Consider the following 72,089-nt stretch of genomic DNA (forward strand, 5'->3'; position numbering starts at 1 on the left):
TTTCACCAGTTAGTTGTGGGATCTTGTTCCGTAAGGTTTGTGTTATTGTAAACTAGGACTTCACGTTCCGTTTGTTTGTTGTTTTGTCGTGAGTTAAGTACTTAATAAAATGTACGCATATCACGCTGCGCCTTGGTCCGCTTCATTTTACAACGATCGTGACAGCCTTGATCCATGTCCTGCCTGGTATTCATGGCTTGTATTGTCACGCTACTTGCAGCAAAACTGTTGAGTCTTTATTATTTTGCAGATCTTCAAGCAGTGGAGATGAGGATAATGGTGAAACTGGAGATGATCCGTACAGAGTTCAGTACTGCTCTGAACCAAGTTATGGAGGCCATAGAGGATAATGGTGGAACTGGAAATGATCCGTACAGAGTTCAGGACTGCTCTGAACCAAGTTATGGAGGCCATAGAGGATAATGGTGGAACTGGAGATGATCCGTACAGAGTTCAGGACTGCTCTGAACCAAGTTATGGAGGCCATAGAGGATAATGGTGGAACTGGAGATGATCCGTACAGAGTTCAGGACTGCTCTGAACCAAGTTATGGAGGCCATAGAGGATAATGGCCTTTTTACTTCACTTTAATCCAGTCGGTCAATATAGCTAAATGATTGTGCTAGTAAAAAAGGAATGTAGTAGGGAGTCGACGTTAAACCGGCATTTTGATAATTTGTTTAAGGAAAATAATGACCAGTTTGTGTTATTTTGACTTCCAGGAGCGGGTCGAGGAAGAGACTGTGGATGAGGATGGAGCAGCAGCACCTGAATAAACATAACATTGTTATTCACTTTTAGCTTTAAGCAGTTTTACAGTTCTTGATTGGAGTGCAGTGTTCATGTTTTTACTGACTTGTTATTTTGTGAGCTTATTGCTGTAATTTTGTTTATGAATATATTGTGATACAGTTTAAGTAAAAAAATTAACTTATTTTCTGGCATTTTGCATATTTCGTCAGTGGACACCTACCGACAGGATACTGTGTATATGTTCAGGGTAGATTAAATGACGTGTCTTAAGGGTCCTCCCGAGTGGCACAGTGGTCTAAGACACTGCATCGCAGCTGCGTTGCTACAGATGCTGGTTCGATACCTGTCTGTGTCGCAGCCAGCCACGACTGGGAGACCCATGAGGTGATGCACAATTGGCCCAGTGTCGTCTGGGTTAGGGGAGGGTTTGGCCAGCCGGAATGTCCTTGTCCCCATCACACTGTTACGTGCCTTATTGGTACTATAGGTACCCACTGACGAAAGTTACGTTCCCAGTGGTTACCAGAAACTGCATTTTATGGGGCTCTCAACGTACTTTCTGACGTTTAGCAACGTTATGAGGTTGACTTAAAAATACACATATTTAACGGTTTAAAATCCCCCACATTTCTACGTCCTGAAAAGACTTGGGACATAAGTTTTGTCAGCGGACACCACAGCTACGTAGAAGGAACGTTTCACAATAACGTTATCATGACTTATGTAGGGACTAAAATAACTTTGGTCACGTCCTGGAACGTAATTTTGTTAGCTGGGAAAGCTCACTCTAGAAACGTATTCCAGTTTCTGCCTTCCAGCTGGAATGGAAACCTTTGCCAGTGGGTGTGCCTGTGGAAACGACCTGCTCCTCCCCTCTGAAGGATAGGTTACTGTATCCTACTGACAACGTTACAAGCATGATTCAGAAATTAGGGAGATATGTTTAATTTGAGAAGAATGGATGAACTTTTTCAATGCTAGTTAAGGATACTATAGTCAGCATGTTTCACATTGGATTTATTAACGACAAAAAGGTAAGACTGGTTTTTTATTCTAGTGCTGCACTGCACTGCACAAACAAGGTTGTTAGCTAGCTAACATCTGCTCTGGTCCAACGTTAAACCAACTCTGAAGTTCAAAGACATTCAAAGTTCCTCCATAGAAGCCGCTCCTCCGTAGGTATAATTCTGTGGGCCTAATTCAGATAATGCATGTCATAACACGATGCCCAGCTCTTCAATGCAAGCTTCCTCTATCCTCTAACGAGCTCTCCGCTGAATTTGATTAGAGCTTTGATCAGCATGAAAATACAAACCTGATGCTACCTGAGCCTGATCAGACATATATTAAATACATTTTATAATACATTTTACAAATCCAAATCCCAGATGAAGAATAAGACACTATTTAAAAGCATAGTACATGTAATGTTAGCCAAGTACAATGTAATTACTAGTTGTTACACGGGATTTAGCTAGTTAAAATGGAGTGTATCTTTAGGAGTACTTGTAATTAATGTGTACAGTACATTACCCATCCTGACAACCTGGCCCTCAATTTAAAGCTTGTGGAAGTGACATCCAAGTGACATCCAAGTGGGAGAATAAATACACTAGCACACCACAGAGTATCTGTATAAGAAAATCATTCAGAGCACACTGTGCTGCCAATCACAGTGTAAGGTGCGACATTTTGCGGGTGTGGAGAGCTCGTTAGAGGATAGAGGAAGCTTGCCTTGAAGAGCTGGGCATCGTGTTATGACCTGCATTATCTGAATTAGGCCCACAGAATTATACCTACAGAGGAGCGGCTTCTATGGAGGAACTTTGAATGTCTTTGAACTTCAGAGTTGGTTTAACGTTGGAACAGAGCAGATAATAGCTAGCTAACAACCTTGTTTGTGCAGTGCAGCACTATAATTAAAAACAGGTCGTACCTTTTTGTCGTTAATAAATCCAATGTGAAACGTGGTGACTATACTCGGCCTTGTCTCAGGATTGTAAGTTGGTGGTTGGGGATATCCCTCTAGTGGTGCGGGGGCTGTGCTTTGGCGGAGTGGGTGGGGTTATATCCTTCCTGTTTGGCCCTGTCCGGGGGTTTCTTCGGATGGGGCCACAGTGTCTCCGGACCGCTCCTGTCTCAGCCTCCAGTATTTATGCTGCAGTAGTTTATGTGTCGGGGGGCTGGGGTTAGTTGGTTATACCTGGAGTACTTCTCCTGTCTTATCCAGTGTCCTGTGTGAATTTAAGTATGCTCTCTCTAATTTTCTCGTTCTCTCTTTCTCTCTGAGAACCTGAGCCCTAGGACCATACGTCAGGACTACCGGGCATGATGACACCTTGCTGTCCCCAGTCCGCCTGGCCTTGCTGCTATTCCAGTTTCAACTGTTCTGCCTGCGGCTACGAAACCCCTACCTGTCCCAGACCTGCTGTTTTCAACTCCTAATGATCGGCTATGAAAAGCCAACTGAGAGACCTGAGCCCTAGGACCATACGTCGGGACTACCGGCCGTGGTGACTCCTTGCTGTCCCCAGTCCGCCTGGCCTTGCTGCTATTCCAGTTTAAACTGTTCTGCCTGCGGTTATGGAACCCCTACCTGTCCCAGACCTGCTGTTTTAAACTCTTAATGATCGGCTATGAAAAGCCAACTGAGATTTATTCCTGATTATTATTTGACCATGCTTGTCACTTATGAACATTTTTGAACATCTTGGCATGGTTCTGTTATAATCTCCACCCGGCACAGCCAGAAGAGGACTGGCCACCCCTCATAGCCTGGTTCCTCTCTAGGTTTCTTCCTAGGTTTTGCCTTTCTAGGGAGTTTTTCCTAGCCACCGTGCTTCTACACCTGCATTACTAGCTGTTTGGGGTTTTAGGCTGGGTTTCTGTACAGCACTTCGAGATATTAGCTGATGTAAGAAGGGCTATATAAAATAAAATTGATTGATTGATTGACTATAGTATCCTTAACTTGCATTGAAAAAGTTCATCCATTCTTCTCAAATTAAACATATCTCCCTAATTTCTGAATCATGCTTGTAACGTTGTCAGTAGGATACAGTAACCTATCCTTCAGAGGGGAGGAGCAGGTAGTTTCCACACGCACACCCACTGGCAAAGGTTTCCATTCCAGCTGGCAGGCAGAAACTGGAATACGTTTCTAGAGTGAGCTTTCCCAGCTAACAAAATTACCAAAGTTATTTTAGTCCCTAAATAAGTCATGATAACGTTATTGTGAAACGTTCCTTCTACGTAGCTGTGGTGTCCGCTGACATACAGTGAGGGAAAAAAGTATTTGATCCCCTGCTGATTTTGTACGTTTGCCCACTGACAAAGACATGATAAGTCTATAATTTTAATGGTAGGTTTATTTGAACAGTGAGAGACTGAATAACAACCAAAAAAATCCAGAAAAACGCATGTCAAAAATGTTATAAATTGATTTATATTTTAATGAGGGAAATAAGTATTTGACCCCTCTGCAAAACATGACTTAGTACTTGGTGGCAAAACCCTTGTTGGCAATCACAGAGGTCAGACGTTTCTTGTAGTTGGCCACCAGGTTTGCACACATCTCAGGAGGGATTTTGTCCCACTCCTCTTTGCAGATCTTCTACAAGTCATTAAGTTTTCGAGCCTGACGTTTGGCAACTCGAACTTTCAGCTCCCTCCACAGATTTTCTATGGGATTAAGGTCTGGAGACTGGCTAGGCCAATCCAGGACCTTAATGTGCTTCTTCTTGAGCCACTCCTTTGTTGCCTTGGCCGTGTGTTTTGGGTCATTGTCATGCTGGAATACCCATCCACGACCCATTTTCAATGCCCTGGCTGAGGGAAGGAGGTTCTCACCCAAGATTTTACGGTACATGGCCCCGTCCATCGTCCCTTTGATGCGGTGAAGTTGTCCTGTCCCCTTAGCAGAAAAACACCCCCAAAGCATAATGTTTCCACCTCCATGTTTTGACGGTGGGGATGGTGTTCTTGGGGTCATAGGCAGCATTCCTCCTCCTCCAAACACAGTGAGTTGAGTTGATGCCAAAGAGCTCGATTTTGGTCTCATCTGACGACAACACTTTCACCCAGTTCTCCTCCGCCACACAAACACAAGAGGGTAGGGGCCGGTTGGGCATTCCGCCTCGGAGGCGGATCCGGGCATGACCACCACCTTTTCTCCACCTCCCCGTTGCGCCCCTGGTCTGGTCCCGCTGACTGGAGCTGGACCCGACGACGGTGGACCAAACCTTACTGGCTCCGGAGTGGAGCAGCTGACCGGTGCCGGACTAGGCACCGGTGGAACAGGCACACGCTGTGCCTGACTGGACACACGCACCACTGGCTTTGCGCGGGGAGCAGGAACGGGCCGGACCGGGCTGACGACGCGCACCACAGGCTTGGTGCGGGGAGCAGGAACGGGCCGGACCGGGCTGACGACGCGCACCACAGGCTTGGTGCGGGGAGCAGGAACGGGCCGGACCGGGCTGGCGACGCGCACCACTGGCTTGGTGCGGGGAGCAGGAACAGGCCGGACTGGGCTGGCTACGCGCACCACTGCCTTGGTGCGGGGAGCAGGAACAGGCCGGACCGGGCTGGCGACGCGCACCACTGTCTTGGTGCGAGGGACAGGAACAGGCCGGACCGGGCTGGCGACGCGCACCACTGGCTTGGTGCGAGGGACAGGAACAGGCCGGACCGGGCTGGCGATGCGCACCACTGGCTTAGTGCGAGGGACAGGAACAGGCCGGACCGGGCTGGCGACGTGCACCACTGGCTTGGTGCGAGGGACAGAAACAGACCGGGCTGGGAACACGCACCACTGGCTTGGTGCGGGGAGCAGGAACAGGCCGGGCTGGACTGGGAACACGCACCACTGCCTTGGTGCGGGGAGAAGGAACAGGCCGGGCTGGACTGGGAACACGCATCACTGGCTTGGTGCGGGGAGCCGGAACGGGCCGGGCCGGACTGTGAACACGCACCACTGGCTTGGTGCGGGGAGAAAGAACAGGCCGGGCTGGACTGGGAACACGCACCACTGGCTTGGTGCGGGGAGCCGGAACGGGCCGGGCCGGACTGTGGAGGCGGACTGGAGGTCTGGAGCGGAGAGCTGACACAACCCGTCCTGGCTGAATGCCTATTTCCACACAATATGTGTGAGGCATCAGCACAGGACGTACAGGGCTGTGCACTCGTACTGGCGCTACAGCACGTGGCACTGGCGCAGGATATACGGGACCGAGGAGGCGTACTGGAGGCCACGAGCATTGAGCCGGCACACCCCGTCCTAACTGCATGCCCATCTTAGCACGACACGTGCGTGGTGCTAGCACCGGACGTACAGGACTGTGGCACAGTACGTGGCTCCGCATAACACGGAGCCTGCCCTGTCTCACGCTTCCTAGCCTGAGTATGGGGAGTTGGCTCTGCTCTAACTCTAGGCTCCGCCAACCACCCTTTTAGCCCCCCCAAACATTTTTCTTGGGGCTGTCTATCGGGCTTCCTCCACTGCTCCTCTCTGTAGCGTGCCTCCACAGTCTCCTCCCAAGGACGGCGATCCATTCCGGCCTGAATCTCTTCCCAAGTCGAGGATCCCTTCCCGTCCAGGATCTCCTCCCAAGTATAGGCTGTCTGTTCCTGGACACGCTGCTTGGTCCTCTTTAGGTGGGATCTTCTGTCACGCACGTTGACTGATGACTCGTGGAACCAAGGCGCAGCGTGATAAGCGTACATCTTTATTGATACACAACACACGAACAAAACAACAAAACGAAACGATACGTGAAGTCCTGAGGTTACATACACCAAACCTTTACGGATCAAGATCCCACAAACTAACTGGTGCCAACAGGCTGCCTAAGTATGGTCCCCAATCAGAGACAACGAGCTACAGCTGCCTCTGATTGGGAACCACCCTGGCCAACATAGATCTAAACGATCTAGAACAAAAAACATAGAAAACTAAACATAGAAAAATCCACACCCTGGCTCAACATTTAAGAGTCCCCAGAGCCAGGGTGTGACATCATGGGCTAAAACTTGTGTAAACAGGCAGAGGGCTGATAGTTTCTTCTTAAGATAAGTTAAGTGTTAATTGGGAAATCAATCCAAACACTAAATAGGCATATGGCATATATGACAACTGCATTTCGTTGACATTAAGATATTTTGATTCAATAATATTACAGGTTGCAATTTTCTCTCAAATCTGGATGCATTCAAGGGGCTCTTGATAAACAGCTAACTTATTTTTGTCAATTGCTTTCAAAATGATATAGATTTCCCATTTTATACAAACAGATACATTTTAAATGGCCATCCCTACCATTTCCCTTCGATAGTGGGAGTCTTTAAGTGTTTCACAGATATCCTTTAGTTCCTCATTTGTTTCTGCAGGGTTTTGCAGCATTTCAAGTTGCCCCAAGGACTCTGACTCCTTTGGCTGCCGGGCCTCTATGGCCTCCATAACTTGGTTCAGAGCAGTCCTGAACTCTGTACAGATCATCTCCAGTTCCACCATTATCCTCTATGGCCTCCATAACTTGGTTCAGAGCAGTCCTGAACTCTGTACGGATCATCTCAAGTTCCACCATTATCCTCTATGGCCTCCATAACTTGGTTCAGTGCAGTCCTGAACTCTGTACGGATCATCTCCAGTTCCACCATTATCCTCTATGGCCTCCGTAACTTGGTTCAGAGCAGTCCTGAACTCTGTACGGATCATCTCCAGTTCCACCATTATCCTCTATGGCCTCCGTAACTTGGTTCAGAGCAGTCCTGAACTCTGTATGGATCATCTCCAGTTCCACCATTATCCTCTATGGCCTCCATAACTTGGTTCAGAGCAGTCCTGAACTCTGTACGGATCATCTCCGTTTCACCATTATCCTTATCTCCACTGCTTAAATCTGCAAAATAATAAAGACTCAACAGTTTTGCTGCAAGTAGTGTGACAATACAAGCCATGAGTACCAGGCAGGACATGGATCAAGACCATGTGAAATACCTCGATCAAAATATCCACCCTTCATATATATTAGTAGTATTGATAACCATGTATCTGCTGACAGCCAAATCATTTGGAATTGATGTTGACAATACAAGAGAAGCAACATGTTGTAACATATAGGCTAGCATAATATACCTTTAATGTATCCAGCAGGCATCTCAGAAGCCACAGGCTCATCAAGCAGGGATGGCAGCTCTTGGTCTAAAATATAAGAAAAAATCATGCTGCTATTTAAACTTTCTACATTTACGATTTCGAGATCAATATCTTGATGGCTAAAGAAACCTGATTCTGATGCTCTGTCTTGGCCAGCTTCTTCCTGGCTGCCACTTGGACTAACTGAGAAAACAGAAGGAAAAACATGAAGACATACTTTGCTTTTGAAACTGGCACAGAACCAAACGTGAAGGGATGTCAGTCAGGAGCTCAGTAGGAAGGTTAATGAATCCCAACAAAAATAAATGCTAAGAATTATTTATTTATTTATTATGCTATTGGTTTGATGGCAAATCCATACAGATATTTACAAACATGGCATCACACTTGTGTTTTACCCCAGAAGAATAGGGTGATTTCACTACTGTTGTACATACAAGTTTCACCCATACACAGCACCACAACTATTTGGAAAGTTCTAACAGTATGCACAAAGTAATATGACTTTAAATGACCTAATATGCAAAAATATGATGGTAATTGTATTCTATTGAGTGGCTTTAAAAGGTTTGTAAAGCTATAATACTTCATACAATTCAATTGTTTACCTTAAAACTAATTGTTTACCCTAAAACTACAACCAGACACTTACTGTCGCTCTGGCTTGAGGTGGCACATGGCCTCAAGTCCTCTGCATCTGCAACTTCAGAGAATATCAAAGATGTCAAACCGTTACCACATTTATAGTACACACTTAACAGATTTTCCTGTTCATCCCATACAGTTGGTAGGAACAGAACTTTGAGAAAGTAGGCTTGTTTATCAGACTTGAAACATTATGTACCTTGTTGTAGGGTCTTTTCAAAGACACTGGCTCTTGACGTTAGTAAAAAAATACAAATAAAGAACTGTTACACTTTTGGTCACTAAATAATCAAGTATGTCAAGATCAGATGGGTGAGGTAATTTCTTGTCATATCAACTGTCATTAGGTCATGATTTCATGCCTTCTCAATTTAAGACTAGTACTTGCATTAACTGTAAGCTTTTCTTCACCCACATACTTGAATGTGTGTAAAACTTCCCATCAACTTGCTGATTATACATTCAATGACCTAGTAGCCTAATGCAGGATCTTACCACTAGGGGCTGGTGGAAGCTGTGGCACTGTACGCTGGGCTTGTCTGGGTTCATTTGTCTTTTTCTGGAGTGCTTCACTTCCATCATCCTCTTACGAAGGACAATACAAAAAAATACTCATTTATTTCATCTACTTCCTGATGCATGTAATACACACAATGGAATAAGAGCAGTTAAGAAATCCTCACCAGGTGGCTCTTCACGGAATCTGATTGGTTTAGTCACCGCCCTCTTCGCTGGTTCCTCGTCAGATTCAACATTGGAGGTGTCAACCCCCCGTTTGGCTCGTTGCTCTGCCACAGAGTAATTGTCTGTACATGCAATAAACATTGTCATAAATAGTTTCCTATTAACACTGGCAAACCGGCTATTGAGTATTTTTAATTCACATAGTAATACTTTCAGCAAATACATATTGTACTTAAGAGGGGGAAGTTCCTGACTCTACTGACCAGGAGTGGGTTGCACCAGTTAGACGATAAGGTGTAAGAGATAAGTTGGACCTACCTACACCCGACATAATGATTTAGAAAATTGAACAAGATGCGACATGACTAGTCATGAAACACTTACCTTGGAAACTAGTTATAGATATATACTATACGTCAACCCCACATAACACTTAGTTTTTACTCCCTGGCGTAGCAAAAGCTATTACTTACAACCAGGTGGTGACACAGGTTTACGCCTGGCTTAGAACATATTCTACGTTGTAACTAGCCTTACGTGTAGGAGTATGTTCAACTGATGCAACCTGCTCCAGAGCCACACAACCAAGCATACATGGCAATATAAACGGGAGTGGATGGACAGTCAAATATTATTTTACCAGTTGATGAAAAGATGGAAATTCTGTACTACTCCCATAATATTTTGTCAGGCCGGTCTCCTCTCTTAATGGCATTTCTTGGCCAGTAGCAACACAGGACCTGCAAGATATGAGACACTGTTTAAACCAGCGACCTTTTAGTTACTGGCCCAACACTCTTAACCGCTAGGCTACCTCCCGCCAGATCAATTAACTTCAATACAGTTATCCAAATACATTCATCATCAATTACTAAAATAATTAATCTGGTATTAAAAGACAATTTCATAAACACAAGTAGTCGATTCATAGCCTGTTTATCATTAAACAAAATATGTTTAGTAATATAAAATAATCCACCCAAACTAATGCTGAAAACTGATCATCACAACATCTTTATCTGATGTACACTGAGTCCACAAAACATTAGGAACACCTTCCTAATATTGAGTTGCAACCCCCTTTGAGTTTGAGTTGATTTATTCTTGCTCACCGATAAAACGGAATAAATGCAGAATTTACATGACTAATAGCTACAAAACACTCGTTTTAAAATACATAACACAATACGTGACATAAGTAGAATACAGAACGCTTGATGGAAATTGAAATATTAAAATGTGATTTTAAAAAAAGATTTTGGGAGTTATTATGCAGTCTGATATCAGTGGGTAGAGTGGCGTTTCGCAGGCGGTTTGTACGGGCAGTTAGACAGGACAGTTTGTGGCTGTTTCTCAGGAGCCTGTTGGTGCAGTTACCTCTTCTTGGAGGGAGCAGGTCATTCAGTGGATGGTCAAGAGTGTGCATGTCCTTCACCAGGTGCACTGCAGCCTGTTCTCGCCTGCTCTGCAGTGACGGGAGCTGTGGTAGGACTGTTCCAACTCTGGAGATGATCCTCAAGGCCCTCCTCTGCACCCTGTCTAGTTGGGCCTGCTGCTTTTTACTGCATCCAACTAACAGCACTCCACCGTATTCCAGACAAGGCCTGGCCAGTGTAGTATAGACTGTGACCAGATCTTCAGTAGGACATTACTGGCAAGAACAGTCAAAAAGGTGCTTTGAGGCCTTTCTCACTGACTACTCCACGTGTCACTACTGAGGTTAGAGTCTAGATGACTGCTCCAGGTGTCACCACTGAGGTTAGAGTCTAGATGAAAACCCAGATACTTGGTTGTTGTTACCACTGGTACTTCCTGTCCTCCTAGGATTAGTGGTGCAGGTTGTGGATGGTCCTCTGACCAAGGGCTAAATGTGCCAGTTGCCATCACCCTCTGCCCTCTTTCGGTGGTGTAGCTGTGGAGCCAGGCTAGTAACCTTGAACACAGTTCAATGTCAGACAGATGTTGCAGGAACTATGGGTGATCTACTCGATCAAAGGCTTTGGACACATCAGCAAGTAACACCCTCACCATTGTTGGGTTTATGGAGTCTGTAGCTGTCAGCCAGGAGTATGTGGCTTTCACAAGGGCGGTAGTAGTGCTGGACTTTGGGAGGTAGTCATACTGATTCGTGTACTCAGATAAAACTGTCCCCTGCCAGTAGGAGGTGTTAACAATGTGTTTGATGAAAGGGGCTAGATCTTCTGCATGCTCTTTAGTAGCCAGGCTGGAATGCCATCAGGCCCACATGCTTTACGTGCTCTGAGTCTGGTCAGAGCTTGCTTTAACTGGCCAATGCTGCACAGCTCAACCTGCTTTGTAGGCATGGGCAGGGGGAAGATGGCAAGAGGTGTGGTGCTTGTCCATGCCTCAGCAAAGAAGCCATTCAAAACATCAGCCACGTTGTCGCCTTCAATTCCCTCGACCTGTATTCTCCCTCCTGATGTTTTCTTTGGTCCCAGTCCATTGATAATGAAGTCCCACCATTCCTTAGGGTTTTTCTTCTTTAGGTCCTGGATTTCAGTTTTATAGTAGCTTGTCTTTGCTTCCTTGATAAGCATTTGCACTGTGTTTCTGTATTTTCTCCATGTCATTGTTTCTCCCCATCTGTTGAAAATATTCTGCATTTTCCTGATTGCAGCCTTTATTCTTTCAGTCATCCAGGGCTGGTCCAGTGTTGTTGTTGTTTTCTTATTGGCATGCATACATCAAGTGCAGTTTGAATGCAGGAGTTTAACGTCTCCACCTTTGCATCGATGCTCTCCACCTCATATATGGCAGACCAGTCAGTACTGGCCATACATCGTGCAAAGGTCTCCTCTCTGTTCTGGGTTACCAGATGTCCTTTTTTCCGCTGCACCTCTCTTCTCCCTCCTGATGTTGTGTTTGGAGAGAACAGCAGACATTTGTGATCACTGGATCTGAGAGGAGCAAGTACAGTGGGTTGTGTTGATCAGATCTAGGATGGAGTCCCCTCTGTGGTCTTGTCTTTGACCACTACCACTTCTTATGTATACGTTGGTTTCTTTTTAAATTGCCCAATCTGTAGAATCTCGTCTCACAGTCAGTGCAGTGATAAGTCTTCTCTCCAGTGTGTAACCATTGGTGTGTTTTTACATTGCCCAATCAGGAGAATCTCTTGCCGCATTAAGAGCAAAAGTAAGGCTTCTCTCCTGTGTGTGTTCTCTGATGACCTTTTAGCTCAAATGATGTTTTGAAGCACCTTACACAGTCAGAGCAGGAGTAAGGCTTCTCTCCTGTGTGTGGTCTCTGATGACGTTGCAGCTAATCTGTTGTTTTTAGATCAGTGGTAAGTCTTCTCTCCTGTGTGTATACGTTCATGTTGTTTTAAGCTGCCCAGTCGAGAGAAATTCTTCCCACAGTCAGAGCAGGAGTAAGGCTTCTCTCCTGTATGTATACGTTCATGTTTTTTTAAATTGCTAGATTGAGAGAAACTTGCCCCACAGTCAGAGCAGGAGTAAGGCTTCTCTCCTGTGTGTGTTCTCTGGTGAACTTTTAGCTCAGTTGATGTTTTGAAGCACTTGACACAGTCAGAGCAGGAATAAGGCTTTTCTCCTGTATGTATACGTTCATGTTGTTTTAAGTGGAACCGTTGAGAGAAACTCTTCCCACAGTCAGAGCAGGAGTAAGGCTTCTCTCCTCTGTGTGTTCTCCTCTGATGACCTTTTAGCTCAGTTGATGTTTTGAAGCACTTTACACAGTCAGAGCAGGAATAAGGCTTTTCTCCTGTATGTATACGTTTATGTTGTTTTAAGGTGCTTTGATGAGAGAAACTTGCCCCACAGTCAGAGCAGGAGTAAGGCTTCTCTCCTGTGTGCACTCTCTGATGAACCGTCAGAGTCTGTGATGTAGTGAAATTCTTCCCACAGTCAGTACAGGAATACAGATTCTCTCCTGTGTGTTTTTGTAAGTGTATTTTTAGCTTTGATAGAATTGAGAAAAACTCCTCACAATGTGGGCAGTGGTGTGACCTCTTAGCTCTGTGATCTTCCTGCTGTTGCTCTCTGGATATAGAGAATGTCTCAACATGGTCTCCTGTGTGAACATCATCAGAAGAACCAGTCAGTTGGTGTGATATACATGTCAATCAAATGTATTTTATGAAGCCCTTTTTACATTAGAAGTTGTCACAAAGTGCTTTATAGAAACCCAGCCTAAAACCCCAAAGAGCAAGCAATGCAGATGTAGAAGCCATATCATCCTCCACTCACTATCACGAGGGTTAGTAACTACACTGACTCTTTTAATAGAACTTTAAAACATTGGCAGTTTGTCTACTTCACTTCTTTAGTCTACACTCTGAGCACTCCAGATAGCCCAGTGAATAAAACAAATGCTGGCAATACTGGTGTCAAACTATGTAAGTGTCAGTAGCATGAAATAATATCTACCTTCTCATTGAAACAGTTCATCATGAAACAGTTCTACTGCAACTTTTCATGCACAGTGAGAAGTTGGAATGAATAACACAAACTTAGTTAGATAGAACCTGCTCTTACCATGAGAAACAGATTTCCCAATCTTCTCCTCCTCTTCTTCATCTTTAATGTTGATATTCCGCTCCAGTGTTTGACTGCAGTCTTCCAGCTTCACTGATGCCATCTCTGGATCCTGCATAGCAAACTGGGCTCCACTGTCACAATCAGGACCCAATGACTGTAGGTTTGGACTCAGTGTGGAAGGAGAGAGGCTGGCTGGGTTCGTCCTCACTATTGATGTTACCGGCATCAGATTTAATTCTAGTCGTCCTGTAGTAACAATGAGAAACAGACACAAAAAGTTATTGTCTTGACAGTTCTGGCACTTTACATTATTCTCTAAAAATATATTATATTTCTTCTTGTTAAATTATCTACTTCAGTGCTTGACTTGGACTGAAATAGGTGCCGGTACTGTTTATATTTAGGTGCAGGAGCTCCACAATACTGTTGAGCTAACATTCTATAAGAGGAACAGGAGCTCAAGCGCTAGATATTTGAGGTGCCGGTACTTAACCTATAGCAGATTTTCCCAAATTCACATACAGAACCAGTCAAAAGTTTTAGAACACCTACTCTTTACAGGATTTCTTTATTTTTACTATTTTCTACATTGTTGATTACAAAGATTCTACAAAGCTGTCATCAAGGCAAAGGATGGCTACTTTGAAGAATCTAAAATCTAAAATATATTTGATTTGTTTAACACCTTTATGGTTACTACATGATTCATATGTGTTATTTCATAGTTTAGATGTCTTCACTATTATTCTACAATGTAGAAAATAGTACAAATTAAGAAAAACCCTTGAATGAGTAGGTGTGTCCAAACTTTTGACTGGTACTGTAAATGCATAAATGAGAAAAGCCATTTAGTACAAAGTCACTGTTTGTTTTAGGCGGGACTATGTACTATGTTCCTGAATAACCTAGTCTTCACTGTATTATTTCAATCAAAAACCAATTGTATTTTCCGTTCACACAATAGTAACATTTATCGATAAATACAGAAACAACTGAATGTGTCTGAATATTAGTACACGTGTAGAAAACTGATAATCATTACATTCCGCTTCAAAACAGTAGTGCAATCGTGAAATTGTCTCCCTGCTGCACTGAAATCCGTTGATGCTGACCGAGTGGGTGGCGCCATTTTACCAGCTCGTTAATTTGACACAAAACCAAAAATGCTAAACAAACTCGGAAATCTAAAATAAATGGATTCTTTATGAAATCACCTTGAGGAAATTATGTATATCCATTCAGAGAAACCCAAAGTATCTAGCTATGTGACTTGTAAAATAGTTACCAGGTTTACTCAGTTTGACATAAAAATAACACACCAAACCTTTACCAAACGTGATAATACCTTAACGGATTTGTTACCTAGCATGGTATGACATGTTCTTTCGATATTAGAAAGTTTAAACGTGCTATTACATACTAATATTACGTCTTTTATTAAGTATTAGTTAATGTTTGGAATATTGAGAGCTGCATAAGGATTTGGAGGATGACATACATTCCATGTATTTATTTCTGTCACTGGTGGGTGCCAGAAGGTATGCGGGCCAAGATAGCTGGGGGGCCACTGGTGCTAATCTTAGAAGGAGTATGTGATGGAATATCCTGACTAGGGTGCAACACGATACTATATAGAGTGATCCTATATGTGGCGAGGAGTGACACTCAATAATGGTTGGCAACTGTTGGATGGAATTAGCTCGGAAAAGCATTATTTAAACTAAGAGGTTTTCTATGTAAGTCATTCAGATGACAATAGGCTACGCCCGTACCGCTTGTCAGAAGAATCTGGTACTGGCCGGCAGTGGGAGAAGATGGAAGGAGATGGATTTTGGCCGACATTATGCAAATGTTCCAATCGATGAAACATGTGATCTTAATACAATTCTGTTCCAAAAACTAAAATATGTTATGCACAGAGTGGACTAAGTTTTGTGGACAAATACTTTTTTAAATCACGTTATTTAGAAGGAACACAAAGGCGAATTGAGTTATTGCACACGAGCGCTTCACAGAGGAGGCGTTCCCTAACAGAAATATGCAGATGTATGCTAGAACACACCAATAGGATCTCGCTAGCTCGTGCTTGGCTCTGCACACTATGACTCATCTGTTCATTTTACATTTTACATACATTTACATTTTAGTCATTTAGCAGACGCTCTTATCCAGAGCGACTTATAGTTTATTTTTTTTCATACCCCTGTGGGAATCGAACCCACAACCCTAGCGTTGCAAACGCCATGCTCTACCAACTGAGCTACATCCCTGCCGGCCATTCCCTCCCCTACCCTGTCGCGGCCGGCTACGACAGAGCCTGGATTCGAACCAGCATCTCTAGTGGCACAGCTAGCACTGCGATGCAGTGCCTTAGACCACTGCGCCACTTGGCGGAAACGACCAGCTGTGGTCTATCTTGGTTTAGTTATAAGAAATATTTGGTGCAACCGTCCGTGCGTTCAGGGATCCTTGGGATGGCCCTACCCCATTATATGAGAAGGACAGTGCTTAATTTGAGCTGGATCCTCCGGTACCTCTCAGTTTTGTAGTCTTTCGTTCCGGAACCCATTTGCCAGGATCAGGTAGCCTACCTCTTGTGGGAAGAAAAATTATTTCCACTGTTTGCAATCCTAATAAAAGCAATCAGAGTAATTACATTTAGATTCCTCTGTAATTGTCATGCCCCCCCCAAAAAAAGTAATGTGAAAACGTGCATGATATTCTAAGAATTGGTTAATGTTGGGCCGTCTTGGGTTTATGGTTTGCGCAACATTGTAGCCTAGACCAAGGCGTGGCCATTGCTGTGGTGAGAGAGAGAAGCACGCCTGTATCTCTCACAGAAATACAATGACATTCACTTCCTATGATCTCTCTCCCTCTCTGTGCTGTTATAGACATAAGCCGGCAACTCTCTTCTCTCCAGCATTGCACTTCATCATTTATCTCCTAATAGAATAATAGCTGAGGGAAGTGTGCTGGAGGTGCTGCAGCACTCTGCAGTCTGTTCAGAAAGAAATTAAATCATTCCCAATACTCCACCAGGAGGAAGCCTAGAATTTCGCCACAGAGGAGCCATAGCTAATTTTAAAAAATAGCATAGCTGTGGATTGTGTGTAGCCAAATCACAAGGCATGCCTAACGTGTGGCAAATCTGTCAGTTAACAGCATGCAGCCAAAATAGGCCTTTCGCAAATATTTCTAATACAATCGCTGGAAAACATAGCTGGTAAAGCAAATGGATCCTGTTGAAAATAAAATACTAATGTCTGTATGTTACCAAGTTAACAACTTCCAAATAGGCTTATTGAGCGAACAGCATTGTTTAAAAAAGTAAAGCAAGAGAGAGATAAGCTTTTGGCCGGTGAGTGAGCTGCACATCATTGGGTGAGTCAGTGAAACCGGAAAGCGTTTTTAGGACTGTATCTTCCTCCTCATATTATACAATGTGTTTCTCTGCACACTTAGGGGCCTCGGCTATTGATGGATTCAAGACAAGGTCGTTTTTATTGAGCTCAGATTCTCAGTGTCAAAGTAGCCTGTCATTTGTCAGGTATAGAAAATGTATTGGTGGTTCCAAACTTCTTCCATTTAAGAATGATGGAGGCCTTTTGATCATATCCTTGGACTAAAATGTTTGACACTCAGGTACAAGCCTAACATCATGTGCAAAGGGCCTTTGGGTAACATAGCACATATTCAATGATATCTCTTTTTCTCACGTAGGCTGTTCATTTCTGATCTTTGATACTTTTTTTGGTTTATAAACGTATCATGGTATACTACATTAACGCTATACATATGTTACTTGGTAGCTACTAGCAACAGACCCTGTGTTGTGGATCATCTACCACTATTTTGGACGGTCCGAACTTTAACGTTAACTTTAGTCTCAGGCTTCACTAACTAGCGTTACTGTTTTAGGTGGAGCTATTCTTTGCTTCTTTTCAAACAAATACTACGTGATATTTCACATATCATCTTGCTAAAAAGGCCTTTTGTTGTGATATTTCACACAACATCTTGCAAGATAGGCCTTTTGTTTTGATTGTGAGAAGTAATGGCAGAGAGAAGGCAGGAGACACTTTGTTTTGTTTAGCGTCACTTAGGTTAGACTGCTCTCTTTAATGGATCAGTCGTCCACCAAGCTACACTCTACGATCAGGGGGAGGTGAGAGAGGAAGCGTTGGTTGTCTCGGTTAGGGAGACAGTGTTACTGTTAGGAAATATCTATGTTTGTTTCAACAGATCTTTACATATTTTCCTCACTACAAAATATTAATGCGGTCTTGTGGTTACTAAACAGATTTTAGATATGTCTTTATGCTATAGCTTATTCCATGTTTACATCTTTGATTAAATGACTTCAAATGCAAAACGTACATTTACGTATGCAGGAGATGACAAGGGCAAGTAGTAGCATCCTGTTTCTCCTCTCATTCTCATGGTGTTATGGTTTTAATTCACTAATCTGTTCCGTTTCAAGTGGATACTATTATAACTGATAAAGCTGGTAGATACATTTAGATACAGGGAACTCTTTTGAATGAGCATATTAATCTGGTTAATATTTATGGTCCTAATGATGATAATCCCAAATTCTTTGAGAATGTATTTCTATTGATAGCCTCCATTCCTGTTAAAGTCATAATGGCAGGGGACTTTAATTGCACTCTTGATCCTCATCTAGATCGCTCCTCTGGTTTAGACACTTCCCACTCGCAGAGTAGAAAGAAATTACAGCATTTCATTAAGGACTTAAATCTATGTGAATGTTGGAGGACTCAGAACCCGAGTAAAAGGGATTATTCATGTTACTCGTCAACATTTAAATAATATTCTCATGTAGACTACTTTTTAGTTTCCTGCTCATTGCTTCCCAATGTAGCAGGAAGTGGATATGATACTTTTGTTTTGAATGACCATTCCCTTGTGTGATTATTCTATAGGGATACAAAACTAGTAAAAGGATCCTCTAGAAGGCGTTTGCATCCCAGATGGTTACAGGACCCAGACTTCTTACATTACGTTGGAGTGCATATAGATGTTTATTTGACATTGAACACTGACCAAACGTCAGCGAGTACCAGATGGGAGGCTTTCAAAGCACATATTTGGGGGCAAATTATACGTTTTACCAGTTTCAAATAAAATAAAATCAGAAAATGAGAGACGGAGAGCAAAATGTGAGAATTGGAGAGGGAAGCTTTTTTGGATAACTCAGTAGAAGTAAACAAGGAATGATTTGGTCTTAAAGCTCAGTATGAAGAACTTCCCACATCTAAGGCTGCAAACAGCTTAACGAGGCTGAAACAGTCCTATGATCAAGGTGAAAAACCTGGTAAATTGCTGGCCTGGCACATTAAGAAGTAAAATTCAGCCTTTAATGCAATTCATAATTTACAAGGACAATTATCAATGGATCCTGTAGAAATAAACCAAAATTGGATCTGGAAAAGGAATTGGATGGTGTTGAAATATCTGATGCTATTTTCAATATGAAGGGAGGTAAAGCAGAAGGTCCAGATGGGCTCCCAATAGATATTTAAGGACAAACTTCTAGGTCCACTTTTGGATATGTACAGTGCATTAGGAAAGTATTCAGACCCCTTGACATTTTCCACAATTTGTTACGTTACAGCCTTATTCTGAAATTGATTAAATAAAACAAATCCTCATCAATCTACACACAATACCTCATAATGACAAAGTGAAAACAGGTTCTTAGACATTTTTGCAAATGTATTAAAAATAAAACAGCAGAAATACCTTGTTTACATAAGTATTCACACCCTTTGCTATGAGACTCGAAATTGAGCTCAGGTGGATACTGTTTCCATTGATCATCATTGAGATGTTTCTAAAACTTAATTGGTGTCCAACTGTGGTAAATTCAATTGATTGGAGATGATTTGGAAAGTCACACAACTGTCTATATAGGTGACCAATAACATGATGGTCACTCTGACAGAGCTCCAGAGTTCCTCTATGGAAATGTGAGAACCTTCCAGAAGGACAACAATCTCTTCAGCACTCCACCAATCAGGCCTATATGGTAGAGTGGCCAGACGGAAGCCACTACTCAGCAAAAAGCACATGACAGCCCGCTTGGAGTTTGCCAAAAGGCACCTAAAGGACTCGGACCATGAGAAACAAGATTCTCTGGTCTGATGAAACCAAGATTGAACTTCTTGGCCTGAATGCCAAGCATCACGTCTGGAGGAAACCTGGCACCATCCTTATGGTGAAGCATGGTGGTGGAAGCATTATGCTGCGGGGATGTTGTTCAGCGGCAGGGACTGGGAGCCTAGTCAGGATAGAGGGAAAGATGATTGGAGCAAAGTACAGAGAGATCCTTGATGAAAACCTGCTCCAGTGCGTTCAGGACCTCAAGACCGGGGCGAATGTTCACCTTCCAACAGGACAACGACCCTAAGCACACAGCCAAGACAACGCAGGAGTGGCTTCGGGACAAGTCTCTGAATGTCCTTGAGTGGCCCAGCCAGAGCCGGGACTTAAACCCAATCGAACATCTCTGGAGACCTGAAAATAGCTGTGCAGCGACGCGCCCCATCCAACCTGACAGAGCTTTTTGCTTTGTCATTATAATAATAATAATAATAATAATTGGTCATTTAGCAGACTTAACCCTAATTGCTCCTGTAAGTCGCTCTGGATAAGAGCGTCTATGGGGTATTGTGTGTAGATTGATGAGGGAAAAAAACAATTTAATCAATTTTACAATAAGGCTGTAAAGTAACAAAATGTCGAAAAAGTCAAGGGGTCTGAATACTTTTCGAATGCACTGTATATAGACAGGTGTGTGCCTTTCCAAATCATGTCCAACAAACGTAGTTAGATAGAACCTGCTCTTACCCTGAGAAACAGATTTCCCAATCTTCTTCTCCTCTTCTTCATCTTTAATGTTGACATTCAGCTCCAGTGTTTGACTGCAGTCTTCCAGCTTCACTGATGCCATCTCTGGATCCTGCAGTAAACTGGGCTCCACTGTCACAATCAGGACCCAGTGACTGTAGGTTTGGACTCAGTGTGGAAGGAGAGAGGCAGGCTGGGTGTTGGCCTCAGACTTATCTGAATCGGCCAGTAGTAATAAAGAGAAACATTTTTTTTTACATTTAAGTCATTTAGCAGATGCTCTTATCCAGAGCAACTTACAGTTAGTGAATACATATTTTTTTATACTGGCCCCCCGTGGGAATCGAACCCACAACCCTGGCGTTGCAAACGCCATGCTCTATCAACTGAGCTACATCCCTGCCGGCCATTCCCTCCCCTACCCTGGACGACGCTGGGCCAATTGTGCGCCGCCCATGAGTCTCCCGGTCGCGGCCGTCTGCGACAGAGCCTGGATTCGAACCAGGATCTCTAGTGGCACAGTTAGCACTGCGATGCAGTGCCTTAGACCACTGCGCCACTCAGGAGACAGATACAAAAAGTTATTGTCTTCACAGTTCTGGCACTTTCTTTATTCTCAAAAAATATTTTCACTTTTTTTTTGTTCAATTATTTAATTCAGTGCTTGACTTGGACTGAAATAGGTGCTAATACTCATTTTGGGTGCCGGTACTGTTTATATTAAGGTGCAGGAGCTCCACAATACTTTTGAGCTAATACATAACCTATAGTAGATAAATGCATACATGACTAAAAAACAATTTAGTACAAGGTTACAGATTGTTTTAGACAGCACTATGTGCTAATTTCCTGAATAACCTTGTCTTCACTGTATTACTTCAATCAAAAACCAATTGTATTTCCTGTTCACACCATAGCAACATTTATTGATAAACACAGAAACAACAGAATGTGTCTGAATATTAGTACACATGTAGAAAACTGATAATCATTACATTCATCTTCAAAACAGTAGTGCGACCGTGAAATTGTCTCTATCTGATGCACCCGCACTGTCCTCACTGAAGTCCGTTGACGCTGACCGAGAGTAGCCGCCATTTTATCAGCTTGGGAATTTTACACAAAACCAATAACATGCAAAATATGGAGGACTAAAAGTGCCACAATTAAATAAATAAATACACCATTAAATAATTACTTAAATGTGTCATTAATTAATTAAATGTGTCATTAATTAATTCAAATTAGAATTAAATACATAAATGTGTAATTAAATGTATCATTAATTAATTCAAATACCGATTCATTTTATGTAAAATACATATATAATTATTTCACTATTTACATTTACATTTCATGGTCCTGCGTTGGAGTGATTCATGAATTACTTAAAACTGTCAAACTGACCCATCAAAAGTTGGTAGGCGGAACCTAACGCCTGATTGGTTACCCTCTGCATCAAGCCAAGACAAATCAATTCCGGATAATGGATTGATGCAGAGCTACTGAACACATTCCAATACACTGGGTGGCGCTATTCACCTCTACGTTGGTTTAGTTACACGGTTAAACAGTACTTTCTTTGCAACGGCTAAAAATCAAGAGAAGACTCGGTCCTGCTAGCCCCAATGTTGAGACGCTGTGTGAGGTGCAGGACAAAATGTCTAAAAGTTGCCCGGAGCTGCTGAGAGAAGCAGCGAATTTGATTGAGGAAGCTCTGAGCAGAAGTCCAACGGCTCCCGCGGCACCGGTGACTCCGGCAGCTCAGTCACAGCAGATACCGGCCGCTCAATCACGTACACCTGTCCAAGGTAAGCTAAGTAATTTCATGTTAGCCAGGTGTGCTACTATTTAATGATTCGGGACACACGTGTAGGTTAAATTAGATCGACTCGAACAGTTTATACCACTCAAGTAGCTTATATGTAATTGTTAAATGGGAGAATGGAATGCACAAAATTATATAATTGATAAAAATGTTATATGTATGTATGTGAATATTGTGCACAATATACTCTTGTTATCTGGAATAATCAATATTAAGGATGCTATTCTAGAATTACAGCCAATAGAAGTTTTTCTCCCTTTCTTGTTAAATGTTACCAAATCCAGTTACCTGTATTAGGCCGCCACTTTTTTTCCAGTGTTATTATCAGTATTTTATTTCAGGTGATGTTGCTATCGGAGAGGGAGTGATGCGGTACTTTATGACAACAATCATATCCAAACTCCAGTTTGGATTCAGTCTAGATCTTGGTAAGTATCTTACTAATTTTTTGAAGGTTAATCCATCTATAAATTGCAGAAATGTCTGTCTGTAGCGCATGTCTCTCAGTTAGTCCGATGGATTTCAAACTTGACAGGTGTCTTGCTCTGGTCACGAGTAAGTGCAGTGCCAAGTTTGACGACGTTTGGATAAACGCAAAAGATAGCGTTACATATATAGGTAAAAGAAGCACACATTGGCTTTTGCCGCTCTTGCTGCTTGCCATTCTCACACTGCATGCAACGCTGACTGAGCACCTGTTTGTGTCGTGACTCACTCTACACCGCCTCTCTCTATGCGCGCGCACACACACACACACGCGTACACGTACGTTCTGGTGGTTGATGAACGCGGATATGTGCTGTTTAGCGGAGGGCCGGTGGGCAATGTTTTGTGTCAGGTAAGTCTGTAGTAGGGTATACAGGGGAATTGAATTTGAAGTGGTTTGGGGTCCTTCTGTAAGTCATTTTGGAGTAGGCTACAATTTGGTTTAAGTGAATTCTACAAGCAGCAATACCACAGGCCAAGTAATCGCCACTAGTATGATGTAATATATCTATCTATCTATCTATCTATCATACATTTTTATTTAATGTATTTAAGAGGTTAATTGTTGTGACTTTATTCCCTGCTCTCTTGGTACTTTACAGGAGGAATGGGCCGAACACTGCTATTTGAGGGTGAACCTGACCATCTTGTTCCAGCAGCATCAGAGGCACTTATTGAAAGCAACCTCTTCCGGGTTGCAGGAAGGATGTTGGGCCACACCTTTCTGCATGATGGTCCCCATGTCACAGGACTAAGTCCTGCTGTAATTCATGTACTGTTCAATGGGGACCCTGAAATGGCTACTGTTGTTACAGAAGACTGTCCTGATCTGCACATCAGGAGCATCATAGAACTGGTATGTAACCTAAAAGAAACTTTGCCATGTAAAAAATATTGCTTGGGCAGATATAATAACTTGTATGGTCTTAATTCTAGCTTGAACATGAAGATCTTACACCGGAACAGAAGGACACAGTTTCAGATCTTTCCATGTCTTGGGATCTTCCGGCAGTCACCAAAACAAATCGGAGATGGCTACATAACAAACTTCTACTCCATGCAGTGAGTTCCTGCTGGTTAAGTGACAGAATTCATCGCTGTACTTGTTGAAATTATAGAATGTGTTGTGAACCCTGGCTTGTTATGTTAACACGAGAGTTTAAGTACTAGAGTTTTAATGGATTTTTATAAAGCACTTTATTGTGTTTATTAACATTTTTCCTACTGTGCCAACTTTTGTCAAATTTGGGTTAAGGATTTGGGCTGTAATATGGGTCGGTCTGTCTCTTAGGTCGTTGGGAGGACCATGCGCCAAATTAAACAGTTGAGAAAGGGACTGAAAGATGTGATGGTATGGCCCCTGCTGACATCTAGGCCGGATGTTGTACCACTTCTTTTCCCCAAAATGGCTGAAATGCAGTTCACACCCCAGGTAAGTCAGTAATTTAGTTATATTTGTGACTTAACTTGATGAATTTACGTGTATTTTCAATGACTGAGATGGATATTTTTCCATTTTCTAAGAATTTGATCTGCATAGTCCTTCACCAAAATAAGTTCTCCCTTTTTTTAAATTACAATTTTTGTTTTCTTTAAGATGCTCCTAGAAAAAATCACATGGCCAGTTGAGGACAGTGATGATGAAGACTTTGACTTAGACACCACCTGCCGCATCACTGGCTTTCTAAGGATGTTCATTGAAACAGGTATAAACCTTATTTTCTCTCTTTACAAATGCTTCTATGTCTCATGGATAGATATGATCAATTACAGTTGAACTAAATGTCTTTAATCCATTTTATGACTTTTAGCTTCATCAGGTACCCTGGCCCAGCTGCTGACATTCTGGGTTGGCTGGGAGATGCTTCCTCCTGAACTGAGAGTGGAGATTTCTGGGGGAACCCTTCCTACGTCCTCCACATGCTTTGAAACCCTAAAGCTGCCAGCTCATTTCAAACTCTACATGGACTTTGAGAAAGCACTTGTCGCTGCCATAAAAAGTACTGGATTTGGGCTTGTTTAAGTTTTTTCAGACGTCAATTAGGGCTGGGCAATATTTTAATATTATATCTATCGTGATATAAGACTAGATATCGTCTTAAGGTGCTTTTCCATTACCAGTACCTACTTGACTCGCCTCGCCTCGACTCGCTGTGCGTCCGTTTCCCATTGCAGATTTTAGGACGAGGCGAGTAGGTACCATGTAATGGAAAAGCACCATTAGATTTTGAAGAAGTGTAATATCGTTACATGGTAAGTTTAGTCTTTTCCTGGTTTCAAAGGCTGCATTACAGTAAAGTGATGTCATTTTCTGAACTTACCAGACTGTTCTAGCTGTTCTATTATTTGCCTTTTACCACTTAGTCATTATATCCACAATATGATAGTTATTTATCCGAAATCTAAATGTGGAAGATATTTTGTGAATGCACCAATTGTCAACCTTACAATATCGTTGCAATATCGACATCAAGGTGTTAGGTCAAAAATGTGATATTTGATTTTCTCCATATTGCCCAGCCCTAATGTCAATGCATACACAGTTCAGATGAATTGACACAAGTTCAGTGTCTTTGAAAACATTAACACACTGTGCAGTAGTTGACTTTTTTTTCTTCCATTTACTAAAATCAAACTGTTCTGCACCTTCAGTGCTAACAGTACAGCATTCATGTTAGTCATTCTGTGGACCATAATGAGACAGGAAGCTTCAAAGAAACAGCTTTTTTTCCTTTCTTTTAAAAGGAAAGTAAACTTTCAGTTTTTCCTTGCTTGTTCTAACACAACAAATAAAAACATGGGTTGGACATCAGTCTAAGATTCTTGATAACACTTCCACAGTCTCTACATATAGTCTAAGTGCATCAGTAACAGAAACTCCTGGAGCTGGCAAAATTGCAACCTCTTCATCTGAGAGCTCACGGGCCAGCTGAACCTCGGGGACTGACACAGTGCCTCGATGAAGGCAGTGAGGTCCGTTCCAATCGATCCCATATTCTTCAGGAACCTGAATGGATGACAAGCATAATCAGTCTTGTACTTAAAACTAGTTTGACATGTCCTTACACAAGATTGTTATTTTTGGTCACCAAGGCAGTGAGAAATGAAATGTTACTTATTCAGTTTTTTAAAATAATACAGCTTTGCATAGTATGCACTGTAGAAACTACAGCTCACAGGTTGATGTCTTTCCATAAGCGGGCTTCCTTCACCTTTCAAAGGGGCAGAGCTCCAAATTAAAAATACATTTAAATAATGCCCATATTATTATCTACTCACTTGGAACATGCACACCTCTTGCATTCAGGTGACCACGCATTAGCTTGTAGCCGGTGTTTGGATGACTTTGTGAATTTCACTTACAATACGGTCTAACTCCTCATCATTCACAGCTGAATAGAGATCTGTCTTTCTGTACAAACAAGAAAAACACAACATCAAGTAATGTTACCTTAAACGTCATATTCTTTCCGAGTGTATGAGAGCAGCAATTCATAAACAGAAAACTCATGAATTTAGTGTAAATACCTTAAACTGTATTGTTGCATGCGCCTCCTGATGGTCCTCTTTGACACACCGAACATCGCTGCAAATTTGAACTGCGGGAACTCCACAAAGAAGTTGATGCTCCAGAACTGCACTCGGTATGTCAAACGCCAAACGCCCCGGTCCCTGTGTGTGTTGGGCCTGAAGTGCCCTGGTACCAGAGAAGCGGTGGACAACTTCTTCTAGATTTGCAATCACTCTGTGGTCGATATCTTCGTCGGAAAGTGCGGAAATGACTCCAACAACTTCAATAAGTTCCTCTGCTTTACTAGCTACATGCTCTGGGTCAGCAGGTCCTGCTTCTACATCCTCTGCTAAGTTTAAAATGTCTCTAACCAACTCCCTGGAAAGTTCACGGAGATCCTCCATTGTCTCTATCCAGGTTGGCCTACTCTACTTCAGACCAAAGCAATGGATCAGACTAGATTCGCGTTAGCCCCGCCCACTGACTTTGATGGGTCAGTTTGACAGTTTTAAGTAATTCATGAATCACTGCAATGCAGGATCATGAAATGTAAATGTAAATAGTGAAATAATTATATATGTATTTTACATAAAATGAATCGGTATTTGAATTAATTAATGATACATTTAATTACACATTTATGTATTTAATTCTAATTTGAATTAATTAATGACACATTTAATTAATTAATGACACATTTAAGTAATTATTTAATGGTGTATTTATTTATTTAATTGTGGCACTTTTAGTCCTCCATAGCAAAACGAACTCAAAATCTCAAATAAATTGATTATTTATTAAACTAACATGAGAAAATTATGTAAATTCACTCAGACAAACCCAAAGTCTCTAGCTATGTGACTTGTAAAATAGTTTTTATCACGTTCTTTCACTCACTCGGTTTGACACAAAAATAACACATCAAACCTTTAACAAACGTGATAATACCTTAACGGATTTGTTAGCATGGTATGTTCTTTCGACATTAGAAAGTTTAAACGTGCTATTACATACCTCTAGTAATAAATAGAAACGGACACAAAGGTTATCTTCTTGACTGCACAGTTCTGGCGCTTTCTTTATTGTGAAGAATGGTGCCGCCTGCCCGGAACTTCCTGTTCCCCCACTACTAACGGTCCGTGCATTCCGAGATCAGATTACAACATTTCATTAAATTACTAAAAAAAAGTGTAAACTGCAGTGGCGGCTGGCCGATAGAGGGCGCTAGGGCGCCGCCCCCTTAAATAAAATTATTTTACAAAATAAAAAAATAAAAAAATAAAAAAAATAATAATAATAATAAAAACATCAGTATGTCAATATTTGTGTGTTTGAAATATGGAATGTACACAGTAATATGTGTAAGATATGATAGAAAATCATATTCGCAACCTTTCCTCTGCCTGTCAAACGCCTCGTCAGCTCTGGGCGATACAGAAAGTGCCCCGAGGAGGCGGGTCTACGTAGCAGTTAAGCCAATTGCTAATTTAAGATATGAATGTATGACATAAAATGTAGTCAATAAGCGATCTTAAATCGAATCCAAGGAGGGCGATTATTTTATCGCCCCAAGCTCGCCCCTGATAAAATAAGGACCGGGGTCCAGTGACGCCATTTTTACTAGACAACAATGGCGAACGCAAACGTTACTCCTCCAAGACCCAACCCTAACTCGGTGAAATCTCTCCTCCAAGATCCGTTTGAGAGGAGAACTTTGTCAGAGAAAGTTCGGGTGAAAGAGCTGGGCCCAGATCAACCTGACCTCTCAATCAGACAGCAGGCTAGCGAGAAAGGGAAGCAGTATATGCGCGGCTTCTCCCGTAGCTGGTACACCAGGAAGGCTTGGCTAGCTGGGTGCACTGATGCTAATGCTTTATTTTGCTTTCCGTGCTTGCTTTTTAAAACGACGGGGTCAGATTCAGCATGGACAGGTACCGGAGTGAGGGATATGAAGCACCTGTCAGAGAAGGTAAAGAAACATGAGAACACCAGGGCACACATGGACAACTCTGTAAAGCTAGCTGTATTAGGAAGGGTGAACATTGCTACGCAGCTGGATGACGGCCACAGGATTGCGGTGAGGAAACACAATGAGGAGGTGGATAAAAACAGGCACATTCTATCCAAAATTATCGATTGTGTGAAGTTCTGTGGGGCTTTTGAGTTGGCCTTGCGTGGGCACGAGGAGACTGACTCCTCAGACAACCCCGGCATTTTCCGGGGCTTAGTGGATTTTGTTGCCTCCCTCGACAGTGTGCTGGAGGAGCACCTGAAGACAGCTACCGTTTTTAAGGGCACGTCAAAGACGATACAGAACGAGCTGTTGGACTGTATGCTGTCAATGCTTAAGGATTACATCCTGGAGAAAGTAAAGAGTGCTGATTTTATCGCCATTCAAGCTGACGAGACGACTGACGTTTCCACCCACTGCCAGTTGGTGCTTGTGTGAGTGATTATCATAGAGCCGTCACAATTATATTTGTTTTAGTATTTTAAAAGGAAAGAGAAGACACAATCAGACGTTGATAATAATGCAGGAAAGTACTACACAGTTTGTAATAATTATTCAGGTGTCCACCAGGTCAATTTCTAGAAGAGGCCTAGTTGTTATTGAATATTAACTTTATTGCTAAGTGAACAGCAGAACAAAATGATGTTGCATCCCTCTCACAAATGTAATAGAAAAAGGCTTTAAAACGTAATAACATCAGTTAATTATGTACATCACAGGTTAAAAGCAGTTACTAGACATAGTTTGTGTGTATATACACACTGTCTGTCTGTCTGTCTGTCTATATATATATATATATATATATATATATATATAAAAGTCACTGGTTGTGTGTTGAGGGGGAATTACAGTGAGTTAAGAATTTAAAGTTATCAAATTAAACTTTATTTTTTGGACCCAGGGCCTCAATTCCCTCTTTGTGTGGGCACAGCGTATCTGACGAGCAGCAACAGCCCATCAAGCGACGGAGGATGCTGGGACCAGGAGAACAACAGAGGTTGGCTATAGAGGTAAGTTGTGATGTAATTGTCAGTGTTTCCCACCTAGAACTTTTTTCAGGCCTGGTAGTATGTAGCCAAAACCCTGAACAATCAGCACCTTGGTAATCATATACTTGAGTTGGACATAGGCATGTGTCAGTCAGGATCACTTGCATCAAAATAGCTTAATTGCAAATTAAAGCTGATGATGTATCTTTTACAGGTATGTGATACCATCCTGAGTCATGCCAAAGAGAGGTTCTCCTTCACCCAGCACCTCATCAGCGCAACACTATTGCACGGAGAGTTGTTCCCACAACACAGTGTGAAGTTCCCCGATACAGCGCTTGAAACAACCGTGGAGGCGTACCCCATGTTGAACAAGGCCAAGCTCAAAACCGAACTGTCCCTCATCTATGAGAACAGTGAGTTCAAGGCTTGTAGTGGTGCAGTGCCCCTGTACCAGTTCTTCATGGAGAACAACCTTCAGAGCACTTTCACAGAGACTGCCAGCCTCCTCAAGATCCTCATCACCACACCCATGACAACTGCTGAGTCAGAATGGTGCTTCTCTACACTGAAAAGGATCAAGACCTTCCTGAGAAACAGCATGACACAGGATCGCCTGAACGCTCTGGCCATGCTCTCCATGGAGAAGAAACTTGTCAGGGACATTCCTGACTTTAATCAAAGGGTCATTGAGAGGTTTGCCACTCAGAAGGACAGACGGGCAAAATTCCTGTACAAATAAGATGACAGACACACACACACAGAGCAGCTCTGGCCGCATGTTTCTTTGTATATAGTTGACCTTAGCATAAAAAATCCAGTTATATATGGTACTCTAGAAAGTCTTAATAGTGTCTTTGCTAATATTACTGTATATAGGTTGTTTTGTATCAATTAATTGTTGCAGTTCTGGAGCACATTAACAATTAGTCACATTTAGTATGATCATAAAATACTGTATGCTATTCTTCCAGTCAAAGGTTTGAGTTCATCCACTTGATATCCATTTCTATATTATACATCCTTTTATACAGTGTAAGATTTCCTATAAACTTTATAATAATTTCATGTTATTGTCCACTTTCCACTCTGTTCTGACAGCATGCCTGTTGCGTTGCCTGTTTACTACCAATGGTGAAAAGTTCACTTTAAATGCAAATGAAAGGCTTGGGTTTGTGTAATATGTTTTTGTGTAAGAATGCCTCAACTTTTTAATATTGGCATTAAATAATTACTGAATGTTTCACTGAGCACTGCTGTCCTGCAGTTTGTGTTAAAATATATCGCGATGGTTACAGGAAAAAAAAAGTATGGCACAGCCCCACCGAGAATATTTTTCACCAGCCGCCACTGGTAAACTGTAGCAATTTATTTCCCTTTATAGTTTATTAGGCTAAGCATGACCTTCATCCAAATAATTTCTCTAGGGTTGGAACCGGTTCAGGGAACAGAACTGAAAAATAACGTTAAAAAGAACCGGAAACTAAAGTGTTCTATACTTTTCATGAACAGCAGTTATTTTAAAAGCATGTAATCCAGGTAATAACCTTATTTTCCTTTCCGGGTATTTTTCTCCAGTCCCACAAAAATCGCAACAAAGCTCACTCTAGAAACGTATTCCAGTTTCTGCCTGCCAGCTGGAATGGAAACCTTTGCCAGTGGGTGTGCGTGTGGAAACTACCTGCTCCTCTGCTCTGAAGCATAGGTTACTGTATCCTACTGACAACGTTACAAGCATGATTCAGAAATTAGGGAGATATGTTTAATTTGAGAAGAATGGATGAACTTTTTCAATGCTAGTTAAGGATACTATAGTCACCACGTTTCACATTGGATTTATTAACGACAAAAAGGTACGACCTCTTTTTAATTATAGTGCTGCACTGCACTTTACAAACAAGGTTGTTAGCTAGCTAGCTAACATTAGCTCTGTTCCAACGTTAAACCAACTCTGTAGTTCCGATAAGCCGACAGAGAAGCGGACAGAGAAGCAGACGGCCTGACCGATAAAGGACAGAGAAGCAGACGGCCTGACCGATAAGCCGACAGAGAAGCAGACGGCCAGACCATTAAGCTGACAGAGAAGCAGACGGCCTGACAGTTAAGCCGACAGAGAAGCAGACGGCCTGACCGATAAGCAGACAGAGAAGCAGACAGAGAAGCAGATGGCCTGACCGATAAGCTGACAGAGAAGCAGACAGAGAAGCAGACACTCCATGTAGGATACTTTATGTAAAACGCATAGGGCGACAGAAAGACAAGGCACACAGCATGATGTTAAAGTAGAAGCAGCCCATTCACTCAGACATAATAACCCCCTACCAATCATAAGAATACAATACAATGTTTCACACACAAGTTATATGTGCCTATATGTTACAACATGTTGCTTCTCTTGTATTGTCAACATCAATTCCAAATTGTTTGGCTGTCAGCAGATACATGGTTATCAATACTACTAATATATATGAAGGGTGGATATTTTGATCGAGGTATTTCACATGGCCTTGATCCATGTCCTGCCTGGTACTCATGGCTTGTATTGTCACACTACTTGCAGCAAAACTGTTGAGTCTTTTATTATTTTGCAGATCTTCAAGCAGTGGAGATGAGGATAATGGTGAAACTGGAGATGATCCGTACAGAGTTCAGGACTGCTCTGAACCAAGTTATGGAGGCCATAGAGGATAATGGTGAAACTGGAGATGATCTGTACAGAGTTCAGGACTGCTCTGAACCAAGTTATGGAGGCCATAGAGGATAATGGTGGAACTGGAGATGATCCGTACAGAGTTCAGGACTGCTCTGAACCAAGTTATGGAGGCCATAGAGGATAATGGTGGAACTGGAGATGATCCGTACAGAGTTCAGGACTGCTCTGAACCAAGTTATGGAGGCCATAGAGGATAATGGTGGAACTGGAGATGATCCGTACAGAGTTCAGGACTGCTCTGAACCAAGTTATGGAGGCCATAGAGGATAATGGTGGAACTGGAGATGATCCGTACAGAGTTCAGGACTGCTCTGAACCAAGTTATGGAGGCCATAGAGGATAATGGCCTTTTTACTTCACTTTAATCCAGTCGGTCAATATAGCTAAATGATTGTGCTAGTAAAAAAGGAATGTAGTAGGGAGTCGACGTTAAACCGGCATTTTGATAATTTGTTTAAGGAAAATAATGACCAGTTTGTGTTATTTTGACTTCCAGGAGCGGGTTGAGGAAGAGACTGTGGATGAGGATGGAGCAGCAGCACCTGAATAAACATAACATAGTTAATCACTTTTAGCTTTAAGCAGTTTTACAGTTCTTGATTGGAGTGCAGTGTTCATGTTTTTACTGACTTGTTATTTTGAGATTATTGCTGTGATTTTGTTTACGAATCTATTGTGATACAGTTTATGTAAAAAAAGAACTTATTTTCAGGCATTTTGCATATTTCGTCAGTGGACACCTACCGACAGGATACTGTGTATATGTTCAGGGTAGATTAAATGACGTGTCTTAAGGGTCCTCCCGAGTGGCGCAGTGGTCTAAGACACTGCATCGCAGCTGCGTTGCTACAGATGCTGGTTCGATACCTGTCTGTGTCGCAGCCAGCCACGACCGGGAGACCTATGAGGTGATGCACAATTGTCCGGGTTAGGGGAGGGTTTGGCGAGCCGGAATGTCCTTGTCCCCATCACACTGTTACGTACGAAAGTTACGTTCCCAGTGGTTACCAGAAACTGCATTTTATGGGGTTCTCAACGTACTTTCTGACGATTAGCAACATTATGAGGTTGACTTAAAAATACACATATTTAACGGTTTAAAATTCCCCACATTTATACGTCCTGAAAAGACTTGGGACATAAGCGGACACCACAGCTACGTAGAAGGAACATTTCACAATAACGTTATCATGACTTTAGGGACTAAAATAACTTTGGTCACGTCCTGGAACGTAATTTTGTTAGCTGGGAAAGCTCACTCTAGAAACGTATTCCAGTTTCTGCCTGCCAGCTGGAATGGAAACCTTTGCCAGTGGGTGTGCGTGTGGAAACTACCTGCTCCTCCCCTCTGAAGCATAGGTTACTGTATCCTACTGACAACGTTACAAGCATGATTCAGAAATTAGGGAGATATTTTTAATTTGAGAAGAATGGATGAACTTTTTCAATGCTAGTTAAGGATACTATAGTCACCACGTTTCACATTGGATTTATTAACGACAAAAAGGTAAGACCTGTTTTTAATTCTAGTGTTGCACTGCACTGCACAAACAAGGTTGTTAGCTAGCTAGCTAACATCTGCTCTGGTCCAACGTTAAAACCAACTCTGAAGTTCAAAGACATTCAAAGTTCCTCCATAGAAGCCACTCCTCCGTAGGTATAATTCTGTGGGCCTAATTCAGATAATGCAGGTCATAACACGATGCCCAGCTCTTCAATGCAAGCTTCCTCTATCCTCTAACGAGCTCTCCACACCCGCAAAATGTCGCGCCCTACACTGTGATTGGCAGCACAGTTTGCTCTTAATGATTTTCCTATACAGATACTCTTGTGGTTGTCACGAGAATTTTGTTATCTCAATGGTTGAAGTCAAACACTTCTTAAATCTTTGAATAATTCCCAGAGGTATAAATCTCTAGTTTAAAGAAATTAAACAGACCCCTTACTGCAATGGTCATTCTTTATTCATTGAGAGCGCTCTGAAAATCATACAATGCACAACGTTTTTTATACCTTTACTACGCCCCTAAGTGGGCCAATGAGAAAGCTCCTAGCCCATATTTAGGCAACTATCATATGTCTCTGTTAGCTGCACAGCAACCTATTGTTTCTTCCTGGATCTATTTCACACTCCAGCTGTGTTCGTGTGGTTGCTTTTCTGGTTCCTCCAGTATCAGGTCACACATACACAGACTTCCTTTACTGGTTTCACAAGACACAAATACTCTGTTGCTGGGCAAATATGCATCTTATACAGGCACATACGGTGGGGACATGTTTCTCAGTGTCTAGTTTCACATCCTGTTTTCTGTTATTGGTTTCACAGTTGCATTCTGCTTGCATAGATATAAAAATAAGCCAAAGCCCTCGTTTTACTTCTAACTAAGCTAAACACATTATCAGATTGTAGTTTTATTATTCTAACACATTTCACAAATAATTGGAGTGTAATAATGAGTCATTACCAAATTCTTCTATCAGTGGTGTACTAGTGTATTTATTCTCCCACAAGCTTTAAATTGAGGGCCAGGTTGTCAGGATGGGTAATGTACTGTACACATTAATTACAAGTACTCCTAAAGATACACTTCATTTTAACTAGCTAAATCCTGTGTAACAACTAGTAATTACATTGTACTTGGCTAACATTACATGTACTATGCTTTGAAATAGTGTCTTATTCTTCATCTGGGATTTGTATTTATTATGGATCCCCTTTAGGCAGCAGCTACACTTCCTGGGATGCAGCAAAATTAAGGTAGTTCATACAATTTAAAAAACATTACAATACATTCACAGATTTCACATCACACGGTGTGCCCTCAGGCCCCTACTCCACCACTACCACATATCTACAGTACAAAAATCCATGTGTACGTGTGTGTATAGTGCGTATGTTATCGTGTGTGTGTGTATGCATGTGTCTGCGCCTATATTTGTGTTGCTTCACAGTCCCCGCTGTTCGATAAGGTGTTTTTTTTATATCTGTTTTTTAAATCTAATTGTACTACTTGCATCAGTTACTTGAAGTGGAATAGAGTTCCATGTAGTCATGGCTCTATGTAGTACTGTGCACCTCTCATAGTCTGTTCTGGACTTGGGGACTGTGAAGAGACCTCTGGTGGCATGTCTTGTAAGGTATGCATGGGTGACCGAGCTGTGCGCCAGTAGCTCAAACAGACAGCTCGGTGCACCCAACATGTCAACACCTCTCATAAACACAAGTAGTGATGAAGTCAATCTCCCCTCCACTTTGAGCCATGAGAGATCGACATGCATATTATTAATCAGCCGTGCTGCCCTGTTCTGAGCCAATTGCAATTTTCTTACGTCCTTTTTTGTGTCACCTGACCACACGACTGTACAGTAGTCCAGGTGTGACAAAACTAGGGCCTGTAGGACCTGCCTTGTTGATAGTGTGGTTAAGAAGGTAGAGCAGCGCTTTATTATGGACATATTTTTCCCCATCTTAGCTTCTGTTGTATCAATATTTTTTTACCATGAAAGTTTAAAATCCAGGGTTACTCCAAGCAGTTTAGTCACCTCAACTTGCTCAATTTCCACATTATTTATTACAATATTTAGTTGAGGTTTAGGGTTTAGTGAATGATTTGTCCCAATTACAATGCTTCTAGTTCTAGAAATATTTAGGACTAACTTATTCCTTTCCACCCACTCTAAAGCTAACTGCAACTCTTTGTTAAGTGTTGCAGTCATTTCAGTCGCTGTAGTAGCTGACATGTATAGTGTTGAGTCATCCGCATACATAGACACGAGTTGACTGAGAACACATTCTCATTTACAGCAACAACCTGTGAAATAGTTACAGCGGAGAGGATGGGGGATGAATGAGCCGATTGGAAGCTAGGGATGATTAGGTGAGGGCCAGATTGGGAATTCAGCCAGGACACTGGGGTTAACACCCCTACTCTTACGATAAGTGGCATGGGATCTTTAGTGACCGCAGACAGTCAGGGCACCCGCTTCACGTCCCATCTGAAAGACGGCACACAGGGCAATGTCCCCAATCATTGCCCTGGGGCATTGGGGTGTTATTTGTTTTGACCAGAGGAAAGAGTGCTTCCTGCTTACATTTTACATTTACATTACATTTAAATTTTAGTCATTTAGCAGACGCTCTTATCCAGAGCGACTTACAGTTAGTGAATACATATTTTTTATACTGGCCCCCCATGGGAATTGAACCCGCTACCCTGGTGTTGCAAACGCCATGCTCTATCAACTGAGCTACATCCCTGCCGGCCATTCCCTCCCCTACCCTGGACGACGCTGGGCCAATTGTGCGCCGCCCATGAGTCTCCCGGTCGCGGCCGGCTGCGACAGAGCCTGGATTCGAACCAGGATCTCTAGTGGCACAGTTAGCACTGCGATGCAGTGCCTTAGACCACTGCGCCACTCAGGAGCTCACCACTTCCAGCAGCAGCTGGTCTCCCATCCAGGGACCGACCAGGACCAACCCTGCTTAGCTTCAGAGGCTAGCTAGCAGTGTGATGAAGGGGAGTATATTGCTGGCAAATATTAATTAGAGCCTATTGAGCATAGGCTATAATATCTCAGACACCCAGAGCATCCACAAGGGATCCCAACCTTTGTCACAGTTGTTAATAAATCGGAATCACAGACCACAATTACTACCAGGTACATGTTATTACATTGTAACTATGTGTCATTACAGTTAACTACAATACTTGTTTACAGTGTAGTTACACATGTAATTACACTGTAATAAGGACCCCATAAAAGGAAGTGTTACCGGCATCTCTTCTTTATGTATACGTTGATGTGCTTTAAGAAACCCTAGAGCACCCCTGTGGAAATCAAATTAGCATTATAACAATCCCCATCAAAATCTGTCTGTTTAAGCTAGAGATGTATTTTTTGCATGGGCTGCGTCTCAATTTTTATTTTATTTCACCTTTATTTAACCAGGTAAGCCAGTTGAGAACAGGTTCTCATTTACAACTGCGACCTGGCCAAGATAAAGCAAAGTAGTGCAATAAAAACAACACAGAGTTACATATGGGGTAAAAAAAAACATAAAGTCAGAAATACAACAGAAAATATATATACAGTGTGTGCAAATGTAGCAAGTTATGGAGGTAAGGCAATAAATAGGCTATAGTGCAGAATAATTACAATAGTATTAACACTGGAATGCTAGATGTGCAAGAGATTATGTGCAAATAGAGATACTGGGGTGCAAAAGAGCAAATTAAATAACAATATAGGGATGAGGTAGTTGGGTGGGCTAATTTCAGATGGGCTGTGTACAGGTGCAGTGATCGGTAAGGTGCTCTGACAACTGATGCTTAAAGTTATTGAGGGAGATAAGAGTCTCCAGCTTCAGAGATTTTTGCAATTCGTTCCAGTCATTGGCAGCAGAGAACTGGAAGGAATGGCGGCCAAAGGAGGTGTTGGCTTTGGGAATGACCAGTGAGATATACCTGCTGGAGCGCAGACTACGGGTGGGTGCTGCTATGGTGACCAATGAGCTAAGATAAGGCGGGGATTTGCCTAGCAGTGATTTATAGATGGCCTGGAGCCAGTGGGTTTGACGACGAACATGTAGTGAGGACCAGCCAACAAGAGCGTACAGGTCACAGTGGTGGGTAGTGTATGGGGCTTTGGAGACAAAACGGATGGCACTGTGATAGACTACATCCAATTTGCTGAGTAGAGTGTTGGAGGCTATTTTGTAAATGACATCGCCGAAGTCAAGGATCGGTAGGATAGTCAGTTTTACGAGGGCATGTTTGGCAGCATGAGTGAAGGAGGCTTTGTTGCGAAATAGGAAGCCGATTCTAGATTTAACTTTGGATTGGAGATTCTTTATGTGAGTCTGGAAGTTGAGTTTACAGTCTAACCAGACACCTAGATATTTGTAGTTGTCCACATACTCTAGGTCAGACCCGTCGAGAGTGGTGATTCTAGTCGGGTGGGCGGGTGCTAGCAGCGTTCGATTGAAAAGCATGCATTTAGTTTTACTAGTGTTTAAGAGCAGTTGAAGGCTACTGAAGGATTGTTGTATGGCATTGAAGCTCGTTTGGAGGTTTGTTAACACAGTGTCCAATGAAGGGCCAGATGTATACAAAATGGTGTCGTCTGCGTAGAGGTGGATCTGAGAGTCACCAGCAGCAAGAGCGACATCATTGATATACACGGAGAAAAGTGTCGGCCCAATAATTGAACCCTGTGGCACCCCCATAGAGACTGCCATAGGCCCAGACAACAGGCCCTCCGATTTGACACACTGAACTCTATCTCTATCTAACCCACATCCTCTGAGGTCGGCCTTCCTCATCTGCGGTGGAAGAACTACAGTGTTGTTTGTCAGACCAGGAGACTTCTGTCTGTAGCGTCCGAGAAGTTTGGCCTACACTTCTAAAGGTGAGACTCACCAACAAGTTCATGTCTGTTGTTTCGCTCTAGGACGCCTACAAGTGTCTGAAGGTAGCAGGTACCGGTTTAAAACATTTGTGGAAGTAAATATTGAAGTACTTAGTGCCCAAAAAAGGTGTTAAATATGTTTGACTTATCTTTCTTAATATAGAACAGAAACTTAAAAACCAACTTCCCTTTGAAAATGATTAGCAATATCATTCCCCACTCACTATCACAAGGGTTAGCAAATGTCAGGGTCAATTCCATTTCAATTACAGTCAATTCACAAAGTAACCCTAATTCCAATTCCCCATTTTCCTCATTCATTTACAGATGGATACACTGCTGCCATGAAGGGATGCACCTGATTGGTAACGATGTTTAGATATCCTGTGGCATTCAAATGTTGATCCACTTTTATCAAGGGGCCCAATGTCTGCCATGAAAACACACCATCACCACCAGCCTGAAACACTGACACACAGCATGGATGCATGTACTCATGTTTTTTTTTTTCATACCTTAGTCCTCCCATCAGTACGAAACTCATCAAATCAGGCAATGCTTTTCAAATTCTCCATAGCCCACTGCAACTGCATTTTCTTGCTGAAAGCTAATGGGGATCTATAAGAAATACACAAAAACTACATCATTAAGGATCATAGCGTTCAGTCAATGTCATGGAAATAGCTGGTGTCCATAATGTTTTGTACACACAGTGTATGTTGTGTCTAACAGCTCATTCCCACAGAAAACTGCAGAAGGAATCAGTACCACCCAGTCAACCATCAGACTCCATTGTGAGATGCCTCAAAGAGGATATTCAACCCTAAGGGCAAATCCAAGGTCATCTCAATATCATTACAGTAGAATCTATCTAAACACAGTAAAACTGACCAGGTGAACACTGATCAGTAAAGTAAAGAGAGGCTAACATTCTAGAACGCTCCCTTTGATTTTGAATTTTAGGACCCCTTTAGTTATAAAAATATATATTTTAAAATGATTTGATCAAATATTGAATTTGGCCTTTACTATTTCATCCCATAGAAACACATTGAATGGTAAAAAAATAAAATAAGACTAATGGTTAAAACTGATCATCACATCATCTCTATCTGATACATTCAGTACAATTTAGTATTTTATTAGGATCCCCAGCGGCTACTCTTCCTGGGGTACAAACAGGAAACACAAAAAATACATAGAATACATAATCAAGCACTACATTTACAATTTAGTCATGTTGCAGATACTCCCATCCAGAAAGCTAGTGCATTCATCTTATGATAGCCAGGAGAGACATCCACATATCACAGTGGTATTCCAACCACGTATCACAAGCATTATACAATGCAAAATACAATATAAAATACATTTGTAAAAATCTGTCTCTTCAAATCAAATTTTATTTGTCACATACACGTGTTTAGCAGATGTTATTGCAGGTGTAGCGAAATGCTTGTGCTTCTAGCTCCAACAGTGCAGTAATATCTAACAATTTCACAACATATACCCCAATACACACAAATCTAAGCAAGGAATGGAATTTAAGAATATAGATACATACAGTGAGGGAAAAAAGTATGATCACCTGCTGATTTTATTAGTTTGCCCACTGACAAAGACATGATCAGTCTATACATTTAATGGGAGGTTTATTTGAACAGTGAGAGACAGAATAACAAAAAAATCCAGAAAAACGCATATCAAAAATGTTATAAATTTATTTGCATTTTAATGAGGGAAATAAGTATTTGACCCCTCTGAAAAACATGACTTAGTACTTGGTGGCAAAACTCTTGTTGGCAATCACAGAGGTCAGACGTTTCTTGTACTTGACCACCAGGTTTGCACACATCTCAGGAGGGATTTTGTCCCACTCCTCTTTGCAGATCTTCTCCAAGTCATTAAGGTTTCGAGGCTGACGTTTGGCAACTCGAACCTTCAGCTCCCTCCACAGATTTTCTATGGGATTAAGGTCTGGAGACTGGCTAGGCCACTCCAGGACCTTAATGTGCTTCTTCTTGAGCCACTCCTTTGTTGCCTTGGCCGTGTGTTTTGGGTCATTGTCATGCTGGAATACCCATCCACGACCCATTTTCAATGCCCTGGCTGAGGGAAGGAGGTTCTCACCCAAGATTTGACAGTACATGGCCCCGTCCATCATCCCTTTGATGCGGTGAAGTTGTCCTGTCCCCTTAGCAGAAAAACACCCCCAAAGCATAATGTTTCCACCTCCATGTTTGACGGTGGGGATGGTGTTCTTGGGCTCATAGGCAGCATTCCTCCTCTTCCAAACACGGCGAGGTGAGTTGATGCCAAAGAGCTCCATTTTGGTCTCATCTGACCACAACACTTTCACTCAGTTCTCCTCTGAAACATTCAGATGTTCATTGGCAAACTTCAGACGGCCCTGTATATGTGCTTTATTGAGCAGGGGGACCTTGCGGGCGCTGCATGATTTCAGTCCTTCACGGCGTAGTGTGTTACCAATTGTTTTCTTGGTGACTATGGTCCCAGTTGCCTTGAGATCATTGACAAGCTCCTCCCGTGTAGTTCTGGGCTGATTCCTCACCGTTCTCATGATCATTGCAACTCCACGAGGTGAGATCTTGCATGGAGCCCCAGGCCGAGGGAGATTGACAGTTATTTTGTGTTTCTTCCATTTGCGAATAATCGCACCAACTGTTGTCACCTTCTCACCAAGCTGCTTGGCGATGGTCTTGTAGCCCATTCCAGCCTTGTGTAGGTCTACAATCTTGTCCCTGACATCCTTGGAGAGCTCTTTGGTCTTGGCCATGGTGGAGAGTTTGGAATCTGATTGATTGATTGCTTCTGTGGACTCTTAAAGGGAGTGCTCCTAATCTCAGCTCGTTACCTGTATAAAATAAACCTGGGAGCCAGAAATCTTTCTGATTGAGAGGGGGTCAAATACTTACGTCCCTCATTAAAATGCAAATCAATTTATAACATTTTTGACATTAGTTTTTCTGGATGTTTTTTTGTTATTCTGTCTCTCACTGTTCAAATAAACCTACCATTAAAATTATAGACTAATAATTTCTTTGTCAGTGGGCAAACGTACAAAATCAGCAGTGGATCAAATACTTTTTTCCCTCACTGTATATGGACAAGCAATGACAGAGCGGCATGGACTAAGATACAGTAGAATGTTATAGAATACAGTATATACATATGAGATGTGTAAAATGCTTCACAACATCAGCTGAGCTAAAAGTTCCTGTTGTTATTTTTGTAATGTGCCGTAAGGTTTATTTTATTTTATGTTTTTTTGAATCTGGTTTTATTGCTAGTTTGAGTTACCTGGCAGAGAGTTCCATGTAGTCATGGCTCTATTTAATACTGTGTGTTTCCCAGCGTCTGTTCTGGACCTGTGGACTGAAGAAACCTCTTGCTGCATGTCTTGTGTTGTACCGATGAGTGTCCGAACTAGCTCATTCCCACAGAAAACTGCAGAGGAAAGCAGTACCACCCAGTCATCTATCAGACCTCACTGAGTGTATTCAACCCTAAGGGCAAATCCAAGGTCATCTCAATATCTTTACAGTAGAAGATAACAAAACACACCAAAACTGACAAGGTGAACACTGATCAGTAAAGTCAAGACAGGCTAACATTCTATAACGCTCCCTTTCCTCTGCACAGTTCTCTCACAGTGAGAAACAATAGGATTACAATAGAGTGTTACGCTTTCTTAATGTTATCAAATTCACTGTTACCACTTCCTTTATGAGGTGAGAATGAAGTGATGAAGTGACTTTACGGTTAAACTGGTCTGAGACAACTGTTGAGGCTTCTCTCCTTAATGTATACGTTGATGTGTTTATAAGTAAGTGTTTTCTCCTGTGTGTGTTCTCCGATGACCTTTTAGCTCAACTGATGTTTTAAAACATTTTCCACAATCAGAGCAGCAGTAAGGCTTCTCTCCTGTGTGTATACGTTCATGTTGTTTTAAGTTGCCAGGTTGAGAGAAACTCGCAGCACAGTCAGCGCAGGAGTAAGGCTTCTCCCCTGTGTGTATACGTTCATGTTGTTTTAAGTTAACAGGTTGAGAGAAACTCGCCCCACAGTCAGAGCAGAAGTAAGGCTTCTCTCCTGTGTGTGTTCTTTGATGAACCTTTAGCATAGTTGATGTTGTGAAGCATTTTACACAATTAGAGCAGGAGTAAGGCTTCTCTCCTGTATGTATACGTTCATGCTGTTTTAGGTGGCTCGGTTGAGAGAAACTCTTTCCACAGTCAGAGCAGGAGTAAGGCTTCTCTCCTGTGTGTGTTCTCTGATGACGTTTTATTTCAGCTGATGTTGTGAAGCATTTTACACAATTAGAGCAGGAGTAAGGCTTCTCTCCTGTGTGTATACGTTCATGTGTTTTTAAGTGGCCCAGTTGAGAGAAACTATTTCCACAGTCAGAGCAGGAGTAAGGCTTCTCTCCTGTGTGTGTTCTCTGGTGCCGTTTTAGCTTAGCTGGTGTTGTGAAGCATTTTACACAATCAGAGCAGGAGTAAGGCTTCTCTCCAGTGTGTATTTTTAGGTGTATTTTTAACTGTGATAGAATTGGGAAAATCTCCTCACAATGTGGGCAATGGTGAGACCTCTTAGCTCTGTGATCTTCCTGCTGTTGCTCTCTGGATGTAGAGAATGTCTCAATACGGTCTCCTGTGTGAACATCAGAAGAACCAGTCAGTTGGTGTAATATACAGCACCAGTCAAAAGCTGACACCTACTCATTCAAGGGTTTTATTTATTTTTACTATTTTCTACCTAGATTATTAGTGAAGACATCAAAACTATTCAATAACACAAATTTAACCATGTAGTAACCAAAAAAAAAGTTTTATACAAATCAAAATATATTTTATATTTTAGACTCTTCAAAGTAGCCACCCTTTGCCTTGACAGCGTTGCACACGCTTGGCATTCTATCAACCAGCTTCACCTAGAATGCTTTTCCAACAGTCTTGAAGGAGTTCCCACACATGCTGAGCACTTGTTGGCTGCTTTTCCTTCACTCTGCGGTCCAACTCATCCCAAATCATCTCAATTGGGTTGAGGTCGGGTGATTGTGGAGGCCAGGTCATCTGATGCAGCACTCCATCACTCTCCTTCTTGGTCAAATAGCCCTTACACAGCCTGTAGGTGTGTTGGGTCATTGTCCTGTTGAAAAACAAATGGTAGTCCCACTAAGTGCAAACCAGATGGGATGGCATATCGCTGCCGAATGCTGTGGTAGCCATGCTGGTAAGTGTGCCTTAAATTCTAAATAAATCACAGACAGTGTCACCAGCAAAGCACCCCCACACCATAACACCATCTCCTCCATGCTTCACGGTGGAAACTACACATGTGGAGATCATCCGTTCACCTACTCTGCGTCTCACAAAGACAAGGCTGATGGAACCAAAAATCTGAAATTTGGACTCATCAGACAAAAAGACAGATTACCACCGGTCTAATATCCATTGCTCGTGTTTCTTTGCCCAAGCAAGTCTCTTCTTCTTATTGGTGTCCTTCAGTAGTGGTTTCTTTGCAGCAATTCGACCATGAAGGCCTGATTCACGCAGTCTCCTCTGAAAAGTTGATGTTGAGAAAGAAATTCCACAAATTAACTTTTAACAAGGCACACCTGTTAATTGAAATGCATTCCAGGTGACTACCTCATGAAGCTGGTTGACAGAATGCCAAGAGTGTGCAAAGCTGGCAAAGGGTGGCTACTTAAAATATATTTTGATTTGTTTAACACTTTTTTTGGTTACTACGTGATTCCATATGTGTTATTGAATAGTTTTAAATGTCGTCACTATTATTCTACAACATAGAAAATAGTAAAAAAAAAAAAAAAAACCTGGAATGAGTAGGTGTGTCCAGACTTTTGACTGGTAATGTACATATACATTTATTTGACGAAGTCCTTTTTACATCGGCAAAGTCACAAAGTGCTTTACAGAAACCCTTCCTAAAATCACGAAAGAGCAAGCAATGCAGGTGTAGAAGCACCGTGGCTACTAAAAATCTTCTGGCTGTACCAGGTGACATATGTATTCATATCAGTAGGCTGTACAATACAAAAGGGGGAAAAAAAACTATTCTAAAAGTGGGTAAGAGTCAAAAGCTAAAAAGGGGCAAAAGTCATTAAAATGATGAGCCATATCATCCTCCACTCACTATCACAAGGGTTAGTAACTACACAGACTCATTTCATAGAACTTAAAACACTGGCAGTTTGTCAATTTCCATTCTTTAGTCTACTCTCTGATGACTCCAGATAGCCCTGTGAATAAAACACATGCTGGCAATACTGGTGTCAAACCATGCAAGTCTCTGTAGCACGAAATAACATCTACCTTTTCATACAAACAGTTCATCATAAAACAGGTCTACTGCAACTTTTCATGCACAGTGAGACGTTGGAATAAACACAAACTCAGTTAGATCGAACCTGCTCTTACCATGAGAAACAGATTTCCCAATCTTCTCCTCCTCTTCTTCATCTTTAATGATGACATTCAACTCCAGTGTTTGACTGCAGTCTTCCAGCTTCACTGATGCCATCTCTGGATCCTGCTTAGCAAACTGGGCTCCACTGTCACAATCAGGACCCAGTGACTGTAGGTTTGGACTCAGTGTGGAAGCAGAGAGGCAGGCTGGGTTTGTCCTCACTGTTGATGTTACCAGCCTCAGATTTAATTCTAGTCGGCCTGTAGTAATAAAGAGAAACGGACACAAAGAGTTATTGTCTTGACAGTTCTGGCACTTTCTTTATTCTCTAAAATATATATTATATTTTTTGTTGTTCAATGATCTAATTCAGTGTTTGCCTTGGACTGACATAGGTGCAGGTACACCTTAGACACAAAGTACACACTACACAACGTAAGTGCCCTTAACCTATAGGTGGTTTCCCAAATTCACATAAATGCACAAATGACTCAAAAACCATTTAGTCCAAGGTTACAGTTTGTTTTAGGCAGTACTATGTAATATGTTCCCGAATAACCTTGTCTTCACTGTATTATTTCACTCAAAAACCAATTGTATTTCCTGTTCACACCATAGCAACATTTATTGATAAAAAGACAGAAACTACTGAATGTGTCTGAATATTAGTACACATGTAGAAAACTGCTAATCATTACATTCAGCTTCAAATCTGTAGTGTGACCGTTACATTTTCTCTCTGCACCGGCACTGTCCTCACTGAAGTCCGTTGATGCTGACCGAGAGGGCGCCGCCATTTTACCTCGTGAATTTGACACAAAACCAATAACATGCTAAATGAACTCAGAAATATCAAATAAATGTGCTATTACATACCTCTAGTAATAAACAGAAACAGACACAAAGATTATCTTCTTGACTGCACAGTTCTGGCGCTTTCTTTATTCTGAAGAATACCTGCCCGGAACATCCTATTCCCCCACTACCATAGTGTGTGTGTGTGTGTGTGTATATATATATATATATATACACACACACACACATATATATATACACACACACACACACCACCAAGACTCTTCCTAGAGCTGGCTGCCTGGCTAAAGTGAGCCATCGGGGGAGAAGGGCGTTGGTGACAACAAGCCGATGGTCACTCTGACAGAGCTCAATAGTTCCACGGTAGAGATAGGAGAAACTTCCAGAAGGACAACCATCTCTGCAGCACTCCACCAATCAGGCCTTTATGTTAGTGGCTAGACGGAAGCCACTCCTCAGTAAAAGGCACGACAGCCTGATTGGAATTTGCCAAAAGGCACCTAAAGACTCTCAGACCATGAGAAGCAAGATTATCTGGTCTGATGAAACCAATATTGAACTTCTTGGCCTGAATGCCAAGCATCACATCTGGAGGAAACCTGGCACCATCCCTACGATGAAGCATGGTGGTGGCAGCATCATGCTGTGGGATGTCTTTCAGCGGCAGGGACTGGGAGACTAGTCAGGATCGAGGGAAAGATGAACAAAGCAAAGTACAGAGAGATCCTTGATGAAAACCTTCTCCAGAGCGCTCAGGACCTCAGACTGGGGCGAAGGTTCACCTTTCAACAGGACAACTACCCTAAGCACACAGCCAAGACAACGCAGGAGTGGCTTCAGGACAAGTCTCTGAACGTCCTTGAGTGGCCCAGCCAGAGCCCGGATTTTAATCCGATCTAACATCTCTGGAGAGACCAGAAAATAGCTGTGCACCGACGCTCCCCATCCAATCTGACAGAGCTTGAGAGGATCTGCAGAGAAGAATGGGAGAAACTCCCCAAATACAGGTGTGCCAAGCTTGTAGCGTCATATCAAAGAAAACTTGAGGCTGTATTCGCTGCCAAAGGTGCTTAAACAAAAGTACTGAGTATAGGGTCTGAATACTTATGTAAATGTGATATTTACGTATAAAGAAAAATAATAAAAAATTAAAAATTGGTAAAATTTCTACAAACCTGTTTTTGCTTTGTCATTATGGGATATTGTGTGTAGATTGATGAGGTTAAGAAACAATGTAATCTATTTTAGAATAAGGATGTAACGTAACAAAATGTGGAAAAAGTCAAGGGGTCTGAATAATTTCCCAATGCACTGTATGTTGAATCCTTTCAGCAAGGTTGCTTCCCCTCCTCTCTAAGGAGGGCTTTAATCACTCTTATTCTGAAGCCTGATAAATCCCCAACAAAATGTGAAATTTGGGATTGGGAACTACTTTTGTAAATGGATTAAAATGATATACCGACCCCACTGCAGAAGTTGCCACTAACAACTTGATTTCACAACCTTTTAAGCTTTTCTGGGGCACGAGAAAGAGTCCTGGACTGGCCGGACATCCTTCTTTTAGCTATAGAACCCCTTGCCATTGCAGTAAGGGCCCACCCGTCAATTAGAGGAATAAAAATAGATTTTGCACATTGAGTGGCCCTGTATGCAGATGATACCCTCTTATTCCTAACATATCTAAATAATTATCTCTTCCCTCTCCAATTTAATTAATAACTTGTCAGTTCTATATCGTGGAGCTCCGCCCCATAGGGGAGCTCTGCTCCTAATGGTTTACCCTCTGCCCTAAGGCAGCAGCAGCCTGAGACAAAATTATGCACACACCTACAGCCAATAGGAGTACAGGTGTCCCTATAAGAGGGGGTGCCTCCCCTCAATCAGCCTCCCTTTTTCTTCAGCGACTGGATGACTAGACTGAAGAGCCAAGAAGAGACGAAGCACGAAGACTCAGGACGAAAACGCTGTTGATATTCCAGTCATCAACGTCGTCTAAATGAGCACACCGGGAGATTTTCCACCCCCAAAAGCTATTTTCAGAGCTCAGTGCAGATACACTTCCATGGCGGCCGGTGACCACCACGACTTATGTTTCGTGTGTTTGGGATCCCAGCATGCCAAGGAAGGCGTTTGCAGTCCCCCGAATTGCGCCTCCTGCGCCCTCCTTTCTTTAAAGGAGAGGAAGCAGCGTTGGGCGTTTTTCAGGGAGGACATCCCCCTTGAGGATGTGTTGTCGATACTAGCCTCTGCTTCAGAGGCGTCGTCCGACAGCGCAGACTCGGTGGAAGATAGGGATTTTGAGGAAGGGTCTGGCATTCCAATGGAACAGTCGGACCCCGTCCCTCATACTTTCAAGCCCCCCTTTCCTTTGGAGAGCGAGAGGGCTTGTAGTCCCTATAGCGAAGGGGATACGAGCTCTGAGAGATCAGAAGCTCTCTTTCGCTGCAGCCTCTCTGAGAGCGGATTTTCCGGGTCTCATTGAGAGAGCTGCTCAACGGCTGGCAATAAAGCTGCCCCCTCTTCCCTCCGCACCGGAGGTTGAGCCAGTGGCTCCTGCCATGCCTTCTTTGGCTAGGTACGTTGGAGGCTCGTGGGAGGCACCTTTAGCGGCGCGTTCGCCTGTAAAAGCGTATCTCCCATTCACGAGAGTGGAAGGAAGGCTTCAGGGTCAGGGAATCCCCAGGTTAGAGAGCGCCATGGCGGCGTATCTCGTACCGGGTTCGAGCCCTTGGCCCTCTTCCAAGAAGGCCACGTTGCCATCCCAGAAGGACCGACTCACAGCGTCGCTGTTAGAGAAGTCTTTTGGGTTGGGAGCCCAAGCTATAGCAGCAGCTAACAACATTGCCCTCTTGGCGGCCTCTCTGTCCCGTTTAACCACGGGTAAGACAGAGATGGCACCGGAGGAGGTGGAGGAGGCGTCCAGAATTTCTGGCGCCATACTCCACCTTACACAGGCGTCCGCTGTCTGCGCGGTGAGATCCATGGCCACTTCGGTGGTCGGGGAACGACACCTCTGGTTGTCATTGACATCTATGAAAGAGGCAGACAGGACGTCTCTCTTGAACGACCCCCTCTCTGACGACGGCCTCTTTGGGGTCGCAGTCAAAGAGGCGACGGAGCGTTTTTCGAAGTTGGAGGAGGAGAAGAAGCAGTTGGCCAAGCACCTGCCGTTGGCAGGACGACTCGGCCCCCCTCCTCCCCAAAGGCCATCTACCTCCGCCCCTCTAAGTAGACCGGGGTCTACGACGAGGCAGTGTAATCGGCGTCATCCGGCGGCCACGGGCAGCAAGGGAGCGGGCTCGGCCCTCCCAGCAGCTACGGTAGCCCCACTACAGCCGGCGAGGGAGGTGACGAGGACGCCGACCTGGCCCTCCAAGGGAGGCAAGAGGAGGCGTACGTGACGGGACGCGGGGGAGAGGATGGAGGACGCATCGATGGTGTCGAACGTGCCCACTGTTCCCCCCCACCCTTCGGTTGAAGGGACGGGTGCTGATGTAAATGCTTTTGTTGATGTGTTTAATAAAGAGTTGGCTCCACCTGACTTTGTCAAAAAAGAGCCTCTTTTCCATAATACGTCAGAGAGCGTTCAAATCTCACCCTCTCTTCCTTACCACTCTAAGAGCCGTTCAGCCCACCGAGGGTGCATTGCTGAACAGGCACTAAGAGTAGGTATCCAGAAGACCTCAATCAGGTTGTCACATCACACTTCACGTATAAGAAGTGCTTTACATAGAAGGCAGCAGTCCCGGTCAGATTCTGACATGAGGACGCAGCCGCTATTTGGGGATGGCGCACTAGTACAGACTAAGGTCTCCACTAGTACGAGCCAGACCCATGCTGCGTTCACGGAGGGCCCGATTACCGCGGTCACCAAGGTGCCCAGAGTATCGGCGCCCCCAGGCATTGTAACACAGCAGCTATCTGGGGACGGCGAATTATCGCAGACCAAGGTCTCGGTTAATGCGATTCAGACCCATGCTACGTTCACGGAGGGAAGGATTACTAGCGTTATGGGTATAACCAAAGTATCAGCTCCCCTGACAGAACGAGCCAGTACTCACCACACTGAGCGTGAATCAACCCACCAGGGGTGCAGAGTTGAACACACACAGAAGGTGAAAGTTAAGAAGGTATCAAGGCGCCGCCTTGTTTTACCTCATAGAGACCTCATACTACTGACTTCTAGGAGTACTGTAGTGAAGGGCTCTGATAGCGAATTGCAGTCAGCTAAGATGACGCAATCGCTTGCTGGGGATGGTGCCCTGCCGCAGGCTGTGGCCTCGGTCAGCGCAATTCAGACCCGCGATGCGTTCAAGGAGGGCAGGAATACGACGGTTACGGGTTTAACCGACGTCCCTACTCCTCTTTCTTTCTCAGAACGCATTTCCTCTCCCTTTCACGGGAGGCCCACCTTGGGCTGTTCCACCACTTCAATGCGGTAAGGGCCATAGAGGAATACAGGTCCTTCCTACTGGATGCACCACAGCTTCGCGCCCAGCCACTTTCTCTGCATTGCTGGCAGTGGCGAAGGAGCTGCACCCTCTCACGCTGGCTAGAACAGACGTTGCAGAAGGGTTATGCTCTCCAATTCCACCGGACCCCACCCCCGTTCAGGGGTGTGGTGGAGACGGTGATGAAAACGCCAGACAAAGTGGCCGCTCTGATGACAGAGATTACGGAACTTTTGGCGAAGGAGGCGGTGACAGTAGTTCCCCGGGAGCAAAGGAACAAAGGGCTATATTCGCCTTATTTCCTAGTGCCCAAAAAGACGGGGGGAGTGAGGCCGATTTTGGATTTACGCATTCTCAACGAGAGCATAACCAAACGGCCCTTCCGAATGCTAACGACAAAACGTCTGCTGGAATGTGTCCAGAGAGGGGACTTTTGTACGAGCATAGACCTAAAGGACGCGTACTTTCATGTGCCGGTTCAGCCGCGTCACAGGAAGTTTCTGCGGTTCGCCTTTCAAGGGATGGCGTACGAATACACGAGGATGCCATTTGGGTACGCCCTGGCACCTCGCACATTTTCCAAGTGTGTGGAGGCGGCATTAGAACCGTTGCGTCATCAGGGAATACGGCTACTAGCCTACCTGGACGACCTACTGGTTCTCGCCCGTCAGCAGAGCTGGCGATCACTCACACAACACAGACAGTGATGCATCTCACAAGTCTGGGGTTTGCTGTGAATTGGAAAAAGAGCGCGCCCTGGCCCACTCATCAAATTGTCTACCTGGGAATACAGCTAGACACTGTGAGGATGAGGGCTCGAATTTCAGACCCCCGAAGGGTAGCCTTGTTGCTAGCCCTAAGGAAGTGCTGTCCGAATCACACGGTGACGGCGCTGTCGATCATGTCTCTTTTGGGTCTCATGTCGTCAGCGCACTCTGTGGTTCCGCTGGGACTCCTGCATATGCGCAGGACGCAGCGATGGTTCGCCCAACTAAGACTAGACCCATTGCGTCAACGTCATCGGTTGGTGGTGGTTCCCCTCTCGCTCAGTGCAGATCTAAACTATTGGAGAAACACGCGCGTTCTCACGCACAGAGTCCCGATAGGAAAGGTGTCCTCTCACATCCCAGTATTCACGGATGCGTCCCTGACGGGATGGGGAGGGACATGTCAGACACAAGCGATAAGAGGTGTGTGGCCTCAATCAGGTCGTCACATCAACCTCCTGGAGTTGGAAACGGTTCGACTGGTTCTGACCCACTTCGCGTCTACCCTTCGGGGTCGCGATGTGCTGGTCTGGTCAGACAACCGGACCACAGTAGCCCACATAAATCGCCAGGGAGGAGTCAGATCTCCTGCTCTCCATCGGGCGGCAGAGGAATTGTGGCTGTGGGCTCACGAGCACCTTCGCTCATTGAGAGCAGCACACATTCCCGGGCTACTTGAACATAGGAGCAGACCTCATGTCAAGAGGGGGTCCTCGAGACGACGAGTGGTGTCTGCATCCAGACATTGTTCTCCAGATTTGGGAACAATTCGGGAGAGCCGAGGTGGACCTATTCGCGTCACGCGTGAACGCGCAATGTCCTCTGTGGTTCTCTCTGAGGGAACAGGACGAACCGCCACTGGGAAGGACGCCTTTGCGCACCAACCGTGGCCGAGAGTTCTCCTGTATGCATTCCCTCCGCTGTCCTGCATTCTCCCACTGCTATCCAGGGTGAGGTCAGGGGGGCTGTCAGTGATACTGATAGCGCCCGATCGCCCGGGGGCTCCGTGGTTTGCGGAGATGAGTCAGATGTTGATTGCGCCACCTTGGTCAATTCCACATCGACGGGACGCGTTGTCTCAGGCGGCTGGCACGATAGGGAAATTGCCCATAATCGGCCAACCACTGAAGGCCTGGCTGCTGAGAGGGACAGGCTAGAGCGCCGTGGGTTATCTGATGCAGTGATCAGGACCATACAGGGTTCACGTGCCAGTTCCACTTCTAAGATGTATGCCAGTAGATGGAACGTGTTTTCACGATGGTGTGTCACACAAGGTGTAGACCCCATGAGCTGTCAGGTGGAGAGTATTCTCTATTTTCTACAGCTCATGTTTGATAAGCAAAAATCGCCTGCCGCGATTAGAGTGTTTGCAGCAGCGATTTCAGCTTGTCATGAGGGTTTTGGCAGAGACAATGTCTTTAGCCACCCTCTAGTGAAACGCTTCCTATTAGGAATGCGGCGACTTAGGCCAACACCTAGAGTCACGCTTCCTCAGTGGGATTTGGCTTTGGTACTCGAAGCGCTATCTAAGTCGCCGTTCGAGCCATTGAATCAAATACCCCTCAAGATGCTGTCTATAAAGACAGCATTGTTGCTCGCTTTGACTACAGCTAAGCGGGTCAGTGATTTGTGTGCTCTTTCGACGAGACCTGACTGCTTGGCCATCAATGGTGACATGAGCAGAGCATTGTTACGTCCTAACCCGGCATTTGTGCCGAAGGTTATTAAGAGTTCATATAGGTCACAGACCGTGGAGCTGTGGGCTTTTTCTCCTCCTCCTCATAGAGAGAGGAGTGAGGAAAAGCTCCATCGCCTGTGCCCGGTACGCGCTTTGGCGTGTTACGTCGAGCGCACAGCAGCGATTAGGTCATCGCCTCAGTTGTTTGTGTGTCACGGTGCGACTGCACTAGGTAGACCACTTTCAAAACAGAGGCTGTCTCACTGGCTTTGTGAAGGCATTGAGACAGCTTATGAGGTAGCAGGGCGGCAATTGCCTCAGGGTATCAGAGCTCACTCCACTCGTGGAGTAGCGGCTTCTACTGCCCTTTTCAGAGGAACAGGAGTAGAGGATATCTGTAGAGCAGCATCCTGGTCGACGCCGTCTCCATTTATCCGTTTCTATCTCTTAGATATGTCTTCTAATTCTCTGACTCGATCTGTACTCAGCGTGGCTGAAGGGAGATCTTGAGCAAGAAAGAGAGGAGAAGCAGGACTGTGGACACAGGTTTCCATCAGGTCCGCTTTGGTTAGGAAGACGTGTTTTTGACAGATGTGTTTTCTAACTCTTTGGCTCGGTCTGTACTCAGCATAGCTGAAGGGAGATCTTGAGCTAGGAAGAGAGGGAAAAGCAGGACTATGGACAGGGTTTCCACCAGGTCCGCTTTGGATAAGAAAACATATTTTGTGGCATGAATCCTGACTGACAGGGTCAGTACAGTAGAGGCATGCGTTGATTACAGAATGTGAGGTCATCTATCTACTTGTTCAGTTAGTATGACTCATGTTTTTGTTCCTGCCCACTAATCTCTGGGATTCCATTGAGTGAGTGAGGCGGTCTACCGCGTTCACAATGTAGAGTGACACTTGATGTCATTCCATTAGTGGTCGGTAGTGTTTTCACAGGATATTGAGGCACATCTATCTGCTAGTACAGGTTAGTATGGCTTCTATTCTGGTGATCTGCCCACTAGTCATTGGCATTGCCATTGGATTAGGTGGGGCGGGTCTTTAACCGATGACGCGGTATATTGTGACGCCCGTAGTTTTTTTTTAGTTGCAGTACTGCGGGACTCGGTTGCAGCCATTGCTAGGCCTGACTTTCTCGTTTCGATGGGAAGTGTTAGGCTCGGCAGGGAGTACATTTTGGAGCGCTACGCTCCGCCTTAAACCACTAGGAGCAGAGCTCCCCTATGGGGCGGAGCTCCACGATATAGAACGATTAGTTACCGGAGTGTAACTCCAGTTCTATGAGTGGAGCGGAGCCCCATAGGACTTAAGGCCCTGCCGACCCTCTAGTCTCGCTGAAGAAAAATATCTCGGGAGGCTGATTGAGGGGAGGCATCCCCTCTTATAGGGACACCTGTACTCCTATTGGCTGTAGGTGTGTGCATAATTTTGTCTCAGGCTGCTGCTGCCGTAGGGCAGAGGGTAAACCACTAGGAGCAGAGCTCCCCTATGGGGCTCCGCTCCACTCATAGAACTGGTGTTATACTCCGGTAACTAATCGTTTTTGGGGTTTAAAGTTAAAAACTTTCCCTAAACAAACAAGAGAGACTGAATCCAATTGTACAGCATCCATTTGTGAATACAGAACAAGGTTTCACATATCTTGGTATTAAAATCACACCAGAATTTAGCTCCTTGAGCTCAACAAATGATGTCCCCATGGTAACGAGTGTAACAGAACCCATCAACAGATGGACATCATTGTCTATATCTATTACTGGTAGAATAAATATCATTAAGATGAATATTCTGCCCAAATGTCTATCTATTTCAATCAATTCCTCTGGCTCCACCACCTTTATTTTCCCCAAATATCTGAAAGATACTCTCAAATGTTATCTGGAGCAACAGAAAACCAAGGCTTAGACTTTCTCTTCTTTATTTGCCCTATGACAGAGGGGGGATGCAACTTCCAAACCTACAGTGGTATTACTGGGCTGCAATGTTTTGGTTCTCAAGAAACCACAAAAGGCTTCACTTTGGATGGATATTTGTACTCTGCTCCCTTTAAGAAACTAAAGAAGAAGACTACTAATCCCTTTGTTAAAAACACCAACTATATGGCAGGAAGTACAGCAATATCTGGGTGAATCCCCTGTATTATCCAGTTTTACACCAATTTGGGGAAATGACAATTTCATACCTGGTAAAAATGACTTGGGGTTTAAAGAACTTAGAAGAAAAGGTATTGTTAAAGTAATGGACTTATACAATAAAAAGAAAATAGGGCTAATGTCATTTGTAGAACTAAAGAGAAGATATAACTTACCACAAAATTATTTTTTCAAATACTTACAATTGAGAAGCTTTATTTTTTCCAGTCTAAAACAATCTGCCCTACAACCTACTTTGACCACTTTAGAAACGCTCTCTGTTAATATGTGTTATGGGAGAGGTCAAATTACATCATTATATTGGAAAATGGTAGCTACTCATGAAGACAACTCTGATAGTAAGAGACTTCAGTGGATACAATAAATATTTCAGCAGAGGACTGGGGTATGATATGCTCGAGAGCTCAGATACAGACCATAAAACACCCGCCTGAGATTGTTGCAATACAATTGGATAATGAGAACAATTGTATTTCTGTAATTGTTGATTGTCCTACTTGGAACTAATAAATATTTGTGTAAAACAAACCGCTGGAGGCCACTGTGTTCTTGGGGACCTGCAATGCTGCAGAAATGTTTTGGTACCCTCCCGCAGTTCTGTGCCTCGACAAAATCCTTTCATGGAGCTCTACGGACAATTCATTCGACCTCATGGCTTGGTTTTTGCTCTGACATGCACTGTCAAATGTGGGACCTCATATATACAGGTGTGCCTTTCCAAATCACATCCAATCAATTGAATGTACCACAGGTGGACTCCAATCAAGTTGTAGAAACATCTCAAGGATGATCAATGGAAACAGGATGCACCTGAGCTCAATGGTGAGTCTGAATATTTACAGTTGAAGTAGGAAGTTTACATACACTTAGGTTGGAGTCATTAAAACTTGTTTTTCAACCACTCCACACATTTCTTGTTAACAAACTATCGTTTTGGCAAGTCGGTTAGGACATCTACTTTGTGCATGACACAAGTAATTTTTCCAACAATTGTTTAAAGACAGATTATTTCACATAATTCACTGTATCACAATTTCAGTGGGTCAGAAGTTTACATACACTAAGTTGACTGTGCCTTTTAAACAGCTTGGAAAATTCCAAAAAATGATGTCATGGCTTTAGAAGCTTCTGATAGGCTAATTGATATCATTTGAGTCAATTGGAGATGTACCTGTGGATGTATTTCAAGGCCTACCTTCAAACTCAGTGCCTCTTTGCTTGACATCATGGGAAAGTCAAATGAAATCAGCCAAGACCTCAGACAAAAAATCGTAGACCTCCACAAGTCTGGTTCATCCTTGGGAGCAATTTCCAAATGCCTGAAGGTACCATGTTCATCTGTACAAACAATAGTACGCAAGTACACCATGGGACCATGCAGCCGTCATATCGCTCAGGAAGGAGAGGCGTTCTGTCTCCTAGAGATGAACGTACTTTGGTGTTTAAAGTGCAAGTCAATCCCAGAAAAACAGCAAGGGACCTTGTGAAGATGCTGGCGGAAACAGGTACAAAAGTATCTATATCCACAGTATAACAAGTCCTATATTGACATAACCTGAAAGGCTGCTCAGCAAGGAAGAAGCCACTGCTCCAAAACCGCCATAAAAAAGCCAGACTACGGATTGCAACTGCACATGGGGACAAAGATCGTACTTTTTAGAGAAATGTCCTTGGTCTGATGAAACTAAAATAGAACTGTTTGGCCATAATGACCATCGTTATGTTTGGAGGAAAAAGGGGGGTATTTGCAGCAGGAGGGACTGGTGCACTTCACATATTAGATGGCATCATGAGTAAGGAAGATTATGTGGATATATTGAAGCGACATCTCAAGACATCAGTCAGGAAGTTAAAGCTTGGTCGCAAATGGGTCTTCCAAATGGACAATGACCCCAAGCATACTTCCAAAGTTGTGGCAAAATGGCTTAAGGACAACAAAGTCAAGGTATTGGAGTGGCCATCACAAAGCCCTGACCTCAATCCTGTAGAAAATGTGTGGGCAGAACTGAAAAAGTGTGTGCGAGCAAGGAGGCCTACAAACCTGACTCAGTTACACCAGGTCTCCGGTAGGCGAGGTGAGTAGTCATGCTGTACTTCGCTCCGCAGGTAATATGACACATTACATTGGAACGATTTGATTAGTGTAATGTTGGCTAGCTACATAGTTGTATTTGTATCAAAGATAAAGGTGTAGTATAGAGTAACTATCGAGGTTAGCTAGCCAGCTACACTCGTTCGCAGCGACGCCGTTTCTCAAACAAAGTCAACACCGCAGCCATTGCTAGCTAGCAGTACTGTAGCTACTGAATACAATATCATTTTAGCCAGCTACATTCGTTCGCAGCGACGCCGTTTTTCAAACAAAGTCATCACCGCAGCCATTCCTAGCTAGCCAACGCTACCAGCTAGCAGTACTATAGCAACTAAATACAATATAATTTTAGCCAGCTACATTCGTTCGCAGCGATGCCGTTTTTCAAACAAAGTCAACACAGCAGCCATTGCTAGCTAGCAGTACTGTAGCAGCTAAATACAATATCTTTGTGCTAGCTAGACAACGCTTAATTATTGCTGTGTTATGAAAGGAACTAGACACGGACACGAATTATCTGTTTAGTGTGTTAACACACTATTGGTAGTTTGTTGTAACCAAGTATTGGTGCTAAACCGTGTGTTATTGGATGCTAGCATGCTAGTTAGCTATGGCGTCATAATTAGCTAGCTGAATAAAGTAAGTTGAGTCTATTCCTTGAAACATTGAACCGCTGTAGTTTACAACAATTCTAATTTCTAAAGTGGAAGTTGGGAGAGTTTTATTCGGGTGTTTCAGTGAAACAATTATAGTTTCTGAGGTGGAAGTTGGGAGAGTTATATTTGGGAGTTTGTGGTGAGGGAGGCCCGCTCTCTCCTTTCCCAGATGTTTAGTTCATTTCATTCCGATCTCCTCTGCATTATTGTAGCCATTTGCTACAGCCTGTCAACTATGCCTCTGCCTATCCCTGTTCTCTCCTCTCCGCATAGGCTACACAAACGCCTCACACCGCGTGGCTGCTGCCTCTCCAACCTGGTGGTCCCTGCACGCACCACACACCTGGAGTTCCAGGTCTCAGGCAGCCTCTGGAACTGCCGTTCTGCTGCCAACAAGGCTGACTTCATCCCAGCCTATGCTACCCTCCAGTCCCTCGACTTCCTGGCGCTGACGGAAACATGGATTACCACTGAAAACACTGCTTCTCCTACTGCTCTCTCCTCGTCTGACCATGTGTTCTCGCATACCCCGAGAGCATCTGGTCAGAGGGGTGGTGGCACAGGAATCCTCATCTCTCCTAAGTGGTCATTCTCAATTTTTCCCCTAACCCATCTGTCTATCTCCTCATTTGAATTCCATGCTGTCACAGTCACTAGCCCATTTTAGCTTAATATCCTTGTCATCTATCGCCCTCCAGGTTCCCTTGGAGAGTTCATCAATGAGCTTGACGCCTTGATAAGTTCCTTTCCTGAGGATGGCTCACCCCTCACAGTTTTGGGGGATTTCAACCTCCCTACGTCTACATTTGACTCATTTCTCTCTGCCTCCTTCTTTCCACTCCTCTCCTCTTTTGACCTCACCCTCTCACCGTCCCCCCCTACTCACAAGGCAGGCAATACGCTTGACCTCATCTTTACTAGATGCTGCTCTTCCACTAATCTCACTGAAACTCCCCTCCATGTCTCCGACCACTACTTTGTATCCTTTTCTCTCTCGCTCTCCTCCAACACTACTCACTCTGCCCCTACACCGATGGTAATGCGCCGCCGCAACCTTCGCTCTCTCTCTCCCACTACTCTCTCCTCTTCCATCCTATCATCTCTTCCCTCTGCTCAATCCTTCTCCCTCCAATCTCCTGATTCTGCCTCCTCAACCCTCCTCTCCTCCCTTTCTGCATCCTTTGACTCTCTGTGTCCCCTACCCTCCCGGCCGGCTCGGTCCTCCCCTCCAGCTCCGTGGCTTGATGACTCATTGCGAGCTCACAGAACAGAGCTCCGGGCAGCTGAGCGGAAATGGAAGAAAACTAAACTCCCTGCCGACCTGGCATCTTTTCACTCCCTCCTCTCTACATTTTCTTCATCTGTTTCTGCTGCCAAGGCCACTTTCTACCACTCTAAATTCCAAGCATCTGCCTCTAACCCTAGGAAGCTCTTTGCCACATTCTCCTCCCTGCTGAATCCCCCCCCCCCCCCTCCCTCTCTGTGGATGACTTCGTCAACAACTTTGAAAAGAAGGTTGACGACATCCGATCCTCGTTTGTTAAGTCTAATGACACTGCTGGTCCTGCTCACACTGCCCTACACTATGCTTTGACTTCTTTCTCCCCTCTCTCTCCAGATAAAATCTTGCGACTTGTGACTGCAGGCCGCCCAACAACCTGCCCGCTTGACCCCATCCCCTCCTCTCTTCTCCAGACCATCTCCGGTGACCTTCTCCCCTACCTCACCTCGCTGATCAACTCATCCTTGACCGCTGGCTATGTCCCTTCCGTCTTCAAGAGAGCGAGAGTTGCACCCCTTCTCAAAAAACCAACACTCGATCCCACTGATGTCAACAACTACAGACCAGTATCCCTTCTTTCTTTTCTTTCCAAAACTATTGAGTGTGCCGTCTTTAGCCAACTCTCTTGCTATCTCTCTCAGAATGACCTTCTTGATCCAAACCAGTCAGGTTTCAGGACTGGTCATTCAACTGAGACTGCTCTTCTGTGTCACGGAGGCTCTCCGCACTGCTAAAGCTAACTCTCTCTCCTCTGCTCTTGTCCTTCTATACCTGTCTGCTGCCTTTGATACTGTGAACCATCAGATCCTCCTCTCCACCCTCTCCGAGCTGGGCATCTCCGGCGCGGCTCACTCCTGGATTGCGTCCTACCTGACCGGTCACTCCTACCAAGTGGCGTGGCGAGAAGCTGTCTCCGCACCACGTGCTCTCACCACTGGTGTCCCCCAGGGCTCAGTTCTAGGCCCTCTCCTATTCTCCCTATACACCAAGTCACTTGGCTCTGTCATATCCTCACATGGCCTCTCCTATCATTGCTACGCTGACGATACACAACTAATCTTCTCCTTTCCCCCTTCTGATAACCAGGTGGCGAATTGCATCTCTGCATGTCTGGCAGACATGTCAGTATGGATGACGGATCACCACCTCAAGCTGAACCCTGGCAAGACGGAGCTGCTCTTCCTCCCGGGGAAGGACTGCCCGTTCCATGATCTCGCCATCACGGTTGACAACTCCGTTGTGTCCTCCTCCCAGAGTGCGAAGAGCCTTGGCGTGACCCTGGACAACACCCTGTCGTTCTCCGCTAACATCAAGGCGGTGACCCGATCCTGCAGGTTCATGCTCTACAACATTCGGAGAGTACGACCCTGCCTTACACAGGAAGCGGCACAGGTCCTAATCCAGGCACTTGTCATCTCCCGTCTGGATTACTGCAACTCGCTGTTGGCTGGGCTCCCTGCCTGTGCCATTAAACCCCTAAAACTCATCCAGAATGCCGCAGCCCGTCTGGTGTTCAACCTTCCCAAGTTCTGTCACGTCACCCCGCTCCTCCGCACACTCCACTGGCTTCCAGTTGAAGCTCGCATCTGTTACAAGACCATGGTGCTTGCCTATGGAGCTGTGAGGGGAACGGCACCTCCGTACCTTCAGGCTCTGATCAGTCCCTACACCCAAACGAGGGCATTGCGTTCATCCACCTCTGGCCTGCTGGCTCCCCTTCCTCTGCGGAAGCATAGTTCCCGCTCAGCCCAGTCAAAACTGTTCGCTGCTCTGGCACCCCAATGGTGGAACAAGCTCCCTCACGACGCCAGGACAGCGGAGTCACTCACCACCTTCCGGAGATATTTGAAACCCCACCTCTTTAAGGAATACCTGGGATCGGATAAAGTAATCCTTCTACCCCCCCCCCCCCCCCCCAAAAAAAACAAAAAAACAATTGTAAAGTGGTTATCCCACTGGCTATAGGATGAATGCACCAATTTGTAAGTCGCTCTGGATAAGAGCGTCTGCTAAATGACATAAATGTAAATGTAGGAATGGGCCAAAATTCACCCAACTTATTGTGGGAAGCTTGTGGAAGGCTATCCGAAATGTTTGATCCAAGTTAAACAATTTAAAGGCAATGCTACCAAATACTAATTGAGTGTATGCTCATCAGTCATGATAATTATATATTTACATTTTAGTCATTTAGCAGACACTCTTATCCAGAGCGACTTACAGTTAGTGAGTGCATACATTTTCATACTGGCCCCCCGTGGGAAACGAACCCACAACCCTGGCGTTGCAAGCAGCATGCTCTACCAACTGAGCTACATCCTCCACTCACTATAACAGGGGTTAGACACTACACAGACTCATTTCCTAGAACTTTAAAACACTGGCAGTTTGTCTACTTCACTTCTTTAGTCTACACTCTGATCACTCCAGATAGCCCAGTGAATAAAACAAATGCTGACAAAATTGGTATCAAACCATGCAAGTCTGAGTAGCATGGAATAACATACCATCTTATTGAAACAGTTCATCAAGAAACAGTTCTACTGCAACTTTTCATGCACAGTGGGAAGTTGGAACGAACAACACAAACTTAGTTAGATAGAACCTGCTCTTACCATGAGAAACAGATTTCCCAATCTTCTCCTCCTCTTCTTCATCTTTAATGTTGACATTCAGCTCCAGTGTTTGACTGCAGTCTTCCAGCTTTACTGATGCCATCTCTGGATCCTGCTTAGCAAACTGGGCTCCACTGTCACAATCAGGACACACTGACTGTAGGTTTGGACTCAATGTGGAAGGAGAGAGGCTCGCTGGGTTTGTCCTCACTGTTGATGTTACCGGCCTCAGATTTAATTCTAGTCGTCCTGTAGTAACAATGAGAAACAGACACAAAAAGTTATTGTCTTGACAGTTCTGGCACTTTCTCTAAAAATATATTTGATCAGATAGCTAAGCATTGACAACAAACCATTTATTAATTTCACATTAGACACAAATTGCACACTTTAAATTAAACAACGTAAGTGCACTTAACCTATAGTAGATTTCAGAAATTCACATAAATGACTGAAAAACCATTTAGTACAAGGTTGCAGTTTGTTTTAGGCAGCACTATGTCATATTTTCCTGAATAACGTTGTCTTCACTGTATTATTTCAATCAAAAAACAATTGTATTTATTCATAGGTATAACTTCACAAGCCCTGAATTCATTAGATTATAGCTGACTGTTTGAAATGCAGTGTATTTGACCTTTAATTGTACAACACTTACTTAGAGAAAAACAAAATTAAGAAATCTTGAATCACCCATACGTTTGAAAAAACTCAAGATACAGCTGTATGATTTAGTCCATATAGCCCAGCCCGAACATAGTACATTAAAGTAGAATACAATACAGTACGTTATACTGTACTATACTCTGTACTGTTGTACTGTACTGAACTAAACTTCTATTTCCTGTACTCTGCTGTACTGTACTTTCCAATCTTGTGAAACAGTAGCTATGTTTCCAATAACTTGTCCAGTGCTTTGTTTCTCGACATTAAGAAAAAGTTTGCATAGAAAATAGATACGACAATTGCCATCTAGGGTGTGTTTCCATGTAACTATCCTGTGTCGATAAAAACTGCTGGACGTAATGATTCACCCTGTACCGTCAAAATGATTTGGCAATCATTTATTTAAAAAACACTGTTTCAATCCTCACTTGTCAGAATAAAGAAACTTTGACAAAAGAAAAATCCACCCGTCCAACGATTAAAAATGTTTTCGAGCTTTAGAACATTTCTCCTATATCTGCCGTCTCCATTACACACATCGCAAAGATTATTTTAGCAACATTGCTTTTGTCGAATGCAGCTGGGTCAATGGAAACCTGCCTAATGTCTGAGTGATTGGTTCAGATTTGGTCTGGTCTAATGTTTGACCCAATGGTTGGGCCAAGTCAGTTAAGAACAAATTCTTATTTACAATTATGCTTACCCCGGCCGACGCTGGGCAAATTTTGCACCGCCCTATGCGTCTCCCAATCACGGCCGGATTGTGATACAGCCTGGAATCCAACCAGGGTCTGTAGTGACAGATGCAGTGCCTTAGACCGCTGCGCCACTCGGGAGCCCTGTGACTAATCATTTTGGCTATTTAAGCTCTGAAAAGGCCTATCAGCTACCCAACTTTATCAGGAGTTATCCTGAGCCTATTTGCAATGAGAAACAATGCATTTGCACAGCGGGAAATGTAGAAGTATTTAATTTTTTGTTATGATCATCTCGTCAAAAATGTACAGAGACAAACTTGAAACCACTGATTATCATGACAATTTAGCTGACAGGGTTAAACTCCCGGACAACAGTGGTTTCAGAGTCCTGCAATAGAGTGAAGACGCTAATATTTGTGTAAACTCTACATAGTTGTGTTCTGTGGGTGTCACTGAGTAGGCTGAACAATACATAGGTAGGGCTGTACAGTGCAATATGAATGTCCAATACAAACTAAAGAAACAGCATACTCAACTGGCGTAACGCAGTAAGGACCAAGAACGGGGTCGATATGGACCACGGGTCACAAAAAAAGTATATAATAATACTGTTTTGGTTGGGCTTCAACCCCTGGTATCATATAAACACACATAATACATGGAAACATGTAGAATTGGTTAAAAAGAGCAACAACTAAAAATTTCAGCCCTGTCGTAAAATGTGTAGAATTACGGGATATTAGCTTTAAAACTGCTAAATGTTCTCTCCGCCAACAAGAGGGTTGTGAACAGTTTGGGGTCACAAGTTGGGGGTTTGTTACTACGCCAATAAATGGCAATATCCATCCGGACCTTTGCCACCTAGGAAATTTGTGTGATCGGACCTTCTCAAATAGTACTGGAGTACCCCTGCAATAGACTGACTGGGAAGGTGATTTTTCACAGTCAAAGTCCTGCAATAACAGCTAACATGCTAATATTTGTATAAACTCTTGAGAATTGTTTTCTGTGGGTGTCACCCGTTCCATGGGAGCACAATCCAACCCGTTTCATAAGTGCATATAAGAATGCCCCCAATGCAATTATGTGGTCTAATACCTCCACAGTGGGATTTCAACCGTTTCTTTCTGTTTATTTTCAAAATAATTAGTTTTTGTAATTCATTTTAAATTAAGTAACAACATTTGACATGATTCCAATATTTTATATCAGTTTGCATCACTTTCAATGAAGGCCTTTTATTTTGAGGGCAAACCGCAAATTCCACTATTGTGGCTAATCATTATTATGACTAGCTTCACATACATAGGGACAAGCGGGTACCAGGGCTGCGTCCAGCAGGAGGACGGAGACGTTGGCGACGATCAGATACAAATGTATTATGTAGAACAAACATGCCTCTGATTCTATTGAATCATGTCACTTCTATTCAGGGTATTTCTATCTGCAACTTTCCTAAACGTTTTTGTACTGAACATGCCCAGGCGAAACGCACTGACCTATATACGAACCTGGAAAGCCTCACAAATGAAAACATGTAATGGACCCCACGCCGTGTGATTGTAAAATATATTTTATCACGTTCTTCAATCACTCGGATTGACACAAAAATTACACAAAACCTTTGCCAAACGTGATTATACCTTGACTGATTTGTTATCTAACATGTTATGACGTTATTTAGATATTAGACAGTTTAAAAGTGCTATTATATACCTGTAGTAATAAAGAGAAACGGAAAGCACAGTCCTGTCGTTTTCTTTGTTCTGAAGAATGTTGCGCGCCTCGCCGGAAGTTCCTGTTCCCCAACTACCACAATGCAACAGCGCCATCTTCTTCTTCTTCTGTGGGTTTTATGGCAGACTACATCCAAAAGTTGTATTGCCGCCACCAACTGGACGGTTTGAAACCACAAAATAAATTAAATAAATAATACATCCATACTTAATAGTGATACTAACTTACTCCACCCTAATAAAAATAGTACATTGCCAAAACAAACAAAACTCCCATTTCTTCCTTCCTTTAAATCTCCATATCTCCCTTCTCAGTCTCTAGGACCTGAGATGGTGGTATGGCTTTTGACAATATTCCATGTAACTCTTTTGCCAATAAATCTTTCAGCCCCAGGAACCGTTCTGCCGCAACCACAATGATTTCTATCTTCCTAGATCTTTTCTCCACCTTGGCTATGCCGTTAATCACCATTGCGATAAAGGCCACAAAGTCCACCTTTTTAACCTTTAAAATGTCAGGATCATCTTGTTGAAAGGCAACCCCTGCAGCTTGCATTGAAGGCTTATCCACCACCATTATATTTACTGTAAAGATAACCCCCAACAACTACAATGATTCAGTAGATCAGTAATGTTACAGTACTCTAGCATGTCTCACAGCTGCTTATGCTGACAAAGCATGTTAGTGAATAGGTCAGATTTAGCTTTGTGATGCTCATTTAAAGGTCCTGTCTTGTTCAGCTTCAGAACAACAGTAAATATGTCACTTGAAACATAGTTTTTTGGTAATTCATTACACAAAAGAGAAGAGCTTGACTAGTACAAATTCATATACATACTATTTTTCATTGGCAGATAAATTAAACAGGCTTGAATTAAGCCTTAATGGCTAAAATAACTCATCTAGTTTTAAAATACAATTTAATAAACAAAATGTATCCACCCAAACTAATGGTGAAAACTGATCATCACACCATCTCTGTCTGATACATGTTGTGTCTACTAGCTCATTCCCATAGAAAACTGCAGAGGAAATCAGTACCACCCAGTCAACCAGCCTCACAGAGGATATTCAACCATAAGGGCAAATCCAAGGTAATCTCAATATCTTTACAATAGAAGCTAACAAATCACACCAAAACTGACCAGGTGAACACTGATCAGTAAAGTAAAGAGATGCTAACATTCTATAATGCTCTCTTTCCTCTGCACAGTTCTCTCACAGTGAGAAACAATAGGATTACAATAGAGTGTTCTATGATTTCTTGAGAATTAAGTGATGGAATGATTTTAATCTTAGCTAGTCAGACAACTGATGAGGATTCTCACATTTATGTGGCCATGTTGAGAGAAACTCTTCCAACAGTCAGAGCAGGAATACCAGATCCCTTGATATTTTACAGCTCTTCCCACAATCAGAGCAGGGAAATAGATTATCTCCTGTGTGTATTTTTAGGTGTATTTTTTAGCTTTGATAGAATTGGGAAAATCTCCTCACAATGTGGGCAGTGGTGAGACCTCTTAGCTCTGTGATCTTCCTGCTGTTGTTCTCTGGGTGTAGAGAATGTCTCAACATGGTCTCATGTGTGAACAACATCAGAAGAACCAGTCAGTTGGTGTGATTTACATCAATCACATTTATTTTATAAAGCCCATTTTACATCAGCCGTTGTCACAGAGTGCTTTACAGATACCCTAACCTAATGTATCAGGCGTAAAAGAAACGCCTTAACGAGGTCCACAGAAACCAGAAGCTTCTGGTTTTCAGGCTTTGCCTTCCACTCTGCCTTTTCCCTGAAACACGGATGCTTCCGGTGTTTGTTGACTCCTCTGAGGGTGCAGGTACCGAGACTAAAACCCCAAAGAGCAAGCAATGCAGAAGCACAGTGGCTAGGAAAAACTCCCTAGAAGGAAGGAACCTAGGAAGAAACCTAGAGAGGAACCAGGCTCTGAGCAGTGGCCAGTCCTCTTCTGGCTGTACTGGGTGACAAATGATGCATTATCTCACCATCCCCCATTCTGAATGATGCATTATCTCACCATCCCCCATTCTGAATGATGCATTATCTCACCATCCCCCATTCTGAATGATGCATTATCTCACCATCCCCCATTCTGAATGATGCATTATCTCACCATCTCCCATTCTGTCACACCTCTGAGCTCCTGTTGTGATAACATACTGTAGGTCTGATATCTGATTGGAAGTTAACTCACATTTTACATTTACATTTTAGTCATTTAGCAGACACTCTTATCCAGAGCGACTTACAGTTAGCGCATACATTATTTTATCGAACCCACAACCCTGGCGTTGCAAACGCCATGCTCTACCAACTGAGCTACATCCCCTGCCAGCCATTCCCTCCCCTACCCTGGACGACGCTGGGCCAATTGTGCGCCGCCCCATGGGTCTCCCGGTCGCGGCCGGCTACGACAGAGCCTGGATTTGAACCAGGATCTCTAGTGGCACAGCTAGCACTGCGATGCAGTGCCTTAGACCACTGCGCCACTCGGGAGACACAACTCAACAGTAATGTTATTGATCAACAACTCAAATGGTTCTAAAAGGGTCTTAGCTTCAATGTGTCTTTCTCTTTTGTTCTTGACCTGCTGTGGTGAAATATATACTGAGTGCACAAAACATTAGGATTATTGAGTTGCACCCCCTTCTGCCCTCAGAAAAGCCTAACTTTGTCAGGGCATGGACTCTACAAGGTGTCGAAAGCCTTCCACAGGGATGCTGGCCCATGTTGATTCCAATGCTTTCCACAGTTGTGTCAAGTTGGCTGGATGTCCTTTTGGTGGTGGACCGTTCTTGATACCCACGGGAAACTGTTGAAACTGCGGGAAACTGTGTTGCAGTTCTTGACACATTAAAACGGGTGCGTCTGGTACCTACTACCATACCCTGTTCAAAGGCACTTAAATATTTTGTTTTGCCCATTCACCCTCTAAATGAAACACATACACAAAAAATCCTTCTTTAACCCTTCATCTACACTGAAGTAGATTTAACAAGAGACATCGATAAGGGATCATAGCTTTCACCTGGTCAGTCTATGGCAGGGAAAGAAGCAAGTGTTCCTAATGTTTAATACACTCACTGTCTTTCTCTCTACCCCTCTCCCATGAGCTATGGACCACGACACAAGCTATGGATTCTCTCTATCCCATGAGCTATGAGCCACGACACAAGCTGTGGATTCTTTGTCTTTCTCTTCCTGTCTGATCATCTTTAGATACTTAATGTTTTGTTAATATCAGTATTGACTTGTAACTTGGGCTTCACGCCTTGGGCAGAAGGTAACTGAAAGGTTGCTGGTTCGAATCCCCGAGCTGACTAAGTGAAAAATCAGTCGATGTGCCCTTGAGCAAGGCACATAACCCTAGATCCTCTGAATTTTTTTAAAAAAGTGAATCGTTAATTTTACAATGTCATTAAATCTATTTACCTTTAGTATTCCACTAGCAGACCAATTCTTGCTAGTCAACATCAACTCATTGCCTAATGCTTGCTTGCATATTTTAATCATCTTTATGGTGTCAGATAAACATTTTATTAGACTTTGTTAATACATAAATTGAAGTATTTTCATGAGTAGCAGGTGAGGTGTTCTATATATATGATCACTAAAGAACCTGCTCTTACCATGAGAAACAGATTTCCCAATCTTCTCCTCCTCTTCTTCATCTTTAATGTTGACATTCAGCTCCAGTGTTTGACTGCAGACTTCCAGCTTCACTGATGCCATCTTTGGATCCTGCAGTGCATACTGAGCTCCTGTCAAGGTCGAGGTAAGGAGTAGACCAAGGCGCAGCGTGATGAACAAACATGACTTTAATTAGTTAAAGCGTCAAAATACAAAACAAAACACGACTCGTGACGTCCACGGTATCAATGACCGAACACGGAACAAAAACCCACAACCACAAAGGGAAAACATACAGTTTAAATATGGCTCCCAATCAGAGACAACCAGCCAACAGCTGACACTCGTTGCCTCTGATTGGGAGTCACTCAGGCAAACATAGAATACAACAAACTAGAATGAACACCAACATAGAAATACACACATAGAAATGAACACACCCTGGCTCAACATAATGAGTCCCAGAGCCAGGGTGTGACAGTACCCCCCCCTAAAGGCGCGGACTGCGACCGCGCCTCAACTAAACAAACCAGGGGAGGGCTGGGCGGGCATACCTCCTCGGAGGCGGTTCTGGCTCCGGCCTTGACCACCACCCTCCAATACACCCCCCATAGCGCCCCTGGTCCAGTCTGGCCCCGCCGGCTGGAGCAGGACTGGACTTAACAGGAGCGGTCCTTACCAGGCTGTCGACTCGCACCCCTGGCTTGGTGCGTGGAGGAGGAACGGGCCTTACCAGGCTGACGACGCGCACCCCTGGCTTGGTGCGTGGAGGAGGAACGGGCCTTACCAGGCTGACGACGCGCACCCCTGGCTTTGTGCGTGGAGGAGGAACGGGCCTTACCAGGCTGACGACTCGCACCCCTGGCTTGGTGCGTGGAAGAGGGACGGGCCTTTCCAGGCTGACGACTCGCACCCCTGGCTTTGTGCGTGGAGGAGGAACGGGCCTTACCAGGCTGGCGACGCGCACCGTAGGTTTGGTGCGAGTGGCAGGAACAGGCCGGGTCGGGCTGGCGACGCGCACCGTAGACTTGGTGCGGGTGGCAGGAACAGGCCGGACCGGGCTGGCGACGCGCACCGTAGGTTTGGTGCGAGTTGCAGGAACAGGCCGGGTCGGGCTGGCGACGCGCACCGTAGACTTGGTGCGGGTGGCAGGAACAGGCCGGACCGGGCTGGCGACGCGCACCGTAGGTTTGGTGCGAGTGGCAGGAACAGGCCGGGTCGGGCTGGCGACGCGCACCGTAGACTTGGTGCGGGTGGCAGGAACAGGCCGGACCGGGCTGGCGACGCGCACCGTAGGTTTGGTGCGCGTGGCAGGAACAGGCCGGGTCGGGATGGCGACGCACACCGTAGGCTTGGTGCGTGGAGCAGGGACAGGCCGGGCTGGGCTGTCGACGCACACCGTAGGCTTGGTGCGTGGAGCAGGGACAGGCCGGGCTGGGCTGTCGACGCACACCGTAGGCTTGGTGCGTGGAGCAGGGACAGGCCGGGCTGGGCTGTCGACGCACACCGTAGGCTTGGTGCGTGGAGCAGGGACAGGCCGGACTGGGCTGGCGACGCACACCGTAGGCTTGGTGCGTGGAGCAGGGACAGGCCGAACCGGGCTGTGGAGACGGATAGGAGGCCTGGAGTGAAGAGCGGCCACCACCCGTCCTGGCTGAATGCCTACCCTCACACACTCTGTGTGAGGCATCCGCACAGGACGTACAGGGCGGTGTACCCCTGGCCTGGTGGCCTTCTGGATCCGCCCCCTTTTCTCCTCCGTCAGCCCCGTCGTCCATGCCGTGTGCCCCCCCCCTAAAAAATTTCTGGGGTTGCCTCACGACCGTCCGACGACGACCCTGATCACGCCGTAGCTCCTCTCTACGGCGCGCCTCCACCGTCTCTTCTCCCGGCGCTTCCTCCCATGTCCAGCCCAAGAGCTGCCCCTGGACACGGTGCTTGGTCGTTGCATGGTGGGTTTTTCTGTCAAGGTCGAGGTAAGGAGTAGACCAAGGCGCAGCGTGATGAACAAACATGACTTTAATTAGTTAAAGCGTCAAAATACAAAACAAAACACGACTCGTGACGTCCACGGTATCAATGACCGAACACGGAACAAAAACCCACAACCACAAAGGGAAAACATACAGTTTAAATATGGCTCCCAATCAGAGACAACCAGCCAACAGCTGACACTCGTTGCCTCTGATTGGGAGTCACTCAGGCAAACATAGAATACAACAACCTAGAATGAACACCAACATAGAAATACACACATAGAAATGAACACACCCTGGCTCAACATAATGAGTCCCAGAGCCAGGGTGTGACAGCTCCACTGTCACAATCAGGACCCAGTGACTGTAGGTTTGGACTCAGTGTGGAAGGAGAGAGGCAGGCTGGGTTTGTACTAACTGTTAATTTGTAAACTCTGGACAGATTTGAACAATTGCTGCCTAAAATGCTGTGGTGCTTACTAACACAACAGGAAATATTGTGTTAGATGTGGGCCATCACATGAATTCTCAGCTCTTTCACTCTGAATATTCATATCAATGAATCACCCTCAAATGGACCATCAATACCAGAGTTCTACAATACTATTTACATAATCAACTGGACATTACAACAGCCTGAACCTCAATATCGTCCTGGGCATATATTGAACTCTAACAATGGGGGATGGAAAGGGTCTGTTGAAATGAATACTGTAGTGGTGTGAGAAAGGTAACACAAGCTTCCCCTCTAATTCCACTCCCCAATAGTAAGTGGAAACACTTAAAAATTGAAAAAAAATACAAATAATATATTTGTTGTTTTATTTAATTGTTACCTAAGAAGAAAACCTGTCTAAGTCCTTTATACTGAAAAATATATTCATATGCATTATAGAAAATAATGGGGACTAGGAAATTAGATTGTCCCAATTGTGATGTGTAGAGGTGTAGTGACATGTTTTGACTAGATACATAATATAGAAGAGAAATTGGCTCAGTTCAAAGGTTTCTAGTAAAAAAAATGCATTTGGTTGCTGTGTTCAAAAGGCATATTTTGTATTTATATTGCATTTTTTAATTTAACTTTCATATGAACATTTTCCCCAGTGATAAAACACAGTGCTAAAGGTTTTAAAACAGAAGCTGCCGTATGCATGTAGATTACGTCACCATAATCAAGCACTGGGAGAAGCGTTGCTTGAACAATCTTCCTTCTACTTTCTTAAGTGAAGCAGGATTTATTTCTATACCTAGTTATTTTGGCAACTGAGCAAATTGTAGGTCTTATGAGCGGAAACTTGAACGCTGTGAGACTTTAGCGCAACTTCCCGCGCGCGTTTCCAGTGAACACTGAGGCTGTACTTGTTATGGGTGGAAGATGGCACATTGATGCCATCTGTTGGTAAATGTTCATTACTGCAACTCCAGTGTTTTACCGGTGTACTTGAGATACCCGGATGTTTTGCAATATACTGAACAAGACTGGTTACTCGCATCAATGCCTCTGCCTCGTTATTTAACATTCAAACATGGTGTCAGAGTCGGATAACTAACCATGCTTTCCGCAAATTAGAGTCACCTGTTCTGGTTTTAAAAAGCTTAGTTGAGTAAAACTTCTCAAGAATTGTCCTTAGCTAGATTGAGTTTGCTAGTTAGCTTCAGTGTTGTTAGCACCGTTTAGACATGGCAGCTAACATTTCCCCTCCCGCCGTTATGAAGCTCAGCGGAGATTGGAGCACAAACTGGGATACGTTTAGAGGTGAATGGGAGGACTATGCACTAGCAACGGGACTTCGGGAAAAGGACGATGAG

General features: G+C 43.9%; 2 protein-coding genes across 2 annotated transcripts; both read left to right on the top strand.

The window, feature by feature from the left end:
* Window positions 1–22,639: 22,639 nt before the first annotated feature.
* LOC311118915 (G2/M phase-specific E3 ubiquitin-protein ligase-like) lies at window positions 22,640–25,751 on the top strand. Its single transcript, XM_084193671.1, has 6 exons — window positions 22,640–22,887; window positions 23,548–23,801; window positions 23,882–24,007; window positions 24,237–24,377; window positions 24,543–24,651; window positions 24,757–25,751. Exons 1-6 carry the CDS (start codon window positions 22,728–22,730, stop codon window positions 24,966–24,968), a joined length of 1,002 nt encoding a protein of 333 aa, XP_084049797.1. The 5' UTR covers window positions 22,640–22,727; the 3' UTR covers window positions 24,969–25,751.
* Window positions 25,752–28,797: 3,046 nt separating this feature from the next.
* On the top strand, window positions 28,798–30,428 carry LOC311118904 (zinc finger MYM-type protein 1-like; the record flags this gene model as incomplete). The annotated part of the gene is made up of 3 exons (XM_084193667.1): window positions 28,798–28,901; window positions 29,369–29,477; window positions 29,671–30,428. 3 exons carry the CDS (start codon window positions 28,798–28,800, stop codon window positions 30,196–30,198), a joined length of 741 nt encoding a protein of 246 aa, XP_084049793.1. The 3' UTR covers window positions 30,199–30,428.
* Window positions 30,429–72,089: the final 41,661 nt, after the last annotated feature.

This window comes from Coregonus lavaretus (genome assembly GCF_964263955.1).
Source record: "Coregonus lavaretus genome assembly, contig: HAP1_SCAFFOLD_63, whole genome shotgun sequence".
NCBI lineage: Eukaryota > Metazoa > Chordata > Actinopteri > Salmoniformes > Salmonidae > Coregonus > Coregonus lavaretus.

Coding starts and splice junctions, on each gene's coding strand:
- LOC311118915 (XM_084193671.1), top strand. CDS start 22,728: ATGTTACCAAATCCAGTTACCTGTATTAGGCCGCCACTTTTTTTCCAG. Junction 23,802..23,881: donor TCAGGAGCATCATAGAACTG/GTATGTAACCTA, acceptor TCTTAATTCTAG/CTTGAACATGAAGATCTTAC. Junction 24,008..24,236: donor ACAAACTTCTACTCCATGCA/GTGAGTTCCTGC, acceptor TCTGTCTCTTAG/GTCGTTGGGAGGACCATGCG.